Source organism: Eriocheir sinensis, unplaced genomic scaffold (assembly GCF_024679095.1).
Source record: "Eriocheir sinensis breed Jianghai 21 unplaced genomic scaffold, ASM2467909v1 Scaffold1169, whole genome shotgun sequence".
NCBI classification, from domain to species: Eukaryota; Metazoa; Arthropoda; class Malacostraca; order Decapoda; family Varunidae; genus Eriocheir; species Eriocheir sinensis.
This window is the reverse complement of record NW_026110484.1, coordinates 38743-110831: the sequence shown is the minus strand read 5'-3', so window position 1 is coordinate 110831 and position 72089 is coordinate 38743. Positions and strand designations below refer to the sequence as shown.

Below are 72089 nucleotides of genomic sequence, written 5' to 3'. Positions count from 1 at the left end.
TGAATGTTTCTCTGTCTCTGTTTACTTGTCTGTGTCTGTGTCTCTATATATGTCTCTGTCTGCTCTGTGTCCCTGTCTTTGTCCGTCTGTGTCTGAATCTGTCTGTATCTGTGTCTGTCTCTCTCTCTCTCTCTCTCTCTCTCTCTCTCTCTCTCTCTCTCTCTCTCTCTCTCCTTCTCATCTTTGTGTTTGGAGATAATTAATAAAGATCTTGACATCTTTGAGAATGAGTTAATTAGATTCTTTTTGCTGATCTTGAGATGTGATAAGAAGGAGAGGAGGGGAGGAAGGGGAGGAGATAAAGGAGGGGGGGGGGGGGAGAGCAGAGGAGTGACGAGGGAGGGAAGGAGGGAAAGGGAAGGCGGGAGAGAGAGAGAGAGAGAGAGAGAGAGAGAGAGAGAGAGAGAGAGAGAGAGAGAGAGAGAGAGAGAGAGAGAGAGAGAGAGAGAGAGAGAGAGAGAGAGAGAGAGAGAGAGAGAGAGAGAGAGAGAGAGAGAGAGAGAGAGAGAGAGAGAGAGAGAGAGAGAGAGAGAGAGAGAGAGAGAGAGAGAGAGAGAGAGAGAGAGAGAGAGAGAGAGAGAGAGAGAGAGAGAGAGAGAGAGAGAGAGAGAGAGAGAGAGAGAGAGAGAGAGGTGGGTGGGGGGGGAGCTTTTAAGGTGAGGATGAAAACCTTTGATAGAATGCTTAGGAGGAGGAGGAGGAGGAGGAGGAGGAGGAGGAGGAAGAAGAAGGAGAAACACATAAGGAAGAACAAAACATGGCAACACGTACAATGAGCAACGGAATTAATGTTAAGATGAAAGTAGAAACAAACAAACAAAAAACAAAACAAAGCAAAAAGAAAAAATAAAGAAAACTACAAACAAACGAAGACATAACCGGATCTCCTAACAGCCCTTCCCTTCCCTTCCCTTCCCTTCCACCCCATCTCCCCTCCCTCACGTCCCTCCCCCCTCTCTACAACGCTTAACTTTCCCCACTAATCCCTTTCAATAACCCCTCAACCCCCATTCCCTGCACACACACACACACACACACACACACACACACACACACACACACACACACACACACACACACACACACACACACACACACAACGGGTCGCACCTCATCTCTTTCCCCTCCCCTGCCTTCCCCCTTTCCCCAAGCTACCCCTATAATCATTCCCTTTCATCCCCTTTCCCTCCTCCCCAACAAGTTCTCACTACCCAATGATATCTTTGGGTTTCTTTCTATTCCTCTTTTTTTTCTTTATGATGATTTTTCTTGGGTTTTTATCTGTTGCCTTTTTTTCGTCTTTTTCTTCGTTTTCTATTTTTGTTTTTTCGTATTCGTTTTCATTTCCTACTTCGTTTTACTTTCTTTTTACGTTTCCTATTGCATTACTTCCTTTCTGTCTTTTTCCTTTTCTCCCTTTTCTTCTCCTCCTAATTATTCTTTCCTCTTCTTCCTCTTCCTCTACATTCCATCTTCTTTTCCTTACTTTCTGCCATATTTCTTTTTATCCTTCACCTCCTCCTCCTCCATGTCCTTCTCCTCCTTTTTCTCCACCTCCTCCTCCTTCGATTCTACCTCCTCTTTCTCCTCCCCCATTCGTTCACTTTCCCACACGAAGCATGAATGAAAATGACAGCCGCATCTTTTTAACCCGGCCAATATCTTCCCAAGGGGGGGGGCGTAGACGTTTATAAGACTCGGGGGAAAGGCCAGAGATAGAAGAAAGGTATGCGTGTGTTTGTGTACGTAAATATATAGAAGGCGAAAGGACGGGGTATTGAAGGGAGCCTGCATTGTGTATCTTTCCTCCTTTCCTTTCCCTCCCTCTCCCTTCAATCTCCCAGTCCCTAAAATTCCTGTTCCTTTCTCCTTTTCCTTCCTCCGTCTCGACAAGAAGGTAAGGTTGCGAAGGGAAGGTATGCGAAAGTGAAAATAGGAGAAAGTTTGATTAGGTAAAAATAATTGGGCCAGGTGTTGTGTATGTTAGATAGATATATAGTTAGATAGATAGATAGATAGATAGATAGATAGATAGATAGATAAATAGATAGATAGATAGATAGATAGATAGATAGATAGATAGAGAGAGAGAGAGAGAGAGAGAGAGAGAGAGAGAGAGAGAGAGAGAGAGAGAGAGAGAGAGAGAGAGAGAGAGAGAGAGAGAGAGAGAGAGAGAGAGAGAGAGAGAGAGAGAGATAGAGATAGAGAGAGAGAGAGAGAGAGAGAGAGAGAGAGAGAGAGAGAGAGAGAGAGAGAGAGAGAGAGAGAGAGAGAGAGAGAGAGAGAGAGAGAGAGAGAGTGAGAGACAGAGAGAGAGAGAGGGGGGATAATTAATGGCTGGATGGGACGTAATGGGACAGATAAGATCACCCCCCCCCCCCTTGTCCTTCATCCCCTCACACACCTGCTCCCCCACACCTGACCTCGCCACACCTGCCTGAAAAGTTCTGTCCTTCCCCTCATTTCCTCCCTCTCTCAATGGCTTGTTCATTTACTTTTTTCTCCTTTCTCTTTCTCTCATTGTCTTCATCAGACTCATTTGTATTGTTCCTGTATTCTCGTCCTTATTTTCCTTTTCTCTCTCTTCCAGTTCTCCTTCCCTGTCTGTCTGTCTCTCTCATTCTTCTCCCTTTTTCTCCGCTCCTTCCCCTTCTCTCTCTTCCTTTTCCTCTTTTCCTGCCTTCTCTCTCTCTCTCTCACCCTTTTCTCTTTTCCCCCCTCCTTACTTCTCCCTTTCTTTTTCCTTTTTCTCACTTTCTTTCCTATTTCTCTTTCATTCCCATTTTTCTTCCTCTTTCTCTGTCTCTTATTCTCCCCATTGTCTCTCTCCATCCCTCTGTTTTTCATCCGCTTCCCTTAAAAATAAAACGGTAAAAAAGAGGAGGCGGCACAGGAAAACAGTAAATTTCGTGGCAACAAAGGATATTAGATCACGCCTCGGCCTCCTCACCGTTCTGATAAACAATGGACGGTCACTTCATGTTCTCTCTCTCTCTCTCTCTCTCTCTCTCTCTCTCTCTCTCTCTCTCTCTCTCTCTCTCTCTCTCTCTCTCTCTCTCTCTCTCTCTCTCTCTCTCTCTCTCTCTCTCTCAATGCAAAGGACATTGCTAAATTAGGTGTTCAACGTCGGGCAACAAAAATGATCCTTTCGTTGCGCAACAAACCCTACGACGAGAGGCTTTCCACCCTTAACATGTTCTCTCTTGAGAAACGTCGCCTCAGAGGAAAACTGATCGAATATTTTAAAATACTTAATGGTTTCACGAATGTGAACAAATCAAAATTGTTTATGATCGATGACACTTTGCGAACGAGGAACAATGGCAAAAAACTCAAATGTAGACAAGTAAATTCAGACTGCACCAAATTTTTCTGTACCAACGTTGTAGTGCGAGAATGGAATAAGCTCCCACCTTCAGTGGTCCAGTGTTACACGATTGACTCCTTTAAAAACAAGCTCGACCGTCACTTCCTTCAACTTAATATTAACTAGAGTTGAAATGTAAAGTTTGGAGCCATCTGATTATCGTAGGACAGACCACCTAGTCTGGACCTTGGGGTCCGTGGTCTGAGTTTCATGTAAATCTATGTAAATCTCTCTCTTACGACCTGAACTATTATCCGCGCTTGATTTTTTTTCTCGTTCTAATTATACGAATTTTGACGCATTTGTCATTGTTTTCGTTTTGTTTGATGCTGCTGTTGTTGTTGTTGTTGCTGTTGTTGTTGCTGTTCGCCTTTTTCTAATTATCGTCACCTATCGTCATCTCTCTCTCTCTCTCTCTCTCTCTCACATTGTTTTTATTGCTATATCTGTTGCTCGCCTTTTCCTCTTTTTAATTATTTTTTTATGGTCACCTATTGTAATGATCTCATATTTCTCTCTCTCTCTCTCTCTCTCTCTCTCTCTCTCTCTCTCTCTCTCTCTCTCTCTCTCTCTCTCTCTCTCTCTCTCTAACAAAGAAAGGTCACGCTACTGTTCTTTTTTTTGTAAACTCTCCTCACGCTCTTTGTTTATTCTATCTAATTACCAACGATAAATTCTGAAAAAACAACAAAACATTAGCGGAAAATTGAATGCGACAACAGGTTATTTCTTTCTTTGCGTCCGCGCTGGTGTGTGTGTGTGTGTGTGTGTGTGTGTGTCCCTCGCTATTCTGTACCTCGAATCTATGTAAGGCTATGTGATTTTTACTTTTGGCATTACTTTATGGGTAGGCGGTGGCTGAGTGGTTAGCGTGCGGGCCCTGCATTCACCGCGTGCTGGACGACGCGGGTTCGAATCCCCACGGTACCACCTGGGATTTTTCAGTCACCGCCGAGGGCTTAAGACTACCCACATGCTGTCCTGAAGACCACCTATCAACCCGGACTCTAGAAGAAACCGTCCAAGTGAATCAAGAATAAGTTCCGGGGGGCAGCATGAGCCAAGAATAAATGGCGCCACTATAAAATATTGCCTGCGCCATGACGAGCTTGGACCGACCACCAGGCCCCTGAAGAAAGCCTACCGGGGCTATAGGCGAACACGTAAAAAAAAAAAAAGATTCTCTCTCTCTCTCTCTCCCTCTCTCTCTCTTTTTCTCTTTCTCTCTCTCTTATTTCTTGGGGCTTTCCTCCTAACGGGCTCCCTCCCAGACTCCAGCAATAACAGAGTCTTTCCCTGCAAACACCCAAACGTCGGCAAAATCTTACATTCTCCTCCTATTTTTCCCGTAGCCTTTTATGAGTCCGTTTTCTGTTCCTGGTGGTGGCGGTGGCGGGGAGGGCAAACTAAGCTACTTCCTACACCGTGGACTGGAGGGGAGAGGAGAAAGTGGGAGAGAGAGAGGAAAGGGATAATAAGGAAATGGATAAAGTTGGAGAGATAGGTAGGAAGTCGGGGCAAAGTGAAAAGGGAAACTAAGGGAAAGAATTAAGGGGAGACTACGCTACTTCCAACGCACATAGGAAGGAGGGAAAGGGAGGAGAGGAAGGGAAAAAGAACTAGTGAAGGGAATAGAGGAGGAGCAGGAGGATGAGGAGGAGGAGGAGGAAAGTGGAGGGAAAGGAGGAAAAGAAGAGATGGTAATGGTTAATAATTTGTGGACCTGTGGGAACGAGGGAAACACACACACACACACACACACACACACACACACACACACACACACACACACACACACACACACACACACACACACACACACACACACACACACACACACACGGGCATTCAAGACGAAAAAGAAAAAAAAAAACTTGCTCTAGCTTCACAAGAAGAAAAAAAACATTATAATTATGAGACAAGACTGATTAAGAGAATTAATTAAAACTGAGCTAATGACTACCGGGCCTAAAAACACCACTGGCTCAGAAGCTAATTAGTTAGCAAGGCAGGAGAAGAAAGGTAAGGCAGCAGCGATCAGGTGGACAGAAACGAAAGGAGGAATAGAGGGAAGGAAGGGAGAGAAGGAAAGGGAGGGAGGGAGAGAGGGAGGGGAGAGAGAGAAAGATCATAGGGAGAAGAACGACAGGAAAGGGGAGAGGGAGGCGATAAGGGGAACAGAAACGACAGAAGGGGAGAGGAAGGGAGAGGAGGAAAAGGAGGGAGGGAGAGAGGGAGGGGAGAGAGAAAGATCATAGGGAGAAGAACGCCAGGAAGGGGGAGAGGGAGGCGATAAGGGGAACAGAAACAACAGAAGGGGAGAGGAAGGGAGAGGAGGGAGGGAGGGAGGAAAGAAGTAGAAAGATCATAGGGAGAAGAACGCCAGGAAGGGGGAGAGGGAGGCGATAAGGGGAACAGGAACGACAGAAGGGGAGAGGAAGGGAGAGGAGGGAGGGAGGGAGGAAAGAAGTAGAAAGATCATAGGGAGAAGAACGCCAGGAAGGGGGAGAGGGAGGCGATCAGGGGAACAGAAGCAACAGAAGGGGAGAGGAAGGGAGAGGAAGAAAAGGAGAGAGGGAGAGAGGGAGGGAGGAGGGAGAGAGATGATCAGGGATAGAAAAGCGACAGGACAAGGGGAGAGAGATGATCAGGGGGAGAGAAACGACTGGAGGTAGGAGGGAGGAAGGTAGAGAAGGGAAAGGAGGGAAGGAGGGAGGGAGGGAGAAACGGCAATCAGGGAGAGAGAAATGACAGCACAAGGGGAGAGAGGGGAGATCAGTGGGAAGGAGAAAAGATTAAAATGGAAGAGCGAAAAATATACTAAAGAATTAATGAAACGGGAAGAAACAAAATAACTGGAACGAAGTAAGTAAAAGTAAATAAAGAAAATAAATGAAGGAATAATTAGATGACAACGTGGATGAAGTTACGCAGCTACGGAAATAAAAGAACATGAAAACATCTAGTAGAGAAAATGACATTGATCCAAAAACTATTATAAGAAGACGCAACAGAAAACAACCTAAAAACAAACAAACACACAGGATAAAAAAAAACAAAAACACAAATAACAACACATATACGAACACACTAACAAACATCCCATTATACAAAAAAAAAAAAAGATAAATAACTAAAAACATATACAACCTCCCTCCCAAAAAATGCAAGAAAATAATAAACAAATAAACAAAAAAACAAAATTAACACACAAACAACAAACACACACAGCAAATAACGAGACAAACACACACAGAAACACACTAATAAAGGTCTCAAGGCTGGCCCGGTCAAGGCTTTCCAGGGGTTTTAAAATGGCATTGATCGCCCCGCTCCTCTCGCCCTTCTAAATATCCAAGGGAGGCGGAGTGACCTTTGCCTTTCCTCTCTCGCTCCCTTTAACACGTTTTCTCCCTATTTGTGTACACCTGTATGACCCTGATAGGTAAATTGGGGTAGGGAGGGAGGGAGGGAGGGAAGGAGAGAGTGAGGGAGAAAGTGTAAGAGGATTAAAAGAATAAGGTTGAGGAAAGGAAAGGAGAGAGAGACGAAGAATTATATTAGGAAGAGAACAAGTGTTAAAAGATAAAAGTAGTGAATGAGAAGAGCGTATAACGTTGGAGCCTTTCTCTCTCTCTCTCTCTCTCTCTCTCTCTCTCTCTCTCTCTCTCTCTCTCTCTCTCTAATAAAGAAAACGAGATCAACCCCGTGAGAAATTATGGATAATGGATTTTTTACGCGCCCACAATTCCCTCTTTCGGTGCGCGCGAGCAAGCGAGCCAACCAGCGAGCGAGCGAGCGAACTAGAGAGAGAGAGAGAGAGAGAGAGAGAGAGAGAGAGAGAGAGAGATACAGACAGACAGACAGACAGACAGACAGACACAGACAAAGCGAGAGAGTTGAAATGTCGCCCCCCAAGACCCGTTCATTCATATTCCAGTTCACAGTCCAGTTCGCAGGATAATAATAACTACCCGTCCACCTTCCTCTTCAGGCCCAGAAGCAGTGTGGCACGCACCAACAAGAACGGCTGTTTGCACTTAACCCCCCACACCTTTTTTTTTTACAGTAAGGGAGGCAGCTTAAAGGCGAAAACAAAACAAACAAAAAGGAACAAAAAAGCCAGAGAAAGGAAACAGAACAAGAGGCCAGAAGACAGGTCACCTACTTTAGTATTTCATGAACTTGCAATTTTTTTTTTAACTGTTTACTAATATTTCCAATGTGCTTATAAGGCCACTCTTCTCTTCTCTCTCTTATTGGAGGAGTTCTTAGCGGGCTCTTTTTGTTGTGGTTTTCATCTTTCTGCCCTCGAGTTGCTTCCTTTAGTGTGAAAATAATATATCCATTCATTAGTTAACTGTGGACTAATATTATCAATGTGTTTATAATTCCACTCTTCTGTACTCTCTCTTATAGGAGGAGTTCTCAGCGGGCTCTTTTTGTTGTGGTTTTCATCTTTCTGCCCTCGAGTTGCTTTCTTTAGTGTGAAAAAAATATATCCATTCATTAGTTAACTGTGGTCTAATATTATCATTGTGCTTATAAGGCCACTCTTCTCTCTTTTTTACGAGCAGTTCTTAGCGGGCTCTTTTTGTTGTGGTTCTCATCTTTCTGCCCTTGAGCTGCTTTATTTAGTGTGAAAAATATATCCATTCATTAGGTTATTCAAGAGATGCAGAGAGATTAAGTTAGTTATTACGTACTATTGCAACACACTCAGTAACGGCATTATCTTCATCATTTTCATTATCATTAGTTTGGACACCACCACCACCACCGAGAACAATAACAACTAGAACCACAACAGCGACAACAAAGTAAAACATCACCACCACCACCACCGAGAACAATAACAACTAGAACCACAACAGCAACAACAAAGTAAAACAACACCACCACCACCACCAAGAACAATAACAACTAGAACCACAAGAGCAACAACAAAGTAAAACAACACCACCACCACCACCAAGAACAATAACAACTAGAACCACAACAGCAACAACAAAGTAAAACACCACCACCACCACCACCAAGAACAATAACAACTAGAACCACAACAGCAACAAAGTAAAACACCACCACCACCACCACCAAGAACAATAACAACTAGAACCACAACAGCAACAACAAAGTAAAACACCACCACCACCACCACCAAGAACAATAACAACTAGAACCACAACAGCAACAACAAAGTAAAACACCACCACCACCACCACCAAGAACAATAACAACTAGAACCACAACAGCAACAACAAAGTAAAACACCACCACCACCACCACCACCACCACCACCACGAAGAACAATAAACAAACATAAGAACCACAACTCCTGTAAAAAGATACCATGATGCACTCCGCCACTCCGCTCCCCCTCCCCGCCACCTCCACCTACAGCTCGTCCCTTACGCCCCATGAACTATCGGGGAACAAGTTTTTCGTCCGGTGTATTGGGCACAAGATAGGTGTTTTAGGGGCTTCCTAGGGCGCCGAGTGACCACGCCAAGGAGAGCGGCGGAGGTGAGGATGAAGGACAGGCAGGTATGACAGAGCGAGATGCGAGCAAGTGACCAGGATTTATGCCAAGGCCAGATGAACGATGATTATTTCAAACGTTACTTTAGTATAGTTTTATGGCTTCTCCATTTAATTTCTGGGACGGAGTTAGTTGGGAGTGTTGGATGTTCACGGTTAAGTCGGCATTTTACAAACTCGGTCGTAAAGGACGGAGCTAGTTAGAAGTGTTGGATGTTCACGGTTAAGTCGGCATTTTACAAACTCGGTCGTAAAGGACGGAGTTAGTTAGAAGTGTTGGATATTTACGTCTAAGTCGGCATTTTACAAACTCGATCGTAAAGGACGGAGTTAGTTAGATGTGTTGGATTTTCACGGTTAAGTCGGCATTTTACAAACTCGGTCGTAAAGGACGGAGTTAGTTAGAAGTGTTGGATATTTACGTCTAAGTCGGCATATTATAAACCGAGTCGAAAGAAATAATATAAAACAAAACAAAACCAACTAACCACATTCTGAAAAACGGGACAAAAAAGACAAATCCGTCACAGTATTATTAACAAACGACTAATACGACGTTTAAAACCTCTGGCGAAGTTAGTTAGAAGTGTTGGATTATCACAGTTAAGTACTCAGTCGTAAGAAGGCATCTAAAAAAACAAACAAAAAACACCAAACTAACCACACTGAAAAACGATCCAAAAAAAAAATAGGTACCAGTCACAATATTAATGAAGACTAATGCCACGTGTGCAGACTCAGGCGTAAGTGCATAAAGCTGGAGGTGTTCCTGGTTATCCGGACGCCAAGAAACCCGCATCGATCGTTACCCTACACGGAACAACAGAGCGCTGCCTGCCAATACCTTATCAGGACACCTCTCCTCCCGAAATTGACCTCTCTTTCGGCCACCTCTTTTGATTCTTTTTTTTTTTGTAGGAGCAGCAAGTAGCGGGCCTTTTTTTTTATTATTGTTTCCTTTTTTGTGCCCTTGAGCTGTCTCCTTTGTTGTAAAAAAAATAAAAATAAAAAGCCTCAAAAGTCTTTATCTCCTTCTTGTTAAACAGCAGCATGGTAGATTAGGGGTTGCAGATATGTATGTGTTCACCGTTACCGCTGCTAAGGTCAGAGATGAAAACTATTGATAGCACAGTACATCACCGTCCTTGCTTGAGGGAGAAATATGAAGTGTAAAAATGAACCCCATAAGAACAAAAGGACAAAATTATCAATACTAAAGAAGCAGAAAATAAAACATCATTCCTCTTTAAAGACCAGGACTGATATGATGCAAATGGGTATCTAAACCAATGACATGTTATTGGTCCATAAGTGTTGTATCATCAGTCATTAAAAAGCAAAATATAATGCCTTTACTTCCCGGAGAATAAGCATCAGGAGACGAAAGTATTATTAGACCTCAGTAAGGTAAGGTAAAATAAATATGCATGTTTGCCACCCGATATTGACCTCTCTTTCAGCCTCTCGTTCTTTTTGGTTTGTTCGGAACAGTGTCCAGCGTTGTTGTTTTTTTGCCCTTGAGCTGCCTCCCTCTCTGTGAAAAAAATGCAGATGTAAAGAGCACCAGAGCGCCACCATCACCCCTCAGGAGCCATAACAGTACTCCGAGCGTCCCTGCCTCGCCCCAACACAGTTATCTTCAAGGATGGAGACCCGACAGTAGCTTCTAAGATTAGGATGCTAGTGGGGTGATGAGGAGGAGGATGGGACAAATTGTTGAGGGTACTATGGGGAGATGGAGGGGGTTGGAGGTGATGGGAGAAAGGAAGGGGAGTGGGAGGATAAGAAGGGGAGACGGAGGGGGTTGGAGGTGATGGGAGAAAGGAAGGGGAGTGGGAGGATGACAAGGGGAGATGGAGGGGGTTGGAGGTGATGGGAGAAAGGATGGGGGAGTGGGAGGATAAGAATGGGAGATGGAGGGGGTTGGAGGCGATGGGAGAAAGGAAGGGGAGTGGGAGGATGACAAGGGAGATGGAGGGGTTGGAGGCGATGGGAGAAAGGAAGGGGAGTGGGAGGATAAGAATGGGAGATGGAGGGGGTTGGAGGCGATGGGAGAAAGGATAGGGGAGTGGGAGGATAAGAAGGGGAGATGGAGGGGGTTGGAGGTGATGGGAGAAAGGAAGGGGAGTGGGAGGATAAGAAGGGGAGATGGAGGGGGTTGGAGGCGATGGGAGAAAGGATGGGGGAGTGGGAGGATTACAATGGGAGATGGAGGGGGTTGGAGGCGATGGGAGAAAGGATAGGGGAGTGGGAGGATAAGAAGGGGAGATGGAGGGGGTTGGAGGTGATGGGAGAAAGGATGGGGGAGTGGGAGGATAAGAAGGGGAGATGGCGGGGGTTGGAGGTGATGGGAGAAAGGAAGGGGAGTGGGAGGATGACAAGGGGAGATGGAGGGGGTTGGAGGCGATGGGAGAAAGGATGGGGGAGTGGGAGGATAAGAAGGGGAGATGGAGGGGGTTGGAGGTGATGGGAGAAAGGAAGGGGAGTGGGAGGATGACAAGGGGAGATGGAGGGGGTTGGAGGTGATGGGAGAAAGGATGGGGGAGTGGGAGGATAAGAAGGGGAGATGGAGGGGGTTGGAGGCGATGGGAGAAAGGATGGGGGAGTGGGAGGATAAAAAGGGGAGATGGAGGGGGTTGGAGGCGATGGGAGAAAAGATGGGGGAGTAGGAAAGTTATTAATTAAGGACTGATGAAGGTGATGGAGGAGATAGAGAGATAAAAAAGAGAAAGGCTGAAAGTTGTAAGAGAATGGGGTGATTTACGCTCTCAAGGATGGGGACCCGCCAGGAGTTCCTAAGCTTGAGATGATGCAGCAAATAGCGTTAAAGCCTCTTATGGATAAAGTGTAAAGGGCTACATACGTCACAAGGCTGCCAAGGCTTATACTGTGTCCGAGGGCGTCTATACAATCTATCATCAGAGGAAGCCTGGCACTAGCAGAGACCCCAGCGTGGGAGTCACAGCGCCACCACGCCACCGCCACCACTGAGGGACCACATAATTGAGTTTGTCGTATAATTGGGGTCTGGTCGCCGCCATCCGACAAATCCTGTACAGACAGACTCCGGAAAGCGAGGGAACATACGGCCTATATATCGCGGCCTCTGTCTGTCCCTGCGGCCAAGTGATACAAAAACCGAGCAGAAAAAGGAGGCAAACTAGTTCCTCGGGGCAGCCACGCTCTGGGAAGACTGAGCAGCTCCATAAAGTAAAGAGAACATAAAGGGAATAAATGTAAAATCAATGACAGAAAGGCTGATTCATGCTCGGTAATAATAATGATAATAATAATAATAATAATAATAATAATAATAATAATAATAATAATAATAATAGTAATAAATGATAAAATAATAACAAACTTTAGAAGTATATAATAATAATAATAATAATAATAATAATAATAATAATAATAATAATAATAATAATAATAATAATAATAATAGTAATAAATGATAAAATAATAACAAACTTTAGAAGTATAATAATAATAATAATAATAATAATAATAATAATAATAATAATAATAATAATAATAATAATAATAATAATAATAATAATAATAATAATAATAATAATAATAACAATAATGATAATGATAATAATAACGATAATAGTAATAATAATAACACACTGGGAGTAGGTAGGCAGATACCCGCCGCAACGGGCATAAGCCAGTCTCAGTTAGTGCCTTGTATAGGCCAACCGGTCTCTTGCAGACTCCTTACGTTCTTATGTTCTTATGTTCTTATGTTCTTATATGAGGGGTGCGTGAGTGCTGCAAACTCATCCAAGACCTCGGGTACTCTCTAAAGGACGAATAATCTTACTTTCCACACCAAACTCCATGCACGTTACACACACCATTTCCTTAAATACTCATATCAACTTTACGGTAATGAATAATCAACCTGCCTCGGAGTTCCCATCTGGCTGGGGAGGAGACGAAAAATGTCCCTGGGCCAGACCGCACTTGATGTGACGACCCTAAGAAGCGTCTTGATGATTCCTCCAACTTCCTTCTCATCAACTTCTGTTTTCTATGCCTTCTCTAGCCTGAATCATTAGAAGGCTCATGAACCCAACGGGAGGTCTCCTATTGTTATCAAAATTGTGCTACCACGCCACTGTACCCTAATGATTAGTAGCTCGTCGCCGCTCAGGATAGTAACTTATCGCCGCTTATATAGGTGATAAAATCTCAGAAATAAGTAATTTTGGGTTATGAAGAGCGAATTAAATTCCATAAAGTAAAGGGTGCAATTCTGGATATACCAACAATAATAATAATGAAAACAATGTCAGATGTGCCTCAACAAATACAAAAAATTGACATATATAACAAACTGATTGCCACGAAGCAGCCAATTATACGAGGGAAACAGAACTACTCGAAATCAAATACAGTTTTCATTTCTATATACATAGTCAACATTTAATTTGTACTTTTATTTCTTAGGGATGTTTTATTTATTTATTTATTTATTTAGCAGACCTGAGCTATTTATTTCACTGACCTTTTCAGTTCTGGATACATGCTTTTTTTTTTTTCACTCGGAGATGATTGTTGTCGCAATAAAACCGATTCGAAAGGTGTGGAGCGAATTTGAAGATGACTTACTATTTCAACGACGTTTCTTTCCTTAGCGGCGATAGATTACCATCCATGGCGCCGACATCTTACCATTTTGTGACACCGGTTTACTATTTTAGAGGCAACAGGCTGCTCTTTTTGGCGACTGGTTACTATTTAAAGCGCGGCTGGGTAGTATTTGTTAGGTTAGGGCGAGATCCTCTTCGTTTATGAATAGACGCGGGAGCCAAGACGCTGAACAGTCGGTCCACGCCACGGTGTTTGTTCTTTGTCTTTCACGAGTCACAACTCAGCGCAAGCTCTTCACTGCAGTTTATGCGAGAAATTCACTCTAGCACCTTCGTAATTGTTTTTCCAGTTGCAATAAATGTGAAGTTTAGCTCCGCCACCCAAAATACCGTATAAGCCTTCATATTATGGTTAGAGGTCGAAAATACATGCCCTTTAACCGTGAAGTGAAGGCGCAGATGGTTGGAAACTAAGCTAACCTTTACAAACCTAACAACCTAATGTAACAGCTGGATCCCAGACTCAAGCTGCCGCCTCGACTGTCTCCATACATCGGCGACACTGGCATGATGTTAAGTTTGGTCAGGCTAGTTTAGGTTAGGTTCTGTGTGCGCCTTTATAGATTACGTATTTCCGCCCATAATATGAAGTTGTGTATGGTAATTTGAGGTGGTGAGGCTAAACTACAGTTTCACCTAATACGGACTGGCTATGAAATAAAAACATCATAGTCTACCCTGAAATGAGTAGGCAATCTCTCTCTCTCTCTCTCTCTCTCTCTCTCTGAAACACACCGCTCAGGTCTGCTAAACTTTCCTCTTTTCATTATTTATCTTTGTAGGAAAACATGACCGTGTGTGTATTTCATTATACTCTCACGGCGTCCAGTAGCAAAACACACACACACACACACACACACACACACACACACACACACACACACACACACACACACACACACCTCATGCATTACGGTATTTTCTCCTTAAAGTTCACTCACAAAATTCACATCCTCTGACCGTTGTTTACTTCTGACTATGTACTCACCAGCATCCCGTGACATCTGGTGGGTTTAATACTACTCGCAAAGTCAAACGAAAGAAATGACTAACGCAACGGTGAAGACTTAGTGTCGCGCGTGGCAGAGGCAGTGTTTACTCACGAGCTCCATTCTTTTTTTACAGCAAAGGAAGCACCTCAAGGGTAAAATATCAAAACAACAATGGAAAATATGCCCGCTAAACACTGCCCCTATGAATAAAGAGTTCAGAAGAGCGTCCAAAAGCGAGGTGTTGGTGTTAAAAATCTATACCTGTCGCTAGCAAATAAGGAGTTATCAGGTTATCAACAAACACAACATAATATGCCAGAAATTAGTTTGTTTTCTCATTGGGGGACCTTTAACGAAGACTTACCTCAATTGCAAGCGTTACCCATGCAGGAGTACGTTACATTCTCTCGTTGGCAAGGCGTAAGAAAACGGAGAGAACTTTACACACTCCCAACGCGAAATTTCAAAATCTTCCCTGCCAGTTCACGGATTCAATACATCATACAAAATACATTCAACAACTACGTGGAAATAACCATTTGACACGTCCTTGAGAATCAGTCAGTTTCAAATGGTTTCAGTTTTATATATATATTTTTTTCTTCATATTTCATCATCCAGTTTTCCATTCCCGTAAGTGTTAGTAGTAATGGTTGATGTTAGTAAAAGCACTGTTAGTAGGCGAATATCTACGTGCGATTGTGTAATACCAACGTGTGTGTGTGTGTGTGTGTGTGTGTGTGTGTGTGTGTGTGAATTTACTCTACGTGTGTGCAATGTTACATATTAAAAACCAACCAGTTAATAAAGTTATTCTACAATCTAACTAGTGTTTGTGTGTGTGTGTGTGTGTGTGTGTGTGTGTGTGTGAGAGAGAGAGAGAGAGAGAGAGAGAGAGAGAGAGAGAGAGAGAGAGAGAGAGAGAGAGAGAGAGAGATGCTCCAACTGTCACCTTGAGCGTTGGGGAGTGGAGGGTGGAGTGGAGGGGAGGGGAAACGGAGGAAGGAGTGCGGTGGGAACAGGAGGGGGTGGGGGGGGAGGAACCAATTACAGCCAGGAAGCCCAAGTTATCAACCAATTAGAGAGCGAGAATGAACTTGTGGCGCCAAACCATTGAGGAAGACGAAAGTTTATGGCTGGAAGTGTCTGTTTGTGTGTGTGTGTGTGTGTGTGTGAGAGATACTGTCACTCACTCACTTATCTCTCTCTTCCTCTATCTCCTCCTGTCTCTCCTTCCTTCCGTTCGTGTTTCCTTTTTGTCTGTCCGTAATTATATCTCTCTTCGTCTGTCTCCTTTCTTGGATACGTGTTTTCTTCCTGTCTGTCTCCCTGTCCGTCTATCTTATCTGGGTTGCGTCACCTGGAAGAAGAGGCGGGCAGGTATGGTTAATCAGGTCGAGGAAGGCAAAGGTATCGTTTTATTCACCTACGAAATGGGTTTACAGGCAAAAATGTGGATTATGGAAATGTGTAAAAACAAGTTAGATGATTTGTATTAGTTTTTGTTAGTTTGTCCCACACGCCTCGTCGTCTCTGTCTCCTCCTCCTCCTCCTTCTCTTTCCTTCTGGTCTCCTCCTCGTTGTTTTCGTCGTCGTGTTTTCCAGGTAACCAGACTTATTATCTTTACAATACATTACCGAACGTGACAATGATCTCTCTCTCTCTCTCTCTCTCTCTCTCTCTCTCTCTCTCTCTCTCTCTCTCTCTCTCTCTCCACCACTTAAGTCTTTGGCACAAACGAAACTCACTCTGGGTTTGGACATTTAACTTTACGAACACCAACTCTGGGAACACCTTCGTTTTCTTCGACTTGAACGGTAGATCCTTCACTTAACTTTAAACACACACATACACACCGAAGAAAAAGGGACATTTCACTGTGGCGTCTGTTGTCTTACCGATGGGAGGGGGGAGGGGCTCTCTCACCCTAAAATACACCCACACACCCACACCCACATACACACAGGCAGGAAGAACCTACACCCACATCTATTCCAATGGCTCATCCTCGGGTTGGCATCAGACACAACTCTCGCCCCTTCTAAGCAGTGGCGTGCTCGGCGTGTCGGGGTCCTCGTGGCTCCCCTGTCTGCTGCCGCCGCTCGCCCTCCTTCTGTCGGGGTCGAGGAAGTCATCGGGGGGCGGCAGACGCGGCTCCAGCGGTTCGAAGTCTTGATAGAGGGGCGGAGGGGGCGCTGGGGACCTCCTGGGGGATATGGAGCCCTGCAGGGGGTCGTGGAGGTAGCCTGAGTGTTGCAAAAGATGTTCCCCGGGATAGTACGCCCCTTGAGGCAGCACTGGGGCGTGACTGGAGGCTAAGGGATCCACGCCAGTGTATGTGAAGTCCGCCAGACACTGAAGGAGGAGGAGGGATAACTTGTTGGGCATTAGTGAAAGACATGAAGAAAATACCTCAAAACTATCAGGAAAACACTTCAGTGGTCAATAACTTTATAACTATTTCTCCCGACCGAGCATAATTCTGAACACAAAGTTACACCAGACCTAATGGAAAACACACACACACACACACACACACACACACACACACACACACACCAAAAAAAAAAAAAAAAAAAAAAAAAAAAAACCAACCTTCTGCTTTAGGATTCATTATAAAGTGTATTCCACATTATTGTCATTATGTCGCATCTTTTCATTTTTTCCCCTCTTCTAGTTCTCCGTTTTCCCCTCAGTGTTTCGTAAATATTGCTGATAGAAAACTTTTTTGCTAAGAGAATCAACTGCTATGTATTTTTTCCCCCATTTAATTTTTCCTGTTCTTTCTTTCCTCAAATTCTCAAAGATCTTGCCACTGTGATAATATGATTCTAAAGAGGGAAATAATCTGCGTTCTGCCTCTTCCCTGTTTTTCCTTTCCTTTCTTTTTCTCTCACAGCGTCAAAGGTCTTGCTACCAGAAAATGTGCAGGTAAAGTGATTTGTTGGAGGCTCAATTTCTAATCTCTCTCTTGCCACTATGATAATATGATTCTAAAGAGGAAAATAATCTGCGTTCTGTCTTTTCCCCGTTTTTCCTTTCCTTTCTTTTTCTCTCACAGCGTCAAAGGTCTTGCTACCAGAAAATGTGCAGGTAAAGTGATTTGTTGGAGGGTCAATTTCTAATCTCTTTTCCTGTTCTGGTTTAATGAGAAAATTTGATCGAGTTCGTCTGGCCGGTCAGCTGGAAAAATTACTTCGCTGCTCGGCGTGCGTTGATTGGTCCGACGAGCCATTATGTCATTGATGGAGTGAGGCGCTGATTGGCGGAGCGACTCATTAACGAACTGACTGAACACGGTGACTGACTGTACGTATACCTGGTAAATTGACTGATGTTTGACTGATTGAGTGATTGAATAACTCACTGACTGTTTTCTTGGGTGTCTGATGCACTAACATGACTGAATGACTGACTGACTAACTGACTGACTGACTAACTGACTGACTGACTAACAACAACCCTGACTGAATGACTGACTGACTGACTGGAAAGTTTCGATTAGTCGGCGCAACTTCTGTGGTCATATGCAGGAGAGAGACAGAAGGGGAAAGAATTATAGGAGAAGGGAACAGACCCCAGGAGACGGGACACAGCCTGATCAATACCTGGTACCCATTCACTGCTGGGTGGACAGGGGCGTAGGGTATCGGAAAAGCCGCCCAAGTTTTTCCACTCCGCCCGGGAATCGAACCCGGGCTCTCTCGGTTGTGAGCCGAATGTGCTAACCACTGCACCACGAAGCCCCCCGACTAACTGACTGACTGACTGACTAACTGACTGACTGACTAACAACAACCCTGACTGAATGCCTGACTGACTAATTTGAAGTTTGACTGACTGGGTGATTGAATGACTCGCTGACTGTTTCCTTGGGTAGCTGATACGCTGCTAACAGGGCTGATTGACTGACTTACTGATTGACTGACTGATTCACTTGCAACATCCCTGATTAACTGACTGATTGACTAACATCCCCAACTGATTAACTGACTGACTGATAACGTTTGACTGACCGATCGACTAACATCCCCAGCTGACTGACTGAGTGACTGACAACGTTCCTAATTGACTGCCTGATCGATTAACATCCCCGACTGACTGACTGACTGTTTGACTGATTAATTGAATTCCAAACTGACTGACTGACTGATTGATCGATTGGCAGGATGACTGATTGATTGAGGGATTGAGTAAATGCATTCAAACCTGACAGACTGACTAACCGACAATGGATAACTGATTGACTGACGGACTAAGTGTAATCCAAACTGACTGACTGACTGACTGACTGACTAACCCCCATCCAACCAACATCCCAGACTGATTTCATTACAGGATAGGTTATCATATTAATTAAGCAACTGGACAATCTGGTTAGTTACCTGGGGGGCACGGAAGGCGGGGGGCAGACAGGTGTATCCCTCGGGGGGCAGCACAGTGGCCGGGCCGCCCCCCACGATCCCCACCACGCTGCCACTGGACTCCCTCAGGGGTATGACGTCAGGCTCGGGGTCACTCTCGGGGTCAACCTGTTTGGGCGAGGAGGAGGAGGAGGAGGAGGAGGAAAGTTATGAGAAGATTATAATGAAGGAGGACGAGTTTGGTAATGATGATGATTGTAGTAGTAGTAGTAGTAGTAGTAGTAGTAGTAGAGGTAGTGGTTGTAGTAGTAGTAGTAGTAGTAGTAGTAGTTGCAGTAGTTGTTGTTGTTGTAAAAGGAGGAGGAGGAGGAGGAGGAGGAGGAAGAGGAAGAGGAAGAGGAAGAGGAAGAGGAAGAGGAAGAGGAGGAGGAGGAGGGAAAAGGAAGATGAGGTGAAGGTTTGAGGGGAATGTTGATTAATTGCTTGCTGTTACCCTTCCGTCCCCACCATCCATCATTCTCTCTCTCTCTCTCTCTCTCTCTCTCTCTCTCTCTCTCTCTCTCTCTCTCTCTCTCTCTCTCTCTCTCTCTCTCTCTCTCTCTCTCTCTCTCTCTCTCTCTCTCTCTCTCTCTCTCTCTCTCTCTCTCTCTCTCTCTCTCTCCTTCAGGCAATTACAGCATAAGCCTCTTTCCTCCTCCTCCTTTTTCTCCTTCATTACCACTTATTCCTCTTTCTCTTTTTTCTTCCTCCTCCTCCTCCTCCTCCTCCTCCTCCGCCTCTTTTTTCTCCAAATCTCCACTTCCACCACTAACCACCACCACCACCTAGTCCTCCTCCTCCTCCTCCTCCTCCTCGTACCTGCATGTCCCTCTCCAAGCAGGTGTCTCCGTGGCCTGGACTCAACATGGCTGCCGTGCTCTCACTCCTGCTGGGCGTGGCTCTGCTGGCGGCCGCTCTGCCCTTGGACTCCCCTTTGCCCCTTAGCGACAGGCAGCGGCCGGGGGCGAGGGAGGAGGACGAGGAGGAGGGGGAAGGGGTCGTCTGATGAGCCTGTCCTTCCCTCCTCCTTCTTCTCCTGCCGCGGAAGATCAAGAGGAGGATGAGGAGGAGGCCGAGGAGGATTAGGCCGCATCCTGCTCCGAGGGCCGCGGCGAGGACGGACGGAATCTCGAGTGCGCCGAGAATAGGGTCGTCGCTCCCCTCCTCGTCCTCGTCCTCGCCTCCGTGTGGGCTCTTCCCGCCGTCCCGCACCTCCGCCTCCGAGGGTCCGTCTGAGGGGAAGGAGGGGACGTTAGAGGAGGGGAGGGGAGAGGAGGGGGAGTAGAGGTGGTTGGTAGGAGGAGGAGGAGGAAGACGAGGGGAGGTGGAGTAAGAAGACAATGAAGGAGAGATGAGAGGAGAGGAGGTGAAGTAAGAAGGGAGGGAAGGGAAGGGAAGGGAGGGGAAGGGAAGGGAAGAAAAGGAAAGGGAAGGGAAGGGAAGGAGAGAGGAGAGGAGAGGAATACATAGGGTTACATAGGAAGAACAGACACCAGAAGACCTGGCGGTCTAAGGCGAGGGGTGTCTGTCTACAACCGCTAGTACTAGTAATCTACGTGTGGTAGGACAGGATAGACTAGATGAAGGCTCCTCCCCACCCACCTCTCCCTCCGGCAACGTGTGGGCAGGAAATAGTTAGAAGAGAATATCATGTGCCTTTAAGGAAGAAAGGGACATGGAAATTTTACAGTATGAGAGAAAGAAGAGGAAATTACTACCCTTAACTTACGCTACTGGTGACCTAAGCTGTGGGGAAAATTATTAACACAAAGTCTTCAGGTTGGAGCCGTGCTGCAGTTTGCCTGAAACAAATGAAAAGGGCCAGTAAAATCTTTCATCCCTGAAGTAGTTATCTAATGAAGACTTGAAGCTATTGATACTCTGTGAGCTAACTACTGACGGCGGGAGTCTATTCCAGTGATCGACGACTCTATTATTGAAATAACTTCTGCGCGCCAATGTGTTACATCTGTTTCTCTTTGACTTCATACCGTTGCTGCGTGTTGCTGTGTTGGGGTCTCTGAAATAGACTTTCTGGGTTAATGTTTTCGAATCTATGAAGGATTTTGAACACTTTGATTAAGTCCCCTCTTACCCTTCGCTTTTTTAAGGAAAACATATCTAAACGCTTTAAACGCTCGTCATACGGCAAGTTACGTAACGCTAGAATTTTTTTGGTTGCTCGTCGCTGTATCTTTTCTAGCAAACCTTGATCTTTGATATAATTCGGTGACCAGAACTGGACGGCGTATTCTAGGTGTGGTCTTACAAATGCTGAATATAATCTCTTCATAAGTTCGGGTGATTTATAATCAAAGTTTCTTGAAATTAAGCCGAACATAATATTGGCTTTTTTACTCGCCGCTGTACATTGATCGCTCATTTTACGAGTGTTACTGATAATAACACCAAGATCTTTTTCTTGTTTTACTTCGCTGAGCTCATGTTCTTGAATCTGATATTTAAAGATAGGGTTCTTTACACCTACGTGCATTACTTTACATTTATCTATGTTGAAACACATTTGCCACTTGTTGCTTCAATCGGCAAGTCTTGTTAAGCCTGATTGAATATTCTCGCAATTTTTACTGTTCGTTACCGTACCTCCCAATTTGGTGTCGTCGGCGAATTTGGCTACTTTTGATAGGATATAAATCTCTAAATCGTTCACGTAAATATGAAGTGTTGGCCCCAGGACCGATCCTTGGGGCACGCCCCTGGTTACGGGTTGCCAATCAGATGCTTCACCATTGAGAACTACACGCTGTTGTCTATCTGTGAGCCAGTCATGAATCCACGCGTACAGATGGTCACTTATACCGTGGGAACGCAGTTTTGAAATAATCCTAACGTGGGGAACTTTATCGAACGCTTTCTGGAAGTCTAGGTAAATAATGTCATATTGGGCTCGTGCGTCCCAGGTGGAGTATACGTCATTGAAGAAAGTTAATAAATTGGTGAGGCAAGAAATCCGTGCTGATTATCAGTTATCAAATCATTTGTTTCGAGGAAAGTAATCACTTTATCCCTGATTATTTTTTCGAATAGTTTAATTAGGACGGACGTAAGGCTGATAGGACAATAATTACTGGCTTGTTTTTTACCTCCCTTTTTTAAAGCTCGGGGTAACATTGGCTCTTTTCCACGCAAGGGGCACGCTTGCCTGTGCTAATGACCTGTTAAACATTAAAGTTATAGGTAATTCTAGCTGTTGGATACATTATCTTAATACGCGAGGAGATAAATTTTCGGGAGGGGAGGAAGGGAGGGAGGGTGAGGTGAGGGGAGAAGAAATAAAAGGAGGTGGAAGGTGATGGTATAGGAAAATGGAGGAGGGGAGAGGAGGAGGAGGAAGAGGAGGAGGAGGAGGAGGAGGAGAAAGATAAAGGGATATGAGGTGAAGAGGAGGAGGAGGACGAGTTTGATGATGAGGGGACGGGAGAGGAGAAGAGAGAAGGGAAGGGAAGGGGAGGGAAGGGAGGAGGGAAAGTGAGGGGAGTTAAAATTAAGAGGAAGAAAATGGATAAAAGTGGAGGAGGAGGGAAGGGGAAAAGGAGGGAAGAGAAGGGAAGGGAAGGGAAGGGAACGGAAGGGGAGGGAAAGGAAGGGGAGAGAAGGGGAGAAGGAAGGGGAGGTGAGAAACGATGTTAGACGTGGGGTGAAATGAGAAAAAAAGATGAATATAAGATATGTGGGGATGAGATGGCAGAGGTGAGGGAAGGGGAGGTGAAAGGAAGGGAAGGGAAGGGAAGGGAAGGGAAGGGAAGGGAAGGGAAGAGAAGGGAAGGGAAGGGAAGGGGTGGGTAGGAGGAGGAATTGAATTGGGGGGTCCTGAAGTAGAATTAAGGTTAAGGGAGATGAGAGAAAAGGAGAGAGAAAGGAGATGGGAGTGGAAAGAACGAAAATGAAAGGGAAAGGAAGGAAAAGAAATAGGAAGCGAGAGAAAGAAAAGGAGAAGGAAAGGAGAAGAGATTGGAGAGAAGAAATAAAAGGAATAATGATTGGAAAAAATGAGAGAGAGAGAGAGAGAGAGAGAGAGAGAGAGAGAGAGAGAGAGAGAGACAGAGAGAGATATAGATAGAGAGAGAGAGAGAGAGAGAGAGAGAGAGAGAGAGAGAGAGAGAGAGAGAGAGAGAGAGAGAGAGAGAGAGAGAGAGAGAGAGAGAGAGAGAGAGAGAGAGAGAGAGAGAGAGAGAGAGAGAGAGAGAGAGAGAGAGAGAGAGAGAGAGAGAGAGAGAGAGAGAGAGAGAGATTAGATAAAACACCAGAAGGAGAGAGGATGAAACTGTAAGCTATGGGGAGGGATGGAGAAGAAGGGAAGGAAAGGGAAGGGGAGGAGAGGGAAGAGAAGGGAAGGGGAGGCTTCAGAGGGCAAGGGAACGGTCAATTAATCCTCAAGTGCGAAAGGAAGGAGAGGTTTTCAAGTTCGCATTGGTAGACATGAGTGTGTGTGTGTGTGTGTGTGTGTGTGTGTGTGTGTGCGTGTGTGTGTGTGTGTAAGATAGATAGATAGATAGATAGATAGATAAGATAGATAGATATATAGATGGATAGATAGATAAATATAGATACACAGATAGATAAATAGATAGATAGAGAGACAGAGACAGACAGAGAGAGAGAGAGAGAGAGTTCCAGGTACATAACACTTTCAACACTAACCAAAAAAAAAAAAAAAAAAAAACAATCATTATAATTCTGACGACGCAAATATGACAACGAGAAGCAATCCTCCTACCTGCATTACCTTGAAACTTAATTGCCTCCTAATGAAGATGTCAACACGGGGATAATCAAAATACAAATAACCTCATCTCGCGCAGCCCCGGATATTCCTCGCGACAGACAGACGTATCGCTTCGGGCATAAAAATAATGAGACACGTCGAATTCTATCTGTGTTTGAGCTTGATTCGATAGTGGAAGGGAGACTCTCATATCTCAATCACATTTTGGGCCACTTGTCTATACTTTTATTTTTATATATATAGGGGCAGTGATTAGCGGCCTTTCTTTTCTCTCTTTTTTTTCTATCCCTTGAGCTACATCCTTTACTGTAAAAAAAAAGTTTGTTTCATGTATTCGGACTAGGAAGTGAACGTTTCTTATCTTGATCTAGCAAGAGAACGTTTTACATATCTCGATCTAGGATGGGAACGTTTCATTACTCGATCTAGGAATGGAACGCTTCATATCAAGAACGTTTTACATATATTCGATCTAGGAAGGGAACGTTTCATTACTCGATCTAGGAATGGAACGTTTCAAATTTCGAACGTTTTACATATATTCGATCAAGGAAGGGAACGTTTCATTACTCGATCTAGGAATAGAACGCTTCATATCTAGAACGTTTTGCATATATTCGATCTAAGAAGGGAACGTTTCATTACTCGATCTAGGAATGGAACGTTTCAAATTTCGAACGTTTTACATATATTCGATCTAGGAAGGGAACGTTTCATATCTCTTCAAAGTTCCGTTTATTTTTTTGTATTTTCCTAAGAATTCCACGTCCGCTGCATCCCCTCCTTTCCTTTTTTCTTCCTTCCTTAATGCAGTATTCTTTTTATATTCGTCTTTATTCAGTAATTTATCTTTTTCCTGCAGCTTAACATATCCCTTCCTTCCTTCCTGCCTTCCTCTCCCCCTAATTCCTTTTTCTGTCCACACGCACCGTTTCCTTCATTCCTCGTCTCTTTCTGCTAACGTTCGGCAGTCGTTTTCGCCTCCCTTCCTTGCAATCACATTTTCTTCCTTTCTGCCTTTCCTATTCCCCTTCTTTCTCCTTTCCATCCATTCCTCCCTCTCCATTTATTCCACCTCCTTGCTCCATTTCTTCATTCGTTTCCAACTTATCTTTAAGCTAACACACACACACACACACACACACACACACACACACACACACACACACACACACACACACACACACACACACACTCCTACTTGTCCTACACTATTTTCTGCCTCTTTAAACTTTTTTCCTTCCTCTTCTCTATCCTCTTCCCCTCCTTTCCCCCTTTTTCTTGTTCCTTCACATTGGTATATCACTTCCATTTTCTTCCCCTTTTTCTTTCTTTTTTCTTTCCGCCCTTAAACAGCCGCCTTCTCTGTCCCTTGAAAGAGCTCCAACTTCATCCTCTTGCTCTTCCTTCTCCTCCTCCTCCTCCTCCTCCTCCTCCTCCTCCTTTCCCTGTGTCCTAAACTTTACAACCTCACACATCCAATTCGTCCTAGTTTTTCGCGTAATCTTTAATCCTCTTCTCCGTCTTTATCTCTCCTCCTTCTCCCCTCTTTCTCTCTTTCTTTTCCATGCATTATAGCCCACATAAAAGGTTGTTCCTCCTCCTCCTCCTCCTCCTCTTCCTCCTCCTCCTCCTCCTCTTCCTAGTCTCCATTACTGTTCTTGTTTTATTTTTCTCCTTCTCCTCCTTCTTTTCTTCTTCAGTATCATCAATTTCTTCTCTTGTTTCTTCGTGCTCCACCTCTTTTTTTCTCCCCCTCTTCCTCCTCCTCCTCCTCGTCCTCCTCCTCCTTCTCCTTCTTCTCTTTCTCTTTCTTCTTCTGTATCATATTTTTCTTCTCTTATTTCTTCGTTTTCCTCCTCTTCCTCCTTTTCTTCCTCCTCCTTCTCCTTCCCCTCCTCCTCCTCCTCCTCCTCCTTCTCCTTCTTCTCCTCCTCCTCCTCCTCCTGCTCCTCCTAATCCTCAGAACTTACCGTACAGCTGGTAGAGCGTTCCGTTGGTGCTGCGGCTGCTGACCGTGAGAACAGCTGGCTCGCTCATACCCTTGTCGTTCACGGCCCTCACCCTCAGCTGGTACCTGCCCCCCACCGCCAGCCCCTCCACCTGCCGCGTCGAGGGAGGAACCAGGAGGCGACAGAGGCGTAGGTGTTGGCAGCCCAGGTGGGGGTGGTTGGTTGAGGGGAGCGGTGGAAGGAGGATAAAGAGAAAAGGGAGATTCGTAAAAGTTTCTTAGCTGGGTCTTGGTGTGAGTTGGAAATACGTGAGGGTTGGGAAGGAGAGATAGTGAGGGAAGAGGAAAGAGAGATAGGTAGATAAATAGATATAGTTGGATATGGCAAAGGAGAAGAGGGAGATGTATTGAAGGAGAAGAGGGAAAGGAGGTTGATGAGAGATAAGAGAGATATGAAGATATACAAACATTTATAGATGAAATAGGTAAAGGTGGACAAGGAAAGAGAGAGAGAGAGAGAGAGAGAGAGAGAGAGAGAGAGAGAGAGAGAGAGAGAGAGAGAGAGAGAGAGAGAGAGAGAGAGAGAGAGAGAGAGAGAGAGAGAGAGAGAGAGAGAGAGAGAGAGAGAGAGAGAGAGAGAGAGAGAGAGAGAGAGAGAGAGAGAGAGAGAGAGAGAGAGAGAGAGAGAGAGAGAGAGAGAGAGAGAGAGAGAGAGAGAGAGAGAGAGAGAATGTGAAATATTTTACTACCAACAGAGAATAAATAAAAAAAAAAAATCAGATAATTTCTCACCAAAGGAAAAACACCGGATGATATAATATGCAGAACGAAGGAAAAACGCTAAAAACGAGTAATGCAACACTGTTCGTCGGGCAAATATACCATGCGAGGATAATAATGAAGAATAGTTTTGAAAAGGAGAAAGACTATCACTACTACTACTACTACTACTACTACTACTACTACTACTACTACTATAACTGTTGTTGCTGCCTCTCTCCTTTCTACAACAAGAACAAGAACAACAATCTCTTCTTCCTCCTCCTCCTACTATTTCTACTACTACTACTACTACTACTACTACTTCTTCGACCATTTTTTCTATCAACTGAAAACCAAGAACACGACCAAAGCAACACAAAGAGAACTCAAACCAACACAAAAACAAGAACACAACCAAACCAAAATGGCGCCACTATAAACACTTGCCTGTGCCATGACGGGCGGGGGCCGAACACCATCCTGGCCCCTCAAGCAAGCCTACCCAAGAACACAAAACCAACAAACAATCAACCCAACCCAACCCAACCTAACCAACAGGCCCCTCGAGACTTACCAGAAACTCCGGCTCCTCTAGGGCGGTGAGGTTGAGGGGCTGGGGGTTGGACAGGTGGGGGGCGGACAGGTGGGTGGGACTGGCAGTGAGCAGGAAGTGTTGTGTTAGCCCTCCGCTCGCCCCCGCCTCGCACCGCACCCGCACCTCCCGCACTCCGCCTCCCAGTACCGTGCAGTTAGTGGGGGGCTCCGGCTTGCCTGTGAGAGGGGGTAGGGTAGTGGTAATAGTAGTAGTAGTAGTAGTAGTAGTGTTAGTAGTAGTAGTAGTAGAAGAAGTAAAGAGACAAAAAGTTAATCTAATAATAATAATGATAATAATAATAATGATAAAAACAAAAAAAAGAAATAACACAAAACGCAAAGTAATTTTCTCTATGTAGGATTTCACGCCCGTCCTCGCATTTCCTCTTGTAATGCGCGCGTTTCTTTTGTTTCCGTCCTACAATCTTTTCTCTTATGCTTTTCCCGCGCTATACTAATTCATTCACATTTAGTTTATCCTTTCTTTTTAATATTCTGTTCATTATCATCTTACCGGAGCAGTCTTTTTCTCTCTTCTATTCGTCCGTGGTTTTACGTTTCACAAATCATAAAAAAAAACACTAAAAGGATCAAAACAGTAAGGGCGGCATCATATCGTCTATACTTCTATGTTTCCTTCTTGCGTTTATTGTTTTTTCTTCTATTCATCGTCGTCGTCGTCCTCCTGCTCCTTCTCCTCTTCTTCCTCTTTCTCCTCAGTCACCTCCTTATATTCTGTGATATTCTCCTTCTTCTTCTCCCTTTTTGCCTCTTAATCCTCTTTCTCCTCATGATTCTCTTTTTTTATCCTCCTCTTCCTCCTCCTCTTCCTCACCTCATTCTCTTTCACTTCTATCAACTTATTTTCCTCTTCATTCTCTCGTTTATCTTCCTCCTCCTCCTCCTCCTCCTCCTGCTCTTACCCTCCTCCTCTTTTTCCTCGTTATCCTCTTCATTCTCTCATGTGTCGTTCTTCTCCTCCTCCTCCTTTTCCATCTCCTCTCGTTTACCCTCCTCCTCCTCCTCCTCCTCCTCCTCTTCCTCCCCCTCCTCCTTCTTCATCTCCTGTCCTTTTTCCTCCTCCTAATCTTCTTTCTCCTCATAATTATCTTTTTTCTATCCTCCTCCTCCTCCTCTTCTCTCACCTCATTCTCTTCCACCTCTTCCATCAACTTATTCTCCTCTTTATCATCTCTTTTATCTTCCTTCTCCCCTTCTTTCTTCATCTCTTCTCCTTTATCCCCCTCCTAATCCTCTTTCTCTTCATGATTCTCTTTTTTTATCCTCCTCTTCCTCCTCCTCTTCCTCACCTCATTCTCTTTCACTTCTATCAACTTATTTTCCTCTTCATTCTTTTGTTTATCTTCCTCCTCCTCCTCCTCCTCGTCCTCCTCCTCCTCGGCGTGGCACTCACCCGCTGGCACTATGTGAAAGACGCAGGGCAGCTTCTGGGTGCCGATGGGGTTGGTGGCCCAGCAGAGGAGGGTGCCGTAGTCCAGGGGCGTCATCGGCGTGTAGGTGATGACGCTGTGACTGCTCAGGGAGGTGAAGCGGCCCTGGAGGAGAAGGAGACACGGGTTAGGGAGGCGCGGAAGACATTGGAGGAGGAAGAAGAAAGGAGGAGGATGTAAGGATGATGAAAGGATACTAGGGATGGAGAGAAAGGAAGCAGGGAGTTGAAAGAGCTTTGAGACTGAAGATTAAAGAAGAAGAAAGGAATCAGGGATGTGGAAGAGCTTATAGAAGAGATGAAAGAAAGGAAGAGATGGTTGTTAGGATGCTGAAAGGATAATACTGATGAAGAGAAAGGAAGCAGGGAGATAAAAGGGCCCAGAAAATGAAGATAAAAGAGAAAAAAAGGGTTAAGGAGGTGATAAAGCCGGTGGAAAAGGAGGAAGAAAGAAGGAGATGGATGATTAAGGACAATAGGAATAAAGAGAATGGAGTTAGGGAGGATGAAAGTGCTCTGAAAATGAAGCAAAAAAAAATGAAAAAAATTAAAACGTTAAGCAACAAATAGGAAAGCGGATAAAGGATGAAAATGATGTTGAGAAGTTGAAGGAACCATGACGGGGAAAGATATAATGGTTGACGTGGGGGAAATTACCTTGATGTGAAAGGGAAAGGGGTTAAGCAGGTGAAAGGGAAAGGGATTTGAGAAGGGGAAAGGGAAGATGATGATGACGAGGAGGAGAGAGGGACCAATAAAAAGATTGACGTGGGGGAAACGACGATAATGTGAAAGAGAAAGGGGTTAAGCAGGTGAAGGGAACGTATTGTGAAAGGGAAAGGGATTTGAGACGGGGAAAGGGAAGATGATGATGACGAGGAGGAAAGAGGGATTAATAAAAAGGGGAATTTGAGACAGATTAGAAAGTGAACAGCAACTGGAAATGAAAGGGGTTTAAGAATAGGTGCAGGAGGCCAGAAGAGGAAGAGACAATGGAAGCAGAGAAGGAAAGAAAAAAGGAACTGAGGGGCGGTTGGGAGTCACCTTGATGTCGGCAAGGAGGGGAAGAGGAAGGGAATGAAGGGAGGAGGGAAAAGGAAAGATAAAAAACAACAACAAAAACAAAAACAATACATGGAAGGGAGAAGAAGGGAAGGCAGAGAGGAACTAATGATGGTATGATGGTGAGAATGGGAAAAGGAATAAATGGGTGAACGGAGCGTGAGGGGGAAGGGAAAGGGAGGACATGAGAGGTGATGAGACAGTAAGGAGAAGGAAAGGGAGAAGGGATAACAAGGAAGAATATAGAAGATTGCCGGAGGGAGAAGAGACCCAGGGAGGAAGAGAAGGGTGTTAAGAGATGAAGAATGAGAAGATATAGATGAGGAGATATAGATAGATAGACAGATAGATAGATAGATAGATAGAGATAGAGAGCTCACCCAGCAGGTCATCCTCCCTTTCCGGCTGTCCGATAAATGGGTACTTGAGGAGACCTGGTTAAGATAAACTGTGGCAACTCGAACGTCACTCTGGCTCTGTGTCCCTTGGTGATGAGTTTCCAAGCACCGCAGGCTCCAGGGCCGAGGTGACGGAGATCAACGCCGACGCAACGCACAGCTATGGCCTACGTCCTCAACTCTTCCATTCCCGTTACTCTCCTAATGGCACCTAAATGACTTTTGACATATGGAGCTCAATCTTTGTCGATGTGCTAAAAATACCATTATATTCTACTTCCATAAATGCTGCACGTTTCTGAACAAAGGACTGAACACTTTCGCACACTTTAGCGCCCTTCGCCCACACGTACAGGAATCCCTCCAGCTGGGGACCAAACACGGATAGGACCAAACGAAACACAATCTAACTAGTACTATCTTTTTTTATCTATCTATCTACCTGTGTGTGTGTGTGTGTGTGTGTGTGTTCTCTCGTAATGAACACCACCGAGTGCCGGGGATCGAACCCGAGCCTTCTGAGTAGAAGTCAGGGCAGCAAACCAATCACGCCACCGATGAGCTAAAACAGTGGTTCTCAATCATTGTTCAGTGACGGCACCCTGAACTTATATAAACCCTTTTGTGGACCCCCTTTTTCACCCCCCCCCCACTCCTCACTTGAATTAACTTCTTATACACAATTGTAGCCTACCTGTTTAAATTACTTTAATTAATGAATTAAAATTATAATCTATACTCAAACCAAAATTAACATACGGTACAGTACATGCCCAAACATAGAACTCGTCAGTAGAATTAGATTAACTTAAATGCAGACTAGCAAAAAGAAGAAAAACGGCATGATTCAAAATTCATGATAATCTTATGGCACCCCTAGGCACTGTCCGTGGCACCCCAGGGTGCCACGGCGCCCAGTTTGAGAACCTCTGAGCTAAAAGGTCACCGCACCAGAGGCCACTTCTGCGGCCTTTACCTGACGCCCCAACCCCGCACTGTGGACATGAAGGTGAAGGTGACCCCGCTCACACTCGTGACTGTCGGAAACGCTGTTAATCAACTCCTTTTCGCACATACGGTGTATATATACATTAGAGAAGCTGCAATAACACAGTGAAAATATCCCGTAATGAACACCACTGAGTGTCGAGGAGGTGGCCTCTGGCGCGGTGACCTTTTAGCTATAATCGGTGGCGCAGTTGGTTTGCTGTCCTGACTTCTACTCAGAAGACTCGGGTTCGATCCCCGGCACTCAGTGGTGTTCATTACGGGATATTTTCACTGTGTTATTGCAGTTCCTCTAATCTCTCTCTCTCTCTCTCTCTCTCTCTCTCTCTCTCTCTCCATCAGTCCCTCCCTCCAGCCCCCCTTACCTGTGGCACGTCTATGGTGTCCGCCGTGTTGTTGAAGGTCCACTGGTAGGACTCCTGCAGCGGGTTGGCGTCCACCGAGCAGGTCACCTCGGCGTCCTCGTACCTGCTGACGGCGTACGTGGTCACTTGGCCGGGGGAGCAGACAGGTGCGACTGCGGGAGGGGGGCGGGAAGGTGTGGGGGAGAGAGAGGATGTTGTTAGTTGATGTGGTGAGGAAGGGAAGGGAAAAAGTAGGATGATGTGAGGTGAGGTTTTGGTGTGAGGTGAGAATTTGGTGTGAGGTGAGGTACTTAGGTGTGGTTTTGCATGTCGGTTGTTGAAGGTTGAGGTGTTGAAGGTCCTGACGTACTGAGGTGAGGTAGTGAAGTCAGGTATTGGTGTTAAAGTCTGACTCGGCTAAACGTGCGGTTGAGGGTTCAGCGTAGATCCCCTTGTACAGCATTGCCACATGTCTCCTAGCCCGCGATGTAGAAATGTCCTAATATAAGTAAAGCCATGGCAAATATGATCAGCAAATATGCACACACATTTAATCTTAGTATTATAACGTATGAAAGAGCAGTTAACTTATTATGGATAAGATATTTATAACCTATAAAGAAACGTGGCATACGCATTTTACAGTGTTGCTAAAAAATGCTATACATATTATTGAGTTTCCTTTTCGTTTTGGGATGTGTAAGTAGTTTCACAATTATATTTAGATTATATCGTGAAGGAATGTACGTTAAAATAAGCTGACATGAGTAAGCAAAAACATTAAAATCCTCGTGAGAGAGAGAGAGAGAGAGAGAGAGAGAGAGAGAGAGAGAGAGAGAGAGAGAGAGAGAGAGAGAGAGAGAGAGAGAGAGAGAGAGAGAGAGAGAGAGAGAGAGAGAGAGAGAGAGAGAGAGAGAGAGAGAGAGAGAGAGAGAGAGAGAGAGAGAGAGAGAGAGAGAGAGAGAGAGAGAGAGAGACAAACCAACGCGGGGTTAAAAACGTGGCAACGCTGTACTCCCGCTTGTTCCTCGCAGGGCACCGACACAGCCGCACTTTAAGGTGAGTCTTACTATAGGTATTGATGTGTGCTGTTGTAAATGAGGTTCTGAGGTGAGGTATTGGTGTGAGATATTGTAGGTATTGAGGTGAGGTGTTGGTGGTATTGAGGTTTGAGGAGACCGAGGGAGAACGCGGAAAATATAAGGAGAGTGTGGGTATAATATAGCAAGGAATAACAACGTATGAGAATGTGAAAAGAAAAGGAAACTGTGCGATGCTGTGAAAACTAAAGGAGACTGTAAGAGAAAACAAAACAAAAAAGATAAGACCTGTGGAGAATGTGTAAATATTATAAGACTGGAAAATATGAAAAAGAGCAACTTTAAAGAAATATGAAAAGAAAAGTAAACTAATAGAACGAAGGGTACGTGTTGGGTGTCAGGGTGCGTAAGAGTGGAGGAGGAGGAGGACCAGAAGCAGGAAGAGGAGCAGGAAGAAGAGGCAGGCTACGAGGAGCCAGCGAATGACAGATGGACGGGGAGGGTGATTCTTACTATCATTTAAGAAGGGAAGCAGAGAGGTAGGAAGGTGTCAGACTCGGAATGTTTATTTGTACAACGGTCATCAGCGCAAAAGAGCGCGATAGGGAAATGACGTGATTGCAGGGGAGACTAAAAAAGAAGGAGGAGGAAAGTGAAGATAGACAGTAGGTATGAAAATATGAGAGAGGGAAGGCAGCAACGGGAGCAATGTTTGAGGTGGAAGGGAGAGAGAGAGAAAGAAAAGGGAAACAAAAGCGAAAGGGAGGGAAGGGAGAGAGAGGGAGAGGAGCAAGAGGGGACAGATAGGGAGGAAACAAAGAGAGAACGGGGAGAGGGAGAGGAGCAAGAGGGGACAAATAGGGAGGAAACAAAGAGGGAAGGGGGAGAGGGAGGGGAGGAAAAGGGGGCAGATAGGGAGGAAACAAAGAGGGAAAGGGAGCAGAGGGAGAGGAGAGGAGCAAAAGGGGAGAGATAGGAAGGAAAACAAGAGGGAAGGGGAGGAGAGGGAGAGAAGGAGAGGGGCAAAAGGGGAGAGATAGGAAGGAAAACAAGAGGGAAGGAGAGGAGAGGGAGAGAAGGAGAGGAGGAAAGGGGAAGAGATAGGAAGGAAAACAAGAGGGAAGGGGAGGAAAGGGAGAGAAGGAGAGGAGGAAAGGGGAAGAGATAGGAAGGAAAACAAGAGGGAAGGGGAGGAAAGGGAGAGCAGGAAAGGAGCAAAAAGGGAGAGATAGGAAGAAAAACAAGAGGGAAGGGGAGGAAAGGGAGATCAGGAGAGGAGGAAAAGGGGGCAGATAGGAAGGAAAACAAGAGGGAAGGGGAGGAAAGGGAGAGCAGGAAAGGAGCAAAAAGGGGGCAGATAGGAAGGAAAACGAGAGGGAAGGGGAGGAAAGGGAGAGGAGAGGAGCAAAAGGGGAGAGATAGGAAGGAAAACAAGAGGGAAGGGGAGGAAAGGGAGAGAAGGAGAGGAGCAAAAGGGGAGAGATAGGAAGGAAAACAAGAGGGAAGGGGAGGAGAGGGAGAGAAGGAGAGGAGGAAAGGGGAAGAGATAGGAAGGAAAACAAGAGGGAAGGGGAGGAGAGGGAGAGAAGGAGAGGAGCAAAAGGGGAGAGATAGGTGGAGACAAGAGGGGAGGGGAGAGGCATAAGGCTGTGAAAATATACATAAGGGGACTTTGCGTAAGATGTGGGAGAGCTGAAAGCCTGAGGAGGGCAAAGGGAGGATTAAGAAGGAAGGAAGGAACGGGAAAAGAGGAAGGATAATAGAGCGAAATGGGGACTGAAAATGCGCAAAGAGGAAGGAAGGAAGGAAGGAAGGAAGGAAGGAAACACTAAAAGGCATGAAGAAACAGGGCGAAGAAGAGAAGAGAAGCGAAGAGATGAGAAAATAAAGATATTGGAGAAAGCGTACGAGGAAACACAGGAAGGAGGTTACCAGAGACGGAGAGAGAGAGAGAGGGGGAGAGGTAGGCCAGAGGAGGAGGAAAGAAGAAATAATGGAGGGAGAGAAGGAGAGGGAAAAAAAGAACTGAGGGGCGGTTGGGAGTCATCTGGATGTAGACAAGGAGGGGAAGAGGAAGGGAATGAAAGGAGGAAGGAAGAAGAAAGAGAAAGAAACGAGTACATGGAAGGGAGGGAGAAGGAAGAGAGGAACTAAGAGAGAGAGAGAGAGAGAGAGAGAGAGAGAGAGAGAGAGAGAGAGAGAGAGAGAGAGAGAGAGAGAGAGAGAGAGAGAGAGAGAGAGAGAGAGAGAGAGAGAGAGAGAGAGAGAGAGAGAGAGAGAGAGAGAGAGGGGGGGCTATGTATACGGAGGAAAATTAGACAAACACACGAGGGAAAACAAGGATGGAAAAATAATCATGGTACACACACACACACACACACACACACACACACACACACACACAGATGAAAACAAGGAAATAAGAAAACGTTATGCAGAAGAGGAGGAGAAGGAGAAGGAGGAGGAGGAGAAGGAGGAGGAGGAGGAGGAGGAGGAAAAAAGAAGAGGAGGAGGAGGAGGAGAAGAGAGAGTTTGTGGACTAAGATTTTTTTTCTGTATTCATTGTTTTCGTTCCTTCTCCTCCTTCCTTCCTCTCTCTCCTCTTCCTCCTCCTCCTCCGCTAACGACCCTGCACGTGATCTGCCTTCGGAGGGTCTAGAGGCAGTTCGTCAGCCAGTTACCTCCTCTCAGATTGGCGATTGAGTCCATGAGCAACAGTCTTGATGGGACGGGTTTGATCAGAAGGACGAATCGACTTCCTAATCTATATTTATCAACTTTTCTTTGTTTTTATAGTAAGGAAGGCAGCTCAAGGGCAAGAAATAAAAACAGGGACAATAAGGAACCCCAACAAAATAAAACAACGAGAGGCCAAAAGAGATTAAAGGAGAGGTCATGAGAGAGAGAGAGAGAGAGAGAGAGAGAGAGAGAGAGAGAGAGAGAGAGAGAGAGAGAGAGAGAGAGAGAGAGAGAGAGAGAGAGAGAGAGAGAGAGAGAGAGAGAGAGAGAGAGAGAGAGAGAGAGAGAGAGAGAGAGAGAGAGAGAGAGAGAGAGAGAGAGAGAGAGAGAGAGAGAGAGAGAGAGATTGTTATTCTGCTTCAAATGCTTTACTTGATGTTGAAAAGCTAAAAAAAAAAAAGGGAGACTGATTTGAGCTCTGAGGCAATGCGTGTGAGTTACCTGCTGCCTTTTCCTTGATTAATTACCTGTATGATTATTCAATTTATCTATTTATTTATTCATTTATTTATTCGCAATCCTGCACACGTATTTGCTTTTCATTTATATATTTGCACATGTACTTAATTATCTAAGGCTGTATTTATTTTCCTCATTTTCCTCATTAATTAATTTGTTTATACACATGTTTTCTTCTTTATCCATTAATTTGCGCGTTTATTCACTCATCTACGGATATATTTATTTTCACACCTGTTGGGATTTTCATTTATTTCCAACACATTTGTTTATTTCTGTTTATTTGCACACTCACTCGCAAACCTGATTACTTTCTCCCCCTTTTTCACATCCCATATCTCACTGACTCCGAGCATTAAATTTGTTACTAGTTCACATCTGCTATTTCAACGTGCTTCCTGGGTGAGTGGGGGGCGGAGAGAGAGAGAGAGAGAGAGAGAGAGAGAGAGAGAGAGAGAGAGAGAGAGAGAGAGAGAGAGAGAGAGAGATAGAGAGAGAGAGAGAGAGAGAGAGAGAGAGAGAGAGAGAGAGAGAGAGAGAGAGAGAAGAGAGAGTGAGAGAGAGAGAGAGAGAGAGAGAGAGAGAGAGAGAGAGAGAGAGAGAGAGAGAGTGTGTACGCAACGTAACAGCAAATAAATCATATAAAAGAGAAGGAATACACAAACCCAGATACACACACACACACACACACAGGCATTTTCAACACACACTCTCTCTCTCTCTCTCTCTCTCTCTCTCTCCAATCACCCTTTCCCCTTCCTCTCTCTCTTTCCCCACCCACTAACTGCCCCTCTTCCTCCCTCTCCACCTTCAAACACATACTCACACTTGACATCGAGACGCAGCGTGTTGGAGGCGGAGGTCCCGACGGCGTTGTGGGCCAGGCAGGAGTAACGCCCAGCCTGCGCACGAACTACCCGCTGGAGGACGAGGCTCTGGTTGCTCACGATAATGCCCGCCGATACGTTGTGACCCAGCGGGGCGTCCTACGGGAGGAGGCGAAGCAGAAGGTGAAGGTGTGAAGGAGTTGGAGGGAGTGGGTGGAGGGAGGTGCTGAGGAGGAGGAGGGCGTGTGTGGGTGGAGGAGGTGGAGAAGGAGGTGTGTGTAAACGGTGAGGAGTCTTGGAGGGTTTGATGGGGTGAGGAGTGTGTGTGTGTGTGTGTGTGTGTGTGTGTGTGTGTGTGTGTGTGTGTGTGTGTGTGTGAGAGATGGGTTTTTCTTTTTCTTTTCTGTTTTCTTTGATGTCCTTTTCATATTTTTGTCTATTTATATCATACTCTCTCTCTCTCTCTCTCTCTTTGTCTGACCTTCTCCATTTCTTCCTGTACATCTGCATTTTATAGTTCTCTCTATCTCAATCAATTCCTTTTTATAATACGTTTGCCAGCTCTCTCTCTCTCTCTCTCTCTCTCTCGATGCTTCCGTTTGTCAGTATGCTGTTGCTTTTTTCATTTCTCTCTTTCTCCTCCATCTGTTTGCCCTCTCTCTCCCTTCACCTCTCTGTCTCTTAATCTTTCATTCCCTCTGTCTATACTTTCTCCTCCTCCTCCTCCTCTAGTTCTCCTCCCCACCTCCACAATTTCTTTCGACTTTCTCCTCTTTTATATATTCACGTTTGCCTCGCATCTATCTCCATTTATCTCTTATTTCTTGTCTTTCTTTATCTTTTCTTTTCTTTATTTTTCCCCCTTGCGTCTGATCTTAGCTTCCTCGGATTCACTGTTTCGTTCTCTCTCTCTCTCGGCTTAACAACTTGCCCCTCAATATTTTTTTTCTCTCTCTCTCTCTCGCTACACCTTTTCCTTCCTCTATTCTTCCCCCTTTTCAATCTTTCTCTAGCATACATCTCTCTCTCTCTGTAACGTTATTATTTCCATCGCTTTCCTTTTCTTCTTATCTTCTATTCCTCCTCCTCCTCCTCCTCCTCCTCCTCCTCTTTTTTCTCTTCCTTCCTCCTTCGGGTGTATCTCCCGGACATTATTCCGCACACTCCTTGCTTCCCTCTTTCTCTCCACTCCTCCGCACTTTCCTCCACTTCTCCTTCCTTTCCTCCCATCTTTACGTTGTTGTCTTGTGGTTATTTTTTTTTTCTTTCATTCTTTTCTTTCTCTGTGTGTGTTTTACTTTTCCTCCTGTTTTTTTTCGTTTCCTCCGTATCTTTACTTTCTTCTCCTCTATCTCCTCCTCCTCCTTTGTTTTATTTTGTTATCTCTTTCCCTCTTTCTCTATTTCCATATTTCCCTCCTAAATCTTCTTCTCTCCTCACTTTCTTTATCCCTCCTCGTTTTTCCTTCTTTCTTAACTCCTTCTTCTTCTTCTTTCCTTTTCTTCCTTTCTTTCTTCCTTCCCTCGTTCTTTTACACTTTCATTTTAATTTCCTCGACTTCTTTTCTAGTTTCCATCCCTTCCTTTCTTTCTTTCCTTCTTTCTCCACATCTTCCTCTTCATTCTATCATTCTTAATACCTTTTTGTACTTTCTCTTCTTTCTTTCTCCTTCGTTTTCTTGTTCTCTCTCTCTCTCTCCTCTACTCACTTTTTTTATCTTATCCCTCTCCTACAACTTCCTTCTTCCGTCCCTTTCTTCTTCTTCCATCCCTTTCTTTCTTCACTCCTTCCCTACCTCTTCATTCTTAACTCCTTTTTTGTACTTTCTCTCCCTTTCCTCATTCATTCATTCATTCATTCATTCCTTCATTCCCTCACGCACACTTTCATCTCCTCTTATCTCTTATTCCTGTCTCCTGTCGTATCCTTCACGCTCATGTTCACCATCATTTTCCTCCCTCATTCATCTCTCCTCCTCCTCCTCCTCCTCCTCCTCCTCCTCCTCTTCCTCTTCCTTCCCTCTTTAGACACGTCCCTCAATGCTAACCAGACCTCAGTAAAGCACTTTTCTCTTTCTCCCTAATGACAACTCTCCTCTTGCCTTAATTACTCTCTCTCTCTCTCTCTCCTCTACTCATCCTTCCTTCTTTTCCTCCGTCACTTTCTTCTCTCCCTCCTCACCTCGGCTTCCCTTCCCATCCTTTCCTTCCTCTGCCGCCCTCTATATCTTCCCTCCCCTTTTTCTTTCTTTCTCTCCATCCCTATCTTCTTCACTTTTCCTCTATCTCCCTTTCCTTCCTTCCGTCCTTTCCACCTTTATCGTCCTTCCTTCCCTCCTTCCCTTCCCTCCTTCATCCCTGTCCCTACCATCACAACCTCCTCTTCCTTCCTTCCTTCCTTTCCTTCCTTCATCCCTGTTCCTTCCATCTCTACTTTCCCTCCCTTCCTCCGTTCCTGTCCTTCACCTTCCTTCTCTCCCTCCTTCTATCCCTATCCCTACCGTGTTACTACCTCTCCTTTCTCCGCCCCTTCCGTTCCTCCCTCTATCTATTTCCCCGTCCCTTCCTCTCTCCCTCCTCCTCTTCCCTCCTTACGTTGTGCCTCCAGGTCACCCGCGTCACCGGAGGGTTGGCGTCGATGGAGCACTCGAAGTAAACGTCATCGCCCTCCTTGATGTTGGCCCAGTCGAGCGACGAGCCGAAGCTACACCAGGCCGAGGGCATGTCTGGTAGGGGTGAGAGAGTGCAAGGAGGCTGTAGTGGGTGTGGCGAGGGTATAGATGGGTGGTGTAGATGGGTGGTAGAGTGTAGAGAAAGAGAGAAGATTGCAAGGGAGAGAGAGAGAGAGAGAGAGAGAGAGAGAGAGAGAGAGAGAGAGAGAGAGAGAGAGAGAGAGAGAGAGAGAGAGAGAGAGAGAGAGAGAGAGAGAGAGAGAGAGAGAGAGAGAGAGAGAGAGAGAGAGAATTAGAAAACATTAAACAAAAGAAAGTTGTGATTGAAAGACGTATCAAAAAACGAAACAACAAAAAATCACACACACACACACACACACACACACACACACACACACACACACACACACACACACACACACACACACACACATTCCAAAACAACATCTACCATGCAAAGTCTCAATCTCTTACAGACAGACGCCCATCAAAGAGCTTTCCACAGTGACCCTTTCCCCCTCCCTAGCAACCCTCTCTCTCGACCCTACAAAACCCTCCTTTCTTTCTTTCCCTTTTTGAAGCCAACGGGGGACTCACATTGGACGGCGAGCTGGTGGGCGGTGGCGAGGGTAGCGTTGGGGCTGACCGTGGAGGCTGTACAGGTGAGCGTGGCCCCGTCATCCTTCCTGCCAGGTATGAAGGACAGTCTGCTTCTTGTGATGTTTCCTCCTTCCAGCGTCTAGAGAAGATGGGAGGGAGGAAGTAGGGGATAGGAATGTGTTTTGGCAGTAGGAAAAATGAGATTTGGAGTGAAATAAATGTAGGTAAGGAAGGAAGTGAGGAAGTGATGAAGGGAGGAGGGAGGGATGGAGGGAAAAATATTAGAAAGGAAAGAAGGAGGGAAGGAGAAAGGGAGGGAGGGAAAAGTAAAAGTGAAGAAGAGAATAAGGAAAGAAGGTTGAAACGAAGAAAGAAGGAAGGAGGGAGGGAGGGAAAAAATAGTGAGGAAGGAAGTAGGGAAGAAAGAAAATAACAAGGGAAGGAAGGAAGGAAGCAATGAGGGAAGGAAGGAAGGAAGAAAGGAAGCAAGAAGGGAAGGAAGGAAGGAAGAAAGGAAGGAAGGAAGAAAGGAAGCAAGGAGAGGCAGTCATTTAGGGTTTCAACACTTCCCATCTGCTCCGTTAAACAAATATCTTCTCTTCTTCGGCTCTCTTTAGTGTTTGCTGCGACTGGGGAAGGTGACAGGTGAAAGTGACTGGAAGGGAGGGTGACAGATGAGGGTGACGAGTGAAAGTTACTGATGAAGGTGACTGGATAGGGGATGACATGATTGCAACTGATGAAAGTGACTGGTGAAAGTGACAGGTGAAGATGAGTGGTGAAGCTGATTGAGGAAAGTGACAGTTGAGGGTGACGTGAAAAAAACAGATGAAAGTGACATGTGAAGGTGACTAGTGAGCGATGACTAGTGAAAAGGACTGATGATGCATGGTGAAGGTGACAGGTGAACATGACTGGTGAAGTTGATTTGTGCAAGTGACTGGCGAAAGTGATTGTTGAAAAAGACTGACGAAAGTGAGAGCTGAAAATGACTGATGAAGGTGATAGGTGAACATGACTGGTGAAGTTGATTTGTGCAAATGACTGACGAAAGTGATTGGTGAGGGATGACAGGTGAAGGTGAGCGGCAAAGCTGATTGGTGAAAGTGACGGGTGAAGGTGAGCTGTGGCGGCGAGGCGTGCATGTGACCAGACTAAAACAAAGCAAACTTCACAAACTTCCCAATTTTCATTTTCCGGCGCTATTTTTGGCCTTCGCTCTACAATATCCTGCTCTCTGCTCTCTCTCTCTTCGTCATCTTCCTTCTGCTTGTCTTTCTCCTTCATTTCCAACTTCTGCACAATTTCTTCCTTCCATTCATTTCTTACTTCTCTCTCTTGTTTAATTTCCTCTCCTCCTCCTCCTCCTCCGTTCCCTCCTCCCTCTTCCTCTTCCTCCTCCTCCTCCTTCTCGTCCGTTCCCTCCTCCGTCTTCCTCTTCCTCCTCCTCCTCATCTCTGCCGCACACAACTCATCACATCCTCGAGAGGGAAGTTTGCACCTTTGTCTTGATTCCGATATTGTTCGACGACCACATGGCGCCCGGCGACCTCCAGATACTCACCGCTCCGACTGACTCCCGACTGACTGACTGACTGACTGACTGACTGACTGGTTGGCTGACTTATTGGGTCTAAATGCCTGAGTGCTTGGCTTTACTATTTTGCTTTAGCTGTCTGACTTATTCTGATTGATGACTGACTCTGAGCGTGGCTGATTTGCAATGACTAACTGAATGGCTCTGAAGTTGACTGACAGACGCTGGTTGACTGGCTGACACTGGCTGACTGACTAAATGTAAATGACTGACTACCGCTGCCTGATGAGTGGCGGATGTGAGTGATGTCTCATAACATTGCTCCGGTGCAGTGATGTGACCTGGATCCCTGTGGTGCCAAGCCAGCGTACCACCGACAGTAATACCTTGTAGAGAGAAATAATGGTAAGCGCTTCAGGCTGGCACCTACCACAAAGAGTACCACCGGACATTCCTATCTGGGACTCACCATTATCGACCCTGAGTAAGTGGAACCAACTACAGTACAGCTACATGAAACTTACCATGAGTAATGCCACTGACCATTCCCGGCTAACACCAACTATTCCTGATCCCGAAGGGCTGGTACAGGCCGTAAATGACTGGCATTGACTGTGAGAGCCTGGAACTGACAATGACCGACCATAACTGATTGGCACTCTCACTATTGGGGCTGACCTTAAATGTCTGGCACTGTTCCTGGCTGGCACCGACCCTTACTGACCATTCCTGACTGGTACTGACCATTACTGACCGTGACTGACTGGCACTGACCGTGACTGACTGGTACTGACCGTGACTGGTACTGACCGTGACCTCGGCCTGAGGGAGGGGGGGCCGCTGACCTATCCTCCAGGTTACGGCGGGGGGCGGACGGGCCCCGACCACCTGGCACTCGACGGGATAATGTCGGCCGGCCACCAGGGGAGCCTCAGGGACCCTGGTGAGGTGCACGCTGAGGGGCGGCACTGCAGAGAGGGGGAGAACACAGGTCACTAGAGTACCGTGAGGCAGATGTCGTGCATGACGGAGGAGGAGGGGGAGGGAGAGAGGAGGGGAGAGGAGGGAAGAGCAGGCGAGGGGAGGGGAGAGGAGGGAGTGGGAGGGAAGGGGATAGGATGGGATGGAAAGGGAGGGGAGAGAAGGGGAAGGGAGAGGAGGGAGGAGGAAGGGAGAGAAGGGAGGGGAAGAGAGGAAGAAGAGCGGGTAAAGAAAGGAAGGAAGGGTACGGGTCACCAGGGAGCTAGAAACGATAAGAAAAGAAATGATTTATGGCTGGGACAAGGCTAATGGGCAAAGGAGGGGGCGAAGATCACTCAGCAACGAAGGCACAAGGAAGAGGGAGGAGAAGTGGAGGAGAGAGAGAGAGAGAGAGAGAGAGCTAAGCAACGCCAAAAACAAAAAGAAAGGAGAGGGAAGGGGAAAGAAGGGGAGGGGAAGAAAGGGAGGCACTCGGTCATCACGGTACTAAAAGGGAGGAAGGGGAAGGAGGAGGTAAGAGGACATAATTGTAATTGGGAGTGGGGGGAAGGGGGGGAAAGAAGGAGAACAGGGATATAATTGTAATGGGTAGCGGGGGCGGGGGGGCGGGAGGGAAGAAGGAGGGTAAGGAGGGGAGTTCAAGAAGCACCCAAGAAGAGCTAAGGCGGGGGGTAGGTCATCAAGACTCCCCGAGCTGTAATGTTATCGCCTCTCATGGCCACTTTTCCCGGCATGGCACGAATTACATTACACCGCCATGCTTATTCCTCCCCGTCCGCCCATCTGCCCCCAAAAGAAGGAATATACGGTCTCCCTGATAGCATTCCTTCCCTTCAGCAGCATGTATTGGGAGTGCAAACAAATACAGTACATCCCCGTAATGCCGGTAGTAAAGAATCATGACCGGAAATAGGAGTGAAAGGCATATCGTTCCCGGCCTTAGCCTTAATTAATGAAACAGTAATAAAGCTAAGCACTGGAATAGAAGTGAGGGTCGTTTCCTTTCCCTGGTGCCATCACTAAGGAGGAAGAGAGGTACTGGGAATAGGACTGAGAAGAATGATGTGGAGCAGGAGGAGGAATAGGTGGAGGAAAACGAAGATGGAGGAAATGAGGGGGCATGAGGTAGCAGTGAGGGGCTTATACTCACGACTCATGTCAACAGCGATGGCGAGGGAGACGGGGCTGGTGCTGGTGTTGTTGGTGGCCTCGCAGGTCAGCACGAGGTGGAGGTGGTGCAGGGGGACCCAGGGTGAGGGTGCTGTGGGTCCTCCTCCTTCGGCTGGTGCTGCGTCCTCCTGGCGGGGGCGAGCGTGAGGGGCGCGGCCTCAGGGGAGTTGGTGGTGGCGTCCAGGTCCCCGCCGTCTCTCTCCGTTTTGGCGTCCAGGAGGCGCGTCCCTGCCCGCCATGACACCCGCGGCCGCGGCGACCCTGGCAAGACGAGGCGACAGTTAACGTGAACTCTTCCTATGACTGGGGCTGTTATAGTGTCACAACAACAACAACAACAACACCCAAACCCACTCCACCCTATAACCACCTTCATAACCACTTCCTTATTCACCACCGCCGCCACCATCCCCTCAAAGCTAATCCCTCACACACACACACACACACACACACATACACACACACTTGTATAACCCAATAAATGTCAGGCGGGGGACACTACCAACCTCCCCGGGCGACGCAGGTGAACCGTACGACCTCTCCCTCCAGGTACGGCCCCACCCTGGTAACCGAGGCGCCTCCAGGGGACACCAGGGGGGTCTCCTTCCCCTCCATCTGTATCTCCACTCTTTCCGGGGGCTCTGGGGAGGGAAGAACGTGGAGGAATGGAGGGAATGTTGGTGAGTGGAGTAGAGAATAGGAACAATAATGAGAGAGAGAGAGAGAGAGAGAGAGAGAGAGAGAGAGAGAGAGAGAGAGAGAGAGAGAGAGAGAGAGAGAGAGAGAGAGAGAGAGAGAGAGAGAGAGAGAGAGAGAGAGAGAGAGAGAGAGAGAGAGAGAGAAAGTGTCACCTCAACATGTCTGAACGTGTCTATCTTTACACACAAAAAAAAACCGATAAGAAAGATCGAACGTTACAAAAAACAAACCCCAATAACACACACACACACACACACACACACACACACACACACACACACACACACACACACGCACAACCGTCCCGGAGAGAAAACATTAAAAAGCAATAAAGGAAAAATGAACTCAAGAAAACGAAACTTTAAGAAAACAAAAAAAACAGGCAACCACTAACTACTAATCGCTAATCCACTTATTTACATTCCACAGGTTTGCGTAGGTGCCAATAAGATGTGCCTCTCCCTCCCCCTGCTATCCTTATGCCCACCCGCCCCCCTTCACCCCCCCACCAACACCAACACGATTTTGAACACGTGATCAAGACCCGCCCCTCTCCAGAAAAAAAAAAATAATAATAAATAAGGAAGATAAATGAATAAATGAAAAATATAAAAGTTGGCTCACGTCTTCCTCGCCCAATAAACTTTTTCGTCCAGCATTCAAACTAATTAATTAACGACAGCTGTATCGTAATGGCGATGTTTTCAAAAGTGCTCATAAAGGAGAAGTTGTGGGGTGTGCAAGCGCCCTTAAAAACACTAACCCTTGCGGACCTCTGATACATACATACATACATACATACATACATACATACGTACATACATAATATAAACACGACCGAAGCTACCATTACTTCCAGCACCATCAATATCATCGTCTCAGTCACCATCACCACCATCACCACACCATCTCAACCATTACCATCACCACCACCACCACACCATCCTCACCACTACCCCACCACCACCACCACCACACCCTACCCTCTTCCCACCACTATACCACCACCTTTCAATTCCCTTATTAATCACCACCATCCAATCTCCTGAAATTCCTCAATGAGTACAACTTTCACTCCTCGGATGGCGCCAATCTTCCAATAACCTCACGAATATACGACACAGCGAGACGCACTGCCGCTGTTACCCCTTAATTTGCCTTCCCTCAGCGGCATAATACATTCGTTTCCCCTGATAGCGCCGCACGACACGTTTTCTCTTTGGTGTCCTCGAGTGGTGGGGGGGGGGTTACCCGTCCTCCGTTTTCCGTTTTACGCTTTTTCTTTCCATTTTCAATTTTCCTATTATGGTCTTGCTCTTGCTCCCTAAGCGGTTTCATTTTAGTTTAGTTCTCCCTCCTTCCTAACCCCCCCCCCTCCTCCTCCTCCTCCTCCCAGTGCCTCCGTGTCTCCTGTTTTTTTTTTCTCTTTTTTTTTGTCTGTCCTGGAGAGAATTTCTGTTTCGTGTTTTCATTTCGGTGGCTGGTAAAAGGTCTCCAGAGGTCATTTGTACGTGTGTGCGTGTGTGTGTGTGTGTGTGTGTGTGTGTGTGTGTGTGTGTGTGTGTGTGTGTGTGTGTGTGTGTGTTATTACTCGATATCTTTGCATTAGAGTACACTCACACATACAATAAAAAAAAGAAAGACGACCACGAGAACATACATTTCCTTTACACACACACACACACACACACACACACACACACACTCACACACACGTACCATCCCTGTATGCAGATGAAACTGGCCATCTTTGGTCTCATTGTCCCACCAGATGGCTGATCCTGACCACAGCTCGGGCAGAGGAGGAGGAGGAGGAGGAGGAGGAGGAGGTAGACACGTAGCAGGAATTGGATCAGGCGTTTGTGGAGGAAGAAAGGGACGAGAGAGTGGAGGCTTAAGAAAGAGTTGAGAAAGGGGACAGCGGAAAGGAGGACGAGGACGATTTTATTTTTTTTTGGCCATCAGCTCTGGCTGGGCTATTAGGCCATATTTTTTGAGGATTGTAGTTTTATTTTTTTATCTTATTTTTTTCATCATCATCATTCATAGTCATTCATTCACTTCATCCACATAACTTACCAAAAAAAAAAAAAGAAAAAAATATATAAATAAAAAAATAGGAAAAAATAAAATAGAACAAATACATTTAAGGGGACCTATCCGAAGCTAGCTAAGTAGGGGTGGGCGAGGACACAGGGAATACCACACACACACACACACACACACACACACACACACACACACACACACACAGGGCTGTGTGGCCCAGCAATACACTAACATCGCATATAAAAATGAGATAACATATATATCAATTTTATATGTATCACCTGTAGGTTATCACGTGGACCACAAGAGGACGAGAAAGATGGTGAAGTGGGGGAGGAGGAGAGGTAGATGGGGAGGAGGAGAGGGGTAGTAGAGAGAGGAGGAGAGGCAGAAGGGGAGGAGGAGAGAGGCAGAGGGGGAGGAAGAGAGAGGCAGAGGGGGAGGAGGAGAGAGGCAGAAAGGGAGGAGGAGAGAGGCAGAAGGGGAGGAGGAGAGAGGCAAAAGGGGAGAAGGAGAGAGGCAGAAGGGGAGGAGGAGAGAGGCAGAAGCGGAGGAAGAGAGAGGCAAAAGGGGGGAAGAGAATATTGGAGAAAGTACTATAAAGGGAAGGAGAACCGAGAGGGAACGTCGGAGGGGAGAACAAAAGTGTGAGGGAGATGGAGGAAGTTAGGAAGATGGAAATAAAGGGGGACGGGAGAGGATGATTACGAAAGAGGAGGAGAAGGAAGTAGAAGAGGAGGATATGCAAGAGGAAGTTATGGTGAAGAAAGTGGATGACGATAATGATAAGGAAGAGGGAGAGGACTAGACAGATGAGGAAGAGGAGTAAGAGGGATGCTGGTTTGGGTCATTTAGAGGAAAAAGCGAAGAGAGAAAGATGGACAATAAAAGAGAAGATAAAAAAAAGACAGAACTGGAGGAGAAGAGAAGGAGGAGGAGGAGGAGGAGGAGGAGGAGCTCATATTTAAGGAATGCTGGCCTGTGACGAGACAAAGTGACAGGAGAACAGACAGAGATGAAAGGCTGACAGGAACAGATCAAAATAATAATTATAAGACAGGCCTGAGAGAGAGAGAGAGAGAGAGAGAGAGAGAGAGAGAGAGAGAGAGAGAGAGAGAGAGAGAGAGAAAAATAAAATAGTAATAAACGAGAAAGATGGAAACACACACACACACACACACACACACACACACACACACACACAAAGACCCCCTTAAACACACACACACACAGCCCCTCCCTCCCCCTCACACACATCCCCCCACCCCCCCCATCCTCCACAAAACCAAGTCACGCACACAATATACATACCAACGACAGTCAGATTCACCCTCGTGGTCTTGGTGGGCTGAAGGCGGAAGTCAACCCTGCATGTGTACAGTCCCTTGTCCTCCATCTTAAGGCGACTGACGCGCAGCACCACCCCGGGGCCAGACACTTCCAGTCTCGCCCGGTCGCCTATCCTCCCGTCATCCCACCAGAGCCGAGGCCTATCCACCGCCACAAGGTCCCCGTCACTGTGGTCAGCCTCGTTCGCTTCCTCGTCCTGTCTAGAGGTCCTTTCTGCCTCCTCGTCGTCTTCTGTCTCCTCGTCCTGCTCGTTCCCTTTCTTTTTCTTTTTCTTTTCCTCCCTGCGGCCCTGCGTGCGTCGGTCCATCCTGCGGGGAGGAAAACAAGAGCTGTGTATGTGTGTGGTGACTGGCTTGGTCCGAACGGTATGATTGACGGACGGGAAGTCGAGCACGGGGACGGGTTGGCATGGATGAATGGATGTTTGAATGAATGGATAAATTGACGTACAGGTGAAATGATGGATATGTAGATAGTCTCATTGATGTGGTGAATTAATAGCGGATAAACAGACGAATGATTGCGTAGGTAAACAAAGAGATAGCCGAATTATGAATAACTAAACAAATAAATAGATATACACATACATATATACATACCGACCTACAAATTCACCTGTCAACCAAAAACAAAAGTGAATGAACGGATATATATATATAGATGGTCCGATAGATATGATGGATAAAAGGTAGATAAATAGACAAGAAGATAAATGCAGATGAAAAAGGAATGAGAAAAATAGACGTACACATACAAACATATATACACATATCCCAACCTAATTATCTACCTGTCAACCTACCTACCTACCTGTGTATATACGGAAAGAGAGCGAGTTATAGACAGGTCAGCAGACGGGCGGATAGGTGGAAGGGGAGAGAGACGTAATGCCTGCACGTTATCAGCTTAATGTGCCTGTTGACAGTGCCACGCCGGGAACTTTTGAAACAAGTGCCGTCGCAATTACCACCACCACCACCACCACCACCACGGCGACCTTTCCCACAACTATCATCATCATCACCATTAACAACTCTTCCAACTCCACCTTCACTATTGCCACCACCACCATCAACACCATCGCCATTTCCAGTTCACTCATCATCACCACAACCTCCACCACCACCAACTTCCAACCGCCCCCACCATACCACCACCACCACCACCACCACTTTCATTACCACTCCCATTATAACCTCCATCATCATCGCCATTGCCATCACAACCTCCATTTCTTACCACTCCTTCCATCACCTTGACCACCGCCACCACTTCCATCATCACCAGTAGTAGTAGTAGTAGAAGTAGGAGTAGGGGCACCTAGGTGGAGTAGGAGGAGGAGGAGGTGCACGAGGAGGAGGCGAAGGAGTAGGATGAGGAGGAGCAGGAGGACGAGGAAGAGGAGGAGCGCGAAGAGAAGGAGGAGGAGGAGGAGGAGGAGGACGTGGAGGAGGAGGAGCGCGAGGAGGAGGAGGAGGAGGAGGAGGAGGAGGGAAGAGTTGAGCTTTCTAGCCTTGCCTCCTTTTGGTGGGACGAAAATATCATATGTCCGGGTCCTCGGGGCAGTGTAAACATTGCCGACATGCACGGGGCCGCCGACTGTGGCTTTTTTTGCGGCTCAGGCGACTCCGTGAGATTTGTGGGTAGTTCCGGGTCCTGGGAGTGTACAGGCCGCAGGGTGATTGTGACCACTGTGGTTTGTACACATTTGTATCTTTTTCGTCGTATTTGAAGCAGTGCTGAAAAAACTGCGATCACTATTAAGAAATCCGAAGAATTGAAGTAAAAATGCAAGGTTCAAGTGTTTGTTACTATATAAAAAATCATAATTTAGGAAATGGTCAGGTTAATCAGTACGACGCGGCTCCCGGCGTATGTCCCAATGATTGATTAACTGAATACAAATGTAATGACTGATACTCTGCTTGTATTTTTTAACAAGGTATTTGGCTTCTGAGACACTGTATGTGACTCGAGGTGAGATTAACGATGCGGGATTCACGTTCCTTTTCACCTCCCTTCACACGAGTATATAGGTTTTCACGGTCGGTTTGTAAATTCACGAGTCCAATGAGGCCTTTGCACGGGCCGGGCCGCGGAAACTCGAGCGGCACGAGTCGTCAGCCCCCAGCGCATCAGCGATACGAGGATGTTCATGTGCAGTGGGTCCCTTCACCACAGCCTACTTTGAAGCGCTGCTAACACGATGGTTTCAAGCACTGGGTTCATATTTTACCTCACAATCACACTCTTTCCTGCCATAAAATATTGGAAACTCCCTCAACATCTCCCAGTAGCTTTTCATTTAATCTTATTCCCTCTCCTCTCCTCTCCCTCCTTTCCTGGATCACGCACAGTATCATCCAGCTCTATCGGTCTGCCTCTGAGCCCATCCTCATCATAACAGTCTATATGTTCCGCACTACGCAGCTAAGCCTTCCCTCGCACAACGCCGCCACCGCACTTCGGATTAGACTCCTTTAAATCCCCCAAGCAATACTTCCACCTTGCCATTTGATTTCACACGCCAGAGGACCGGATCACTAAAATATTTCATAGTAATCATCTATTCTGCTCATTTTACGCACACACACCATATGTATATAAATTCAAACTCATAATACTGAGCTCTCGATCTCCTCTGATGTTTTTATTTCTTCCATTTCTTTCTCATAACTTCGAAGGAATGGGTTAGAGAGTACCACAGGAATTCGCTACCGACAAGTTTCAGTGACAAAAGAGGAAGCTGCACGTCTTTCTGGATGTTTTAACGATGATGATGATAATAATAATAATAATATATAATAATAATAATAATAATAATAATAATAATAATAATAATAATAATTTCATCCTCTGCCTCGACTCCCTTTGATGCACTGTCCGTCTCTCCGTCTGCCTCGCCCCCTGCTTGTCTGTCTGTCTGTCTGTCTGCCTGTCTACCACATGCACTCGTCTGCCTGGCTCTTCATCTCCGTGTCTGCTAATCTATCCGTTAATCTGGTTGTTTATCTTCAAGTGTATCTGTTTTTGCGCTGTCTGTCATGTTTTTTGGGCCATGGATGAGAAGACCACAGAGGTTTACAAGTCTCTCCATCCATCCATATGTCCTTGCCTGAACGTCTATCTGCGTCAATTCGCCGATCTGTCTGTCTTTGGGTCATATTTTTTTAACATTTCGACGCCCACGCTCAGATACTTCACAAGGCTTTTATAGGAGTTTTAGGTATTTCTAGGGGCAGTCTTATAACCCTGGTGGTAGTTTGACCCTTCTTCTGTACCACGAACCTTAAAGAACAATCATTACAACCCGATTAATCTCCTTTTTAGCCTTTGAAAATAGTTGATGTAGGGAATGGCAGCGTCTGACAACACCGACTATTATCCACGAGTATGTCTGTCTTTCCCATTAGCTCCCCGTCTATCATATTGTTGGACCGGAATCGAGATAACAACAGAGGTTAGCGCGTTCCCAGAATCCATCGCCGGCCCACACATCATCGTGGCGCCAACGAAGGTCTTATCCTAGCCAGCATAACAGTGAAGTGACATGTCCTTGTGGCGCAGCGAGGCAGTTCTTGTACCCCGCGACCCGTAAGACCCGGGAGGCAATGAGCCGGGAAAATGGTGAACTGCTGGCGCTGAGGGTTTGTGTACACGGGGACAAAGGGGAATAAAGGGGAAAACGCAGCGAAAAAAAGAGAGGAAAAAAGAACAGATGGAGAAATGCAACGGTAATAGAAAACAATGGGTGAGGTGTAAGCGGAAAAAAAAGGGAAAGAGAAAGAGAGGAAAAAACAGATGAAGAAATGCAACGGTTATAGGAAACAATAGAAGAGGTGTAAGGAAAAAAACAAGAGGGAAAGAGAAAGAGAGGAAAAAGAAGAGATGGAAAAGTACAACGGCAGCAGAAAACAATGGGAAAGGTGTGAGAGGAAAAGGGAGGGAAAGAGAAAGAGAGGAATAAAGAACACTTGGAGGGGAGCAACGGTTTAAGGAAATAACAGAAGAAGTGAAAAAAAGGAAGAAAATGGAGATAAGAGGATCGATGCAATGGCAGAAGGGAACAAGGTAGAGAGGTACAACAGTGAATGGGAATATTAGGATTAAGGGAAAGGCTAAACAAAAGATGTAGTGAAGAAAAAAAGGAATAAAAGGAATGTTAAAAAGGAAGGAGAATAAATGGAGATATATAATGAAAAAAATAGATTAAATGGATATAAAAGGAGATAAAAAGGAATTAAAGAAGAGATGTATAAGAAAATAAGGAATGAAGAAAGATATAGAAGAAAAGAAAGGAATAAAATGAATGGTGTTAAAGATAGAGGGAAAACATGGAGAGAACTTGGAAAAAGAAAGAAGTGGAAGAAAAAGTGAAAATCAAAATCAAATGGAATGCAAAGGAAAGAGAAAGAAAAAAATGAAGAAAAAAGGAAAAATGAGATGCAAAGGAAAGAGAGAAAAAAAAGAAATTCAAGAGGAAAAAAAGGATAAAATGAGAAATTGTAAAAAAAAAAAATGAAGCGAAAGGGAAAAATGTATAAAATGAAAAATTTGATAAAAAAAAAACTGAGAAAGGAAAACATGTCTAAAAAAATGGGAAAAAAGAAAGAAATTGAAGAAAGAGGAAAAAAAAGTATAAAATCCGAGGCAAAGGAAAACGAGGATAAAATAAGGAGAGATGCAAGATAAAAAGGGAATATGAAGTGGAAGTGTTAAGAAAAGAAGATTAAAGGGTTCGTTGCCCCCCAAAAATACAGGGAAAAAAAGCCGTGGTTTGTTGAGGGACAGATACAGCAGACAACATTTTTAAAAGATTTCGGCGCCGCGCTCACATATTTGACAAGACTTACGAACGATTTCTGGGTATTTCCATGGGTACTTTTATGACCATGGTGGTAATGTGACAAAGCTTTTATGACATTTTTTTTTTACAACAAAGGAGACAGCTCAAGGGCACAAAAAAGTAAACAATAATAAAAAAAAAGCCCGCTACTCGCTGCTACAAACCTGCCCCCCATTCAGCGTTGCCAGGTTGTCGTAATCAGCCTCGTGTGTTTACTGATTTCCGGCCCACAAACTGTCTTTTTCACCCCAATAACTGGCATTATTATTATTATTTTTTTTTTACGTCTACACCTATAGCGCCGGTAGGCTTGCTTGAAGGGCCTGGATGGTGTTCGGCCCCAGCCCGTCATGGCGCAGGCAAGTGTTTATAGTGGCGCCATCTTCTCTTGGCTCATGCTGCCCCCCGGAACTCGTTCTTGATTCAATTGGACGGTTTCCTCTAGAGTCCGGGTTGGTGAGTGGTCTTCAGGACAGCATGTGGGTAGTTTTAAGCCACTCGGCGGTGACTGAAAAATCTGAGGTGGTAGCGTGGGGATTCGAACTCGCGTGAATGTGGGCCCAGCACGCTACCACTCAGCCACCGCCTACCCATAATGCATAGTTATCGTTAAAATGGTTATTTATTAGTCTTTGGTGGCAATAGTTATGGGTCAGAAATCGGTCAATACGATGCTCTGAGTACGATAATCTGGTAACGGTGATCAGAATCCAGTTCATCTCTTTCTCGACCTTTGGAAATACTTTGTGAGACTCGGAATCGTCAAAAAATACCGACCATAAACAGTGAAGTAGCAAAAAATAAATAAATGAATAAATAAATAATCGACATAATACGCTTAAAAAAAGTACAATTAGTTTGAAAGGAGAATTATATATATAGCAATAATGAATGTAAAAAAAAAAAGAAGAAAAAAGAAGATAGATAAAAAAGAAACAGATTAATAGAGAAACATGAAATAAGAAATAGTCAAGAAAATTTGTGGTTTCTGGGGAAAAGATGAACAGCGTAAAGATAAAAGATAGAAAATGATAAAACGGATTAAGAGAGAGAGAGAGATGACAGAAATGGTGAAAACTGAGTTGTAGTTGCTGGGAAAAAATAAAAAAATACAGGTTATCAGGAAAGAGATGAAATAAGAAACGAAAAATATAAGTTGTGGCTTCCAGGAAAAGGGGGTGAAAAGTGTAAAGGTAAAATAGACAAAAAAAAAGAAAGAAAAAATAGCTGGGAAAAAAAACGAAACAAGAAACGGTAAAAAAGATATTTGTGGCTTCCAGGAAAAGAAGGAGAAAAATGTAGGGGTTTGCAGCGGGAAAGATTTATAGAGACAGGATGAAAAAAATACAGCCACCTGGAGCTTTGGGGAAGAGGTATTGATAGCAAGGAAAAATATCTTCAGGTGTATGGAGTAGAGGAGAGGAAAAAAAAGTACAAGTCAACACTGAAATAAAATACACCACGGGAATGTCGAGAAGGAAAAAAAGAGAGGGCGTAGGAGCATCATGGGGGTATTCGTTCCTGTAAAAAAAAAAAAAAAAAAAAAAAAAAAGGTAGAAAATGTAGAAAAAAATATGAAACTGTCGAGAGAGGAGAAAACTAAATAAAGGGAAAAGGAATAGAATGGCAAAAGGAAAAGAGGCCATACTTACAAGGGACTGTAGAGAGTTTGTAAAATGGGACGCAGTTTCACGTCAACGAGGAGGAGGATGAAGAAAAGAATTATACATCTCCAGGGATAACAGGTACATAGAGGTATGATTAAAAACAGTGTACGTGTGTGTGTGTGTGTGTGTGTGTGTTTCCTCCTCAAATATTAAAGGATATTAAGATATAATTAATTTACCGTTTAAATGAGGAGAGAGAGAGAGAGAGAGAGAGAGAGAGAGAGAGAGAGAGAGAGAGAGAGAGAGAGAGAGAGAGAGAGAGAGAGAGAGAGAGAGAGAGAGAGAGAGAGAGAGAGAGAGAGAGAGAGAGAGAGAGAGAGAGAGAGAGAGAGAGAGTAGAGAGAGAGAGAGAGAGAGAGAGAGAGAGAGAGAGAGACCAAAACATTATAATTGCCTTGTAAAGAAATACGTATTGGAAGAGTTCCAGCTGGGGGGTGGGGTGGGGCAGGCATCGTGCTTGCTTCAAGGGATCATTGTTTATTGAGAGGTTTTTTTGAAAGTATCGTGGGAACGGGGCCCCAGCAACACATCGCTGCCTTGTATAGGCCAACCGGTCTCTGCAGACTCCTTACGTTCTTATGTTCTTATGATATATATCTATTATGCCGTCTGAAGGATATGATCCTCCTTTGCTTTTATGATTGATAAGGGAGTGGATGGAAAAGGCACTGGCGCGTCTCAAGGTTAAAGCGTCAAGACAGGCCTAGCACTGGAAAAAATCCTAGACTGCAAGACAAAGCCGGTGCTGTGCACACATTTCCCGGTTTCGACACCCTGGATGCCTTGTAAACATACTCCGTCACATCCTACCAGTGTTTATTGGGTCATTTCAGTTCAGCACATCATACACACACCAGAGAAACACTCACCAACTAAGCCGATGCATGGTGATTAAATGAATAAATGTGGCAGTTTCTAATACTAAGTCTGTTCCAATTTGATTTATATATGGATATAAAGTAGTACATAGAAACTTAAAACTTTTAGACTTTTTTGTTCTTGCTTTGTTATCATGTACATTATCTTTATTATTAACATTTACTACATAGCTATTATTTCCATCATTATCATTGTTATTTTATTGTCGTCTATATTTTAATTGTTATTGATGTTGCTGTTGCTGTTATGGTGTTTGTTATTGCTATTACTGCTACTAATGCCTAGTCTCTTTTTCTTAATTTCTTTCTTCATAATTATATTTTCTATCTCCATTTTCCCAGTGTTCCTTTGCAGCAAACATGCGTCGCTTCCGTGGTGTCAGGCATCGCCCAAAATACTTATGGCTCGCCCCCGCCACAAAAAGCATCTGGGAAGGAGAATCCTTTGGCCGCACTGGGAAAGCCGATGCAGGTAATACAAGCAAGGCGCTGCCGCATGCCCTGCAACTCTGCCGCCACACACTCGTGCCTCCTGGATTAGTTTACTAGGGGTTCTCGGCGCCCTCTGCCACCCTGTGTCACGCCGCCTTTAGTGACCCTTCCAGTGGAGACAGTCATCTTAGCACCTTCGTGTGTGTGTGTGTGTGTGTGTGTGTGTGTGTGTGTAATTCACCTCTTGGTCTGCTGCTGGTCTCTCTCGAGACAGCCAGCCGTTCCCCTACGGAAGAGCACAGAGCTCATAGTACCGATCTTTGAGTAGGACTGAGACCACCACCACAACACACCGCGACAACGAGGTCACAATTCCTTGCCTGACGTCACGTACGTATTCACTGCTAGCTGAACAGGGGCTACACGTGAAAGAAGATAAACCCAACTTATCTTCACCCGGCCAGGGAATCGAACCCCGGTCCTTCTGGTTGTGAGCCAGACGTTCTATCCACTGAGCTACCGGGCCGTGTGTGTGTGTGTGTGTGTGTGTGTGTGTGTGTGTGTGTGTGTGTGCACACACGGATACTTGACTGAGAGAAGAGAAGAACCTGCCCCTCTTTCATGAATTCGGGGAGCTAAACACACAGAGGAAGTTACACCAATAACGTACATGAAGGCAAGTTACCTTGCATGTGCATGCTCCCCTTTTTCTTCCTCCCCTGAGACTTCAATAAAGTCAAGATTCGCCTCTGAACGACGTTTTAATTACCCCTATTCTCCCGTGTTATTTGAGGATGCTGTGTATCCATTTCATTGCCATTTGATGCTTCTATGAGAGTAACTCAGCGACAGGAGGGAGTCCCCAAAAAATCAGGTATTGTGTGAATAACCCGGCCCCCATTCTCTTCGTCATGGCATAAAGAGAACGGTAAATAGAGGGGACTGAATGCGCTAAATGGACTGAGTACAGAGTGGAAAAGAAAAAAACACAGAAAATAAAAGAAAGGGAAGAAAATGTGTTAACCTAAGGGGAAGGTAGACCATATGTGACGGTAATGTGTTTTAAACAAGGAGAATGGAGAAAAAATTGATTGAGAGAGAGAAGAGAGAGAGAGAGAGAGAGAGAGAGAGAGAGAGAGAGAGAGAGAGAGAGAGAGAGAGAGAGAGAGAGAGAGAGAGAGAGAGAGAACAAAACAGAACAGAATATAATAGAATGATGTGAGAGCCTATCGAGAATGCAAGGATGATATTATTACGGAAAAATACACTCCGGGAAGGGAGAACCATACCCAAACTGAAATTAATATAGAAATTCGATAAATATAACTCAAAAGGGGAGCGAGTGAGGGGAGAGGGCGACTGTGATAAGTGAGCGGGCGAGGGAGTAATAATAATAGTACTACAAACACTTGAAGCCTCCTGCACACATGTTAATGATGGCAACAGGAACAGTGGTAATAATGATGCCGGTAAAGATGTGGTTCCTACAGCACCTACTACTTCCACTACTGCTGCTTCTACTGCTGCTGCTGCTACTACTACTACTACTACTACTACTACTGCTTCTAATACTACTACTGCTACTGCTGCTGCTTCTACTACTACTACTACTACTACTACTACCACTACTGCTGCTTCTAATGATATATATATATATATATCTATATCTATATATATATATATATATATATATATATATATATATATATATATATATATATATATATATATAAAACACAAAATATAATCAGTATGAATAAAAAGTCTAAATCATGTGTGGTTTTGGCATCCCTTTCATGATATGAGCAGCACTTCCACCAAGGTCATGAGCCGCAGTAAGAGTTGGGTCACCTCATGCCAGCCCTGGGACCTTAATAAGGCCAATACAAATCCTGACTTACAATTTCAGGGTCACACATTCAGCTTTCGAGTATTCCTCGAGGCTGTAGTGTTACTGGTCATGCACGGTGCCTTTTACAAGTTAGTTCCTCAGTGGCTTGAGGATTCACGTCAAAAATGAATACACGTCGTTGCTTTACTGAGTCTGTTCGCATCAAACTGGTGGAGGCTGCACTGTCTTGCTGACGTCGAGGCATTTCTCCTTTTTTCTCCACTACTTCACATTTTCTCTTTCTTTTCACTATTCACTCTCCGTAACTTTTCTCTAGTACTTCTTTGTTATTTCTCTGTTTTCATTCCTATTACTTCTTATCTATTTCCTATTTCTTTTCTCGATTAATGTACTATTCTCAACATTATTTTTCCTTGCTATATTTAACACTTTCTCTATTACTTACCCGTTACGCTTCCCTATAAGCCTTTTCTGTAGGTTATTGTTATGTCATTTAAGTAGCAAAGTGTATGCACAAACTTCTTAAGACTGTTGTAGCAAATGTATTCTCGTATATAATTTCTTTTCGCCCCTCTCTAACCTACCATAACGAGTTTCCACATGGGTTAGCGAGCCTGCATGTGTCGGAAATGAATGAATACCTACCCGTAATTAGTCATCATTGTTCCACCTGCATTACAAAAAGAGACACTTAATACGATCCAAATGAACCAATAACCCGAAAACGATGAAATAGTTTCTACGTTGGCTTTGACAGATAAGGCCATCAGCTTTGTTATATAAAAAAAATACATTATGGAAGAGCGTCGCTGTCTCATTACTAGAGAGTGCTAACACCCTGTTGTGATGAGCCTCGCTATCCTATTACGGGGCAGTTAAGGTAAGGTTTGGGGCATTGGCTGAGCTGCGCGTGGCCTCGGTGCTCAGTGGGCTTTGAGTCTATGGTGGGTAACGTCTCTCTGCATAGTTCAGGAAAGCGCTACCATTCTATGTACGGGAGAGCGCGGCTTCCTTTATGTAAGACAGGGGAATAGACCGCATTGGTTATCAGGTCACCTCTTCACCGCTTGAGACCTCTCGCATGCATCTCCATGGCAACGGCGACGCTTCACACTTTGTTTACCTATTTTTCACAGTTTCGGTGTTGCCTACCGCAGCACCGTGTGTGTGATGCACTTATTCTAGGACAAGTCGAAATAACCACACCTTCAGAAATAGTACCCATCTAACATCAAATTAAGTTATCCTAGAGATGCAAGAAAGCAAAATACAGCCATTACTCTATCAGAAGAGGACGCTCTCATCCTAGAACGATAGAGACCCACAACCCTGGAGCAATACTATGTTATAAAAGAATAATAATATGACACTACAAGAACGAGAGACGGAAAATTATTACGTTAAGGCGGTGTTCCTAAAACCGAGCACGACAAGAACTTGAGTAGACCATGATCCCACTGCGCCAACAAGACCCTGCAGGACCAAGGCAGTAAGTAGCGTCTGTCTGCCATGTGTGCGCGGTGACTGCTGCTCTCTGCCTCAGCCAAAGCCCGGAGCGGAGGTGTATTTCCCTTCTCTGTTCGAGTATGTGGCGCCCACTCTTTAACAGGGCAGGGCAGGTTAGGTTAGGTTAGGTTAGGTTAAGTTATGTTAAGGTTAGTGGGAGTTCTTTACAGTAATTCTGAGATGGAATCACAATGAGAGTATTTTCCAGAACAATCCATGTTTAGTTTCGAAGCTACAGCCGAACGTCTTCACTCAGGGACCACATATTCGTAGAGTGATTGGGACCCTGCGACCCGGAGTGCATAAATCGGGGACCAGAAATTGTTATATTGTGGCCGCTAGAACCAGAATGGGGTAGCACCGCACATGTTATTGGCGGGGAAGGGAGATGTCCATCAATTATAAAACCTGTGATGGGCCTAACAACACGCTTTTATAAACATAATGGAAAAAAAATGATAGGGCTCAGTGATCCCTGTGACACTGTAGCTATTAGGATTAATTAACAGAATTAATTTGGTTAAGATAACAAGTGAGGAAAGGAAATGTTTGTTAATTCTAGAAGCAGCTCGGTTACTTCCATTACTGCTTTATATTTTTCCGTGTTTCTCGATTAGTTGTCTCACTTTTCTTCATTACTTCTCTTTTTCTCTTTTTCTCTATATGGCATCAATTCACATTATAATATATATGTAAAAAAAAAAAAACATTGGCTATACTCGGACTATTGGGATTATCCGAATTCAATTAGTTAAGAGGGGCAGGTGAGCATGGGAGGGACTTGTTAATTATGAGTGTGTAATGGAGCTAAAAACGTTCATTTATAGACATTACAAAAAAATGAACAATGATCGCTCTGATGCTGCAGCTGTTATGGTTATCAGAACTCAAATGATCGAAACAGGTTCACCAACTCTAAAATCTCTGACATGCTTTTACACATATTGCAACGAAAAAAATAAATAAGTCTAGTAATCTCTGTGATGTCGCACAGTCTGTTATTAGAATGACCAGCATTGCTTTAGCTCAGCGCCAACTACATACGACTCGGTTCTGGAAACATTAAGGTTGGTATCCTCTGACATTTCCGCTGCTCACATCGACAACTTCCCAAGGCCAAAAAGATCAGTCGGGTTCTCATGAGCGTTTCTTTGGGTTGACGGTACAGGAGAAGGGTCACACTACCACCCGGGCCATAAAATTAACCCTAGAAATGCCCAGATATCCTACGAAAGCCTTGTCAAATATGTGTACTTGGGCGCAGAAAGGTTTAAAAACACGGCCCTGAACCTCACTGAAACACAACCTAAAGGGCGATCACACACTGGGAGATACGGTTACGCTTTCTGGCTCTCGGATACAAATTTCAGGAAGCCCATGAGGTGTGTGAGCGCTCCTCTGCCCGCCCGCCCCTGCAACAAAGGCATGACAGAGCATCCTTCCCCTCGCCGCGTGCCTCTGATTTGCAGGTCCATGGCTCAGGTAGGTGAAGGAGAGGTCGTAAAGGTGTGTTATTGGTGCGTCTCTTTGCTGATTGTTATGCTTTCATGAGGTCCGAAAGCATGGTATGACTGCCCATCACCGCGGAAGAGAGAGAGGGGGAGGGAGGAAGAGAGAGTTGATAATAAATAAAAGCAATCTCTCTCTCTCTCTCTCTCTCTCTCTCTCTCTCTCTCTCTCTCTCTCTCGCTCTCACCCATCTTCTTTTCTTCCTCTCCTCCCTTCTGTATCAGTCGCCACCACCTCGAAATGAAATATATATTAGCTTGATGTCTTCCTGTACCTCACAACAGAGACGATATTCACGTTACCTTCAACTCCTTCTTCTCCTCCTCCTCCTCCTCCTCCATCTCTTCCCTCTTCCTTTTCCTCCTCCTCCTCCTCTTCTACATTTTCTAAGTCAGTTATCATTGACGTTCTCCTCCTCCTCCTCCTCTTCTACATTTTCTAAGTCAGTTATCATTGATGTTTTCCTCCTCCTCCTCCTCCTCCTCCTCCTCCTCCTCCTCCTCCTCCTCTAATCTGCTTTAGCATTAGTGTTTGTTTTTGCTTTTAATACTGGTGATTTTCTTTTACTTTATCTATCATTGTAAGCTATTTATTGTGATGTTAAGTCCCGTCTCTGAATTTATTTCTTTACTTTTTTATTGCCGTTCTTTTTATTATCCTTTCTTTGCCGTTCTGAAGTACTGGGATCGTAACCACCACCACCACCACCACCACCACCACCACTACCACGACCACTACCACCACCACTACTATCATTACCAATACTACCAATACTATACCACCAACACCAGCCCTCTTACCAGCATGATCACTAACCCTCTCAACATCCCCATCACTACACCCCTAACCCTTCTGTCACCACCACCGTCACCACCACCATCACCACCACCATCACCACCACCATCACCGCCAGCAATAATACCACCACCAGCGCCATCAACTCAAACAAAATGAGGCTGTAGTGGAGTGTTTTATGCGACACAAGGGAACGTAATGAACTTCCGGACCCGTATTCAAACCCTTCCCCTCATTAAGACTCACCTTTAACCTCGCGCACCTGTCCTCTGTCACCTGTCATAGGGTAAAAAATAACATATAGATATGCACGTGTTGTACATTCGCTCATTAGCTTTCTGGGTTCGCTTTCATCGTTTCAGATCTTAGTTTGAATGTTATTTGGAGCACAGTAATCACACACACACACACACACACACACACACACACACATTTGATAAGGATTTCGCAAAGGTTCTTGGTACTTCCATGGGTAGTGTTCTGGGCCTAGCGATTGTTTGGCCTCCTCACTCGGGGTTGTCTCTTATAACCCAGTAAGCAGGATCGGCTTCTGGCTAGAGTCCCTTGATAGAGAGAGTACCTACATACAAGTCTGCTGGGCGCCATTAATGACCCGTCGAGAACCGCGCCGTCTTTGATTTGAGATATTAAAAACAAAATTTTACCTATTTGGAAGCTGATTCGGCTGGTTTTTAATGCCGCAATGCCTTGCTGCATGATGACCCGACCAGCCTTCTGGGTTCAACGGTTGACTGGGACACCTATTTTGTTCGACAGTCTTCAAGTGCGGTAGTTTACGATTCCTCACCACTACCATCACAACCACCACCACCACTACCACCTCTGTTAAGCTCATCACCACCACCAACACCACCACCACACATACTTCCCACCCCTTCTCGTTGACACCCCCCAAAAAATAGGTAAAGAAATAAACAAAGGCATGTACCTCCAATGTATGTTATTTTTCTCCCTTTGTATATGAACCCACACAACTTTTGACGTCTCTCTCTCTCTCTCTCTCTCTCTCTCTCTCTCTCTCTCTCTCTCTCTCTCTTTTTTTTTTATTTAAACGTGGTCAGTACATTAGTCCATGGCAGTATTATTTGTCTATGCTAAAGTTCCCCCGACCGTTGGGAAGCTATTTACAAGCTTCTGCCGATTATATTATACAATTATTATACAATTATATATATACATATTTACGGTGGGTGTAGGAGTAGCCACCTGTGGGACGCAACCTTCATCTGCTGAGTGGACAGTTGTGTCACATCCACATCAGCAGTGAGGTTGTTCCACCACACCACCGCTGCGATGGAGAAGGCACGTTGGTGGGTGCTGGAGCGGGCCAGTGGCACTTCCAGGAGGAGGCGTTGCTCAGCACCGTTCTCGTGCTGCGCTCAGACCTCCTCCAGGTAGCCCTCAGGTCCGTCAGGTGGGGCACTAGGCCCACTTGTGCCTGGTGTAGCACCGTCAGGGCAGCGACGCGGCGACGGTGCTCCAGGCTATTCAGCAGGGTCGTGGCTGGTCTTGCCTTCCTTCGTGGGGGTGTGTGTGTTGTTGTTGTTGTCGCGGTGTCTCCCACTGGCTCGGTGGGTGGGGCTGGGTGCCGTTGTGGCGGCGTTCAGCCCTCCTCTGCACCTGTATCTAGCAGGTTGAGGTGGCAGCGGGCGCTGGCCATCCAGGTGAGCGGTGCATACTCCATCACTGGACGGACTTGTGCCTTATAGAGGGTGTTCAGGCCTTCAGCATCGAGGAGGTTCTTCATGCGGCGCAGGAGGTTCACCTTCTGGGAGGCTTTTTGCGCCACCCTTTCAAGGTGACGGTCAAACCGCAGCTGGGAGTCCACCTCCACGCTCTCTCTCTCTCTCTCTCTCTCTCTCTCTCTCTCTCTCTCTCTCTCTCTCTCTCTCTCTCTCTCTCTCTCTCTCTCTCTCTCTCTCTCTCTCTCTCTCTCTCTCTCTCTCTCTCTCTCTCTCTCTGTAACTTAAAGCTTAAGTCAACAATCAAACGAAAAGAAGTTTCACATGGCGAATAATTCTCTAATAAAAAAATATTCCTCCTCCTCCTCCTCCTCCTCCTCCTCTTCCTCCATAAAGGCTGAAGGAAGGTCGCGATTCAAGGGATGACTTATATAAATTATATTTGTTTTGCACGTGTGGAGAGAGAGAGAGAGAGAGAGAGAGAGAGAGAATAATAAATGGATGCAAGATAATTAAAAGAACACGAAAGAGAGAGAGAGAATATCATTAAGTACAGACAATGAATATTAGATTATTACATATGTAAGAATCGTTTTACAGAGATGTTCTTGAGAGAAGGAAGACAAATGAATCACGTCAAGAACAAGTAGAGAAAAGGAATATATGACTCGACGAGGACGAAGAAAGAGAGGGAGATCAAGAAACCAAAAGTCTCAAGAAGAAGCAGAAGAACAGAAATTAAGTAGGAAATAAAAAAAAGTAACAGGAGTGAAATTTAAAGAAGATACAAGAATAATTAATCAAAGTAAGATACCACATACTTAGAAGAATCTTAAGTAATGAACCAAGAGAACAGAGAACAGAGAAAAAGCAACTCAGAGGACGAAATAATGAAGAAATATTAATAACTAAGAAAAGTACGATACCAAAGCTACTTATACGAATGTTGATCAGTGACCCGTGAAAAGAGAGAAGAGAGAAAGTAACTCGGACGACGAAGTAAAGAAGAAATAGGATAACTAAGAAAAGTTGGATACCAATGATCCTAAGACGAATCTTGAGCAGTGATCCAAGAGAAGATGTAGTACTTTCTAATCGTAAATGGAATGTGTACTGATTTAGCAAGTGTAAGGGTCAAGCGGATCAGTTAGGAATTGGTACTATAGCTTTACGGGGAAACGTGATTTTTTTACGGTATTTTTATTATTATTATTATTATTATTATTATTATTATCATTATTATCCAATGGTATTCGCCAGGGAGGGATCCTGTCTCCCTACCTGTACAACGTCTACCCAGATGATCTCACTGCCGCTCTGCGTGACATAAGGCTGCCACTTGCATGATAAGTGCATCAACTCGCTAAGTTATGCTGAAGACATGGTACTGATGGCGCCCACAGTGGAGGCTCTGCAGGACCTTACTGGAGTGTCAGGCGTATGCTGCCACGCACGATATTGTCTTCCCTCTACACCACCACCAAGACAGAGTGCATGGTAGTGCCGCCGCCACACTCCAGGGTGGACTGCCAGACATCAGCTTGGCTCAGTGGGAGTGCCCTTACATTTGTGGATAGATTCATATACACACCGACACAAGGAAATATTTTGTGTAAGTTCCCTTGATTTTAACTTCCCACAGAACCTCTCGCTGGGATTCTTGTGGGAGACATTCCGAATTTCAAACTATGGGAGGTAACTGTGTCCTCCTAATTCAGGTTTTAAAACAAAAAATAGAAAAAAAATCATTCAGACCGTAAGTTGAGCAGAAGGACGTAACTACTGCGACACGCTGGTCTTTTAATACTTAACTGTCGTCTTGCACTAAATTGACTTATCTGTCGGAAGCCATTTTCTCGATGACTTTACTGGCACTCACGTCTGACTTATGTGATGGGACGGCGGCGAGACTTTTACATCGCCATCCTTCAAAATCTTGGTTACGTTTACAAGCTTCCGGTTTGCAGGAGAAGGAGGAGGAGGAAAAGGGGTGAAAGTGGAGGTGTAGGAGGTGGAGGGGGGGGGGGGACCGGGGTAGGGAGGAGGAGGAGGAGGAGGAGGAGGAGGAAACATGGATAAGGAAAACGAGGAGGAAGAGAACAAGGAGAACGAAAACGGCGAAAAGGAGGAGGAGAATGACGATGACAAGGACCAGAAGGAGAGCCATAAGGATGTGGATGTAGAAGAAATAAACGAGAAATAAAAAAAAAAGTAAAAATGTGTGAAAGAGGAAAACGTAGAGCAGCATCAACAAAAGAAAACTAGGCAGCAGCAGAAGAAGAAGAAGAAGAAGACGAAGTATGTGAAGACGACTGTTACGTTTGTCCCTTCTCTGTTAGTCGATCTTTTTATGTCTATCTAATTCTTTCTGTATCTACAATTGTCTTTTTACGTTTATTATCTTTAATTGTGTGCCTTTGTTTGTTTATCAATCAGTTTGTTTGTGTCTCTATCTATCTGCCTTCCTTTTATGCCTATCATTCTATTTCTCTCTCTCTCTCTCTCTCTCTCTCTCTCTCTCTCTCTCTCTCTCTCTCCTTTTTTTGCTCAAGTCTTCTTATCATGACGTCATTTCTCCTCCTCCTCCTCCTGCTCCTCCTCTTCAAAACGCATAAGAGGAAAATATTCTAAGCGATGAATCTATAAGCATTTTTTCCTCTCTCTCTCTCTCTTCTCTTTAATCGACAGAGGATGATCAAGAAGCGGGGAGTGGGTTATAAAGAATGAAAGAATGATAAAAAAAAAGACGAAAATAAACCACTAATCACATTTATCCTTTCATCTCCTCGTTTTCTTCAAATTCTGAGGTGGTGGGGATGGGGGAGAGGAGGAGGGGGAGAGAGGGGAGAGGAAGGGCGGTGGGGGGGAGGCGTCAATGATCCGTTTTCTTCGTATTAAAGGAAAACGCAAGGCCGCTCAAGGGCAACTGTCGCATCTTTCAAATTCAGGAGAAAGTCACGAGGCGCTGTAATATGACCCTGAGAAGGAGAGAGAGAGAGAGAGAGAGAGAGAGAGAGAGAGAGAGAGAGAGAGAGAGGAGAGAGAGAGAGAGAGAGAGAGAGAGAGAGAGAGAGAGAGAGAGAGAGAGAGAGAGAGAGAGAGAGAGAGAGAGAGAGAGAGAGAGAGAGAGAGAGAGAGAGAGAGAGAGAGAGAGAGAAGGCATCGGTAGGTTATTGGTTCCTTGACAAACAGTATTTTCTTCGCCCTGTTTTCTCTTCCTATTTTTTTTTTAATCTCTTTTGCCAAGCCTGTAGTCTCTCTCTCTCTCTCTCTCTCTCTCTCTCTCTCTCTCTCTCTCTCTCTCTCTCTCTCTCTCTCTCTCTCGTCCTCCATGTGATCGTAAAGGCAAGAAACTAATAAAGATAAGAGACCACATGTCAATATCTTTCCTCCTCGTTCTCCTCTTCTTCGCCGTATTCCTTCCCGTCCTCCTCCTCCTCCTTCTTCTCCTCCTCCTCCTCCTCCTCCTCCTCTTCGCTTATTCCTTCTCTCTTTTATTATCTCCACCTTTCTTCTCACATTACAGTATTCAATCAATCTCAAAAATACATTCTTGCTGCTTCAATACGAATTATTTTTCTTGTTCCCAATACCATTATTCCGTATGATGGAAATGATATATGATACTGAAAACTGAAAAATACGATTATCCTACGACCATTATTATTACAGTTATAATTGTCATCATCATTATTACAACATTAATGACTTCAAATCATATTTCAGGCTTGATTATTTCAACTGTGTATTGCCATTGTTAGTCAGCGGGCGTCCCGTGGCCAGCAGCAGGCGGCGCGAGGCTTCCAGGCAACATTACGGAGCAGCGCACGAGGGGGACACGAGGCGAAGGGCGGAAAACGATCCCTGTCACTGCTCGCGGCCGACTGAGCCTCATAACAGTCAGGTCTTATTTTCCGTGGGGTTCACAAGGCAAGGCGGAACAGGAAAATAAACCAAAAGAATGTGGCTCCTTTAAAGGGAATAAAGACGCCAATAAATAAATAAAAAGAAGTCTGCTAAATCATACCCAAGTTTGATGCTCTGTGCCAGCTTCCCATGCCCTATGCCCCTTGCAAAATGCCCCATAAGAGGTAGTAAAGAATAGATTATAGAGATGCAGATATGTGTGTGTGTGTGTGTGTGTGTGTGTGTGTGTGTGTGTGTGTGTGTGTGTGTGTGTGTGTGTGTGTGTGTGTGTGTGTGTGTGTGTGTGTGTGTGTGTGTGTAGAGTCTACGGGTATGGTGTGCCACGTTTCACCAGCACAGGCCGATCAATAACTTGCTTCATACCCAACACGTATCCAGTGCCCCCTCCCCTCAGGTACAGCAGACACGACGCGCTCCCCTACCAACAACCGATGATATGGATGAAGATGAAAAAAGACAGCTAATACCGAGCGTCAACCTTAGGCCCAAACTGGAATTGTTGTTGATACTAACACTACTACTAGTAATAATAATAACACTAATACCAATACTAATACTGATACTAATAAATTAAAATATAAAATAGCAGCAATAATAGTATCGAAAACAATAATAGCAACAATCTTATTATCAACGTTATATTAGTGTTGACATTATTAGAATATTTACACAAACACCATATGTATTGATTTTAAATGCCTTCAACCCCACCCCTGTACACACACTCACCCAGACAAATATGCAAACGCACCCTCCACACACACACACAAGCAACCCCTCCCTCACCCCCCCGCACCCCAAACCCCAGCAACCTCTATTCCCACACACGCGCACGCATACATCGGCGGCGGCGGGTAAACAATAGTAGTAATAATAAAAAAATAATAAGGCGATGGACAGGGAACGAAAACTATCTGGGCTGTAGGACCTTACGTTAGGCGGGAGGAGACAGGTATAGCTCGTTATTGGCTCGTAAATATGGAGGGAATATTCTCTCTCTCTCTCTCTCTCTCTCTCTCTCTCTCTCTCTCTCTCTCTCTCTCTCTCTCTCTCTCTCTCTCTCTCTCTCTCTTTAAGAACAGGTGGGTACGCACGCTATATACTGCGAACATAGCGTTTTGTGTGTATGTGTGTGTGTGTGTGTGTGTGTGTGTGTGTGTGTGTGTGTGTGTATATGTGTGTGTGTGTAGGGGCGTGACAGCGTTGCGTTCATGCGTAAAATTTGAGTCCCCGCTGAAGAACGTGCGCCTCGTTTTCTATAGAGTTTGTGAGTTCGTGCTTTGATTTTTATATTATGTTTATGTTTGTGTAGCCTATGTTAATCTTATTTTTGTTACTACTACTACTACTACTACTACTACTACTACTACTATTACTATTACTACTACTACTACTACTACTACTGATACTACTACTACTGCTACGTTCGCTTTTATCAATATCACTTATCAACATTATATAGTTTAACTTTTTTTTTTTGCTAAGGCCATTTATATATTGCTTTTTTTTGCCTTTAACCATTCTCTCTCTCTCTCTCTCTCTCTCTCTCTCTCTCTCTCTCTCTCTCTCTCTCTCTCTCTCTCTCTCTCTCTCTCTCTCTCTCTCTCTCTCTCTCTCTCTCTCTCTCTCTCTCTCTCTCTCTCTCTCTCTCTCTCTCTCTTACCACCCCCAGCCCCCACACCCACACCCACACACACACACACACACCTTGCAGGAAACAGCATTCTCTTACTAAGCACCATTCCATTTGAGTAACTGAACTTGTCTGTGAGTGAGTGTGCACGTGTAAGTTACCGATGGCACTGGAAATAGTTGCAAGCAGGAGACACAATACTAGTAAAACACGAGAAGAGTCGGTGAAGTGAATGTGTGGGCGAGGTGGTAGGGAGGGAGGGAAGAAAGATTATCCCCGCCTCTCTGGACAATGCTCTTCACGTTGACATTTCGATATTGTTGTGGATATTAACCCCGAGACACAGAGCCGAAAGGGAAACAGCAATTAAAGAATGCTCAACTTCCCGAAGACTTCTCAGGCATCGGTTTATTCCGCCGTAGCCAATGGAGGAAAAACAGAGGTCTGGAGGCGTTGCGCGGTGAATGAACGACTCCACGCTCTTGTGAGAGAAATTCATGCTCCTTTTACTATAATCGACTAAAGGATCATAATTTAGTAGCCATATTGATGCTACCACTACTACTACTACTACTGCTACTACTACTACTACTATTAATAAAAATAATAAAACAGGGAAGGACGAGGAATAAATAATAATCAGTCAGAAAAGGAGAGAGAGAGACTCAATACTCATACATTTACATAATCTTAGCTAAATACACTACATTTCCATGTCTAGTCAGCTAATTAACGTGCTTTACGCTTCAAACCAGATGTGTAAACGAGAGTGGACAGGTGTGTGCGAGAGAGAGGCAGACAGGTAAACAGACAGACAGACAGGCAGGCAGGCTGGAAGGAAGGCAAGCTACATGGTGGATGCCGAAAAGGTAGTTTTTTTCTGAGCATTAATCTTGTTTCGCGAACGAGAAGCGGGCGGCGTGCACGCGGCTTATTATGCTCCTGTTTGTTGAGGAATGTTCTTTGATATGGAGATGCGTGTTGTTGGTACCGCCGAAACGTACCCTTGATCACGGTATACAGCATCGGGCTTGTTTGTATATTTATTGATGCCGAGATACATATTGCTGGGGCGAGGAAAAAAGGGGAACGGGAAATTGCTTGAACCCGATTAGCTTTATTTATTTTTTCCTATGGCTGACGGATATCGTGATTTTTTTATGTATTTATTGATGGTGAGACATTACTTTTCTTTTTACGTACATACCGCAGAGTGTAGAGAGGAAATAAGGAGTAGCGAAGGATATCTTAAACCTTATTAGATTTATGTTTTTTTTGTTGTTGTGGCTGACAGATAGTGATTTTTATTTATATTTAGTAATGGTGAGATATGTTACCTTATATATCTCACTGTGTACGGTCCATAGGGTCAGGTGTGTCTCCCTCCCTCTCCCCCTCCCTCCCGCCTTCCTTCCCTCCCTCTCCCTCTCCCTCCCTCCTTCCTTCCCTCCCACTCTCCCTCCCTCCCCCTCCCTTTGTGTTTCCCTTTTGTGTTGCGTCACCTTTCCCTGCGGCTCCTTCATCGCCTTAATTTTCTTGCCATGGCTGACATATATTGTGATTTTATAAATATATATATATATATATATATATATATATATATATATATATATATATATATATATATATATATATATATATATATATATATATATTTCTTAATGGTAAGGCACATATTTTTAGGCTACGTATTGCTGAGTGAGGCGAGTAAAAAAGATCCGATATTAACAAGGAATTTTTTAACCCTTATTAGCTGTTTTTTTTTTTACATGGCTACCAGATATTGTGAATATATATATATATATATATATATATATATATATATATATATATATATATATATATATATATATATATATATATATATATATATATATATATATATATATATATATATATATATATATATATATAATGGTGAGTTACATTACCTTATTTCTTTTTTTAAGATACATATTGCTGCGTGACAAGAAAAAAAAGCAGGGAATTCTAACTTACTATCTTTTCATTTTCCATTTTATTATATTTTATTTTAGTTTACTTATTTATCTTATTCATTTATTTTACTTTATTCTATTTTATTTATTTTTTGCTATGGCAGACGGCGCGTGGCCTTCATTCGTTTACTATAAATCTCGCGAGTTTGTCTGTATCGTTTTTTTGTTTTTGTTTTATCCCGCTGAGAGAGATTTGTATACCGAGGCACACTACACGCTTACGCTAAACCTTCGCTATAATAACAATCTTCCGAGCTGCTAATCTTTACGTTAATGTGGTTGAGGACGCTTCGTACTCGTGGTGTGTGTGTGTGTGTGTGTGTGTGTGTGTGTGTGTGTGTGTGTGTGTGTGTGTGTGTGTGTGTGTGTGTGTGTGTGTGTGTGTGTGTGTGTGTGTGTGTGTGTGTGTGTGTGTGTGTGTGTGTGTGTGTGTGTGTGTGTGTGTGTGTGTGTGTGTGTGTGTGTGTGTGTGTGTGTGTGTGTGTGTGTGTGTGTGTGTGTGTGTGTGTGTGTGTGTGTGTGTGTGTGTGTGTGTGTGTGTGTGTGTGTGTGTGTGTGTGTGTGTGTGTGTGTGTGTGTGTGTGTGTGTGTGTGTGTGTGTGTGTGTGTGTGTGTGTGTGTGTGTGTGTGTGTGTGTGTGTGTGTGTGTGTGTGTGTGTGTGTGTGTGTGTGTGTGTGTGTGTGTGTGTGTGTGTGTGTGTGTGTTTCCAGGGCTTGAATATAACAGTTTGAGAAAATATAAATAAAACTGCGCTGGGATATATTATTTTTTAAACTTAATCGGCTTTTGTTTGTGGGTCTGTTCGTCCGTTTGTTGTCATGCTTGTCGCCGCATCATCTCTCTATATTCCTTTGTTTTATCTTTATTTCTTTACTTTTACTCTTCCACTTCCTTTCTCCTTCGTGTGTTTTCATATAGTTTTGCCCTTGAGCTGCTTCCTCGACCGTGCAACTGTTCAAGTAGATTATATGGGAGAAAACAGAACCCTCAACCTCTATATACTTTTTATTATTAGTGATTATATATTTTTTTGTTTCATTATCTGCCGCTTCTTATAAATCATCTCATGCTTCGTGTTTTCCCTTTTAACTTCACGTGCAACAATGTTCATGTAGAGTATGTGCTTGTACGAGTATGTGCTTGACCTCTATATAATTTTTATTAGTAGCAATTATACATATTTTTTGTTTCATTATCTGCCGCTTCTTATAAATCATCTCATGCATCGTGTTTTTCCTTTTAACTTCACGTGCAACAATGTTTATGTAAAGTATTAGCGTGTAAAACAAAACGCTCGAGCTCTACTTTTATTAACCTTTTGTCTCCTTTCATGGCGGGGGGAAGAGCTCGGTGTGTGGGACATGCTGAAAACGCCGAGTAAATCTTTTTAGAGACCACGCCGGCTTTGCTTCTTTTGTTTACGCCGCGCCGCTTGCCCTTCCTTTCTTTATAGATAGTCCGGTCTCGCGGGTTTTGTGTTTCCAGCGAGGGGCGGCGACCTCCCTGCAGCCGGAGCCGGAAAATAAAGGCGAAATAGTTTGTGCGACCGAGTTTTGGTTTTCGGCGAAGATGGACTACAATATCGTCCAATTTGCGTGTGTTTTATCATGACTGTGCTCGCTAAAGTTCTGATGCCTCAAAGGTCGGTATTCTCAGACGCTTTCGCCCCTCACAACAACTATTTCCCATGACCGATAAGGAGATTCTTCGGGTTCTCATGAGCTATCTTCACGTTCATGGCGCAGAAGCCTTGCCAAACTACCACAAGGATCATAAAACTACCCGTGTAAATACTCACAACCTCTACGAATGCCTTATGAAGTGTGTGAGTGTGTGTGTGTGTGTGTGTGTGTGTGTGTGTGTGTGTGTGTGTGTGTGTGTGTGTGTGTGTGTGTGTGTGTGTGAGTGTGTGTGTGTGTGTGCGAGCGCGCTTGGAC

At 44.8% G+C, this 72089-nt stretch overlaps 1 protein-coding gene across 1 annotated transcript; it reads right to left on the bottom strand.

Annotated features, from left to right (window-relative positions):
- Positions 1-15974: 15974 nt before the first annotated feature.
- On the bottom strand, positions 15975-47956 carry LOC126989431 (nephrin-like). The gene is made up of 15 exons (XM_050848028.1): positions 47368-47956; positions 43815-43949; positions 43409-43569; positions 43289-43376; positions 41968-42125; positions 39618-39759; positions 38944-39074; positions 36349-36508; positions 31306-31457; positions 28437-28578; positions 27003-27199; positions 25689-25818; positions 19788-20200; positions 18951-19097; positions 15975-16920 (listed from the first exon to the last, which is right to left on the bottom strand). Exons 1-15 carry the CDS (start codon positions 47711-47713, stop codon positions 16585-16587), a joined length of 2838 nt encoding a protein of 945 aa, XP_050703985.1. The 5' UTR covers positions 47714-47956; the 3' UTR covers positions 15975-16584.
- Positions 47957-72089: the final 24133 nt, after the last annotated feature.

Coding starts and splice junctions, on each gene's coding strand:
- LOC126989431 (XM_050848028.1), bottom strand. CDS start 47,713: ATGGACCGACGCACGCAGGGCCGCAGGGAGGAAAAGAAAAAGAAAAAG. Junction 25,819..27,002: donor TAGAGGAGCCGGAGTTTCTG/GTAAGTCTCGAG, acceptor TCGACGCGGCAG/GTGGAGGGGCTGGCGGTGGG. Junction 20,201..25,688: donor AACGCTCTACCAGCTGTACG/GTAAGTTCTGAG, acceptor CCTTCCCCTCAG/ACGGACCCTCGGAGGCGGAG.